A 72,089-nucleotide genomic window follows, 5' to 3' on the forward strand; every position below is an offset into this window, starting at 1 on the left:
AAAATAAAAATTGGGGAGATAGGTTGGGTCTTATTAAGTATATCTGATGTTTCCCAGTGGGGAAAAAAATAGCTGCCTGGCTGAGTTGAGAGCAAGTTTTCAGGAATACTTTAGTCCCACTAACAGTGCACTCAGTTTTCACTAGAATCTAAGCACGGATGCCTCTTATTTTCACCATTTATTTCTAGTCTAGTGATCCCCAAGATGACATGTTATACTATATAAAAGCCATCTGTTGTTTCAACATTATGCTACATTCTTTTTTTCAGTTTTATTGAGGTATAATTGACATACAATTGACATTGTGTAAATTTAAGGTATACGATGTGATGATTTGATATATGTATATATTACAAAATGATCACCACAATAAAGTTCAACATTCATCACCTCACAAAGTTACCGTGTGTGTGCGTGTGTGTGTGTATTGAGACCTTTTAAGATCTACTCTCTCAGCAAATTCCAAGTATACAATACAGTATTGTTAACTATAGTCATCATGCTGGATTTATTCATCTTATAACTGGAAGTTTGTACTATGCTATATTTTCTATGATTTTTATAGTATATGGATTTTTCAGTGTTGATGAAAGATCTTTTTGATGATTCCCTTAAAGACTTTGCAAAGTCATACAAAACATTGAAATTTTCTTAAAATAATAGAAGGCTAGAAATTAAAAGTTAAAATCTATCCATTGAATAACAATGGCGGTATTTTTTGCACTATGAAGAGAGATGTAAGGTAGATAGAAACATAGGATGTTGCTTCAGGAAGGGACTTCAGAGATCATCTCAACCCTCACATTTTACAGGTGAGATACTGAAGGCTGGATAGCATTCATGACTTGCCAGAATCACATGCAGTTTTCCTGACAATTCCATAATTTTTATGTACCATAATTATTCATAATAATTGATTATATAAACATAATTTTTTACTTAAATTTACTATAATTAATACTTATTAAATTATGTGATTTGCCTTAGATGCTTTGACAAGGATCAAAACTGAAAAAAAATGTATATTACACAAAGCCTCTTTTCTCTGTTCAGAAATCAGACTTTGTTTAATGGATCCTGAGTTGTTGGTTTCCCCCTATATTCAAAGCAATAGAAATTGTCTGACTGCTTAGAATAATAAAGCATATTATTTGTTTTAGGGAAACCATTTATTTAAGAAGATTACTAGAAACCTTTTCAAAACTGAGGTATTTTCTGTTTGAATAAACTATTTTGCTACAAAAGAAATATTTAAAATAAGAGATCATTGAATTTCCATTTATTACACTCTGTGCCATTCTCAGGATTCTGGAAAAACAAAATATATAGTTTTCTTCCCAAATACAGAGATAAAATTTCATTTCCTGTTTTTATGAAAGAAAATTTATGAAAAGAAAGTCAAAACAATCCCAATCAAAAGCCTAACAGAGTTTGTTTGATTTCCTTTTGTTTTTAAAAAAACTAACATACTGATTCTAAAATTTATTTGTACATGTTGAAGCCCACAATCTGTCAAGAAAAGCCTAAAGAAGAACAAAGTGGAATCACTTGCACTACAGACCTCAAAACAATATAAAATGACAGGAGACAGTGTGGAATTGTTACAATGATAGACAATCCAATGGAATAGAACAGAGTCCTGAAACAGGTCACATGCTTACGGTCATTTGATTTTGACAAAGCTGACACCACAGAAAACTGGAGAAAGGATGATCTTTTCAGTAAAGGCTGTTAGGTCAATTGATGTCGACATGGGGGAAAAAATGTTATCCCTATTCCCTGTCATAGACTAAAACCCATTCCAGGTAGATTATTAACTAAAGTGAAAATACAACAATAAGGTTTTTAGAAGGTGTTGCATGTAGAAATTGCTTAAATAGAATGCAAAGAGTATAACAGTAAAAAAGATCAACTTTGAAGATATTAAAAATATAAGCATACATTTATCTAAAGACAATGGAGAGAGTGAAAAAGCAAGCGAAAAAGTAGGAATAGATATGTGCTATATTTAGAACATATGCAGAATTTCTACAACTCAATAAGGAAAAGATTAAACAGCTATGCATCATATTCAACTAGACACATTTCATTTGAGGCTAAGTCCATTCCTGTTCAGAATCGTTTGATCCCACTTTGGGCAGTTTGTTCTTTGTGCTTCCTATGCCTAGGATACTACCTATTCCTGAATTTAAGCAGGAGATTCAAAATAAAGAATGTGATAGCTCAGTGATAGTAAAGACAAAGAACTAGAACATGTGTTACTTTGAATCTATTACTCTATGTACCACTTGGAGTTTTTGTGTTTAAAGTTTAAAACAATAACACAGAGTACAAATGGGTCGGCCAGATGGCTCAGTTGGTTAAAGTGCAAGCTCTGAACAACAGGGTCGCTGGTTCAATTCCCACATGGGCCAGTGAGCTGGCCCTCCACAACTAGATTGAAGACAACTGAGCTGCCGCTGAGCTGCCGGGGGGAGGGGGGGCTCAGTTGGTTAGAGCACAAGCTCTCAATAACGAGGTTGCTGGTTCAATTCCCACGTGAGATAGTGGGTTGCGCCCCCTGCAACCAAAGATTGAAAATGATGACTGGACTTGGAGCTGAGCTGTGCCCTCCACAACTAGATTGAAGGACAACGACTTGGAGCTGATGGGCCCTGGAGAAACACACTGTTCCTCAATTAAAAAAAAAAAAAAATGCATACAAACTGCAAAGAGTAATTTTATTTCGTAAGTGCAAATTTTACCTCAGATATGAACTATTTTATTGAATTTGAATACTATTTTTAAATTTTAAGTTTATTGTTTTTAATTGTTAGCTTAAAAAAAAAAAAAACTAAAGACCAAATCCGGAAAATTGTTAGTACCGATAATTATGTAATTACTTTTAAAACTAATCTGGTCACACAGGGAAAGTGTTATAGATGTTGCCCAGGTGTCCAATCTCTACAAATTCCACTGCCTTGGACTCAAAAGATGTACCAGACCTCTACTCTTCTTTATAGCAGTGATTGATAGTTTTGTTATATACACCTAGAGCAATAAGTCATGTCATACCAGTTTGTCAGCTTTCTTTGCACAAACATCAAGATTGATGTTGAGTACCTGGTTTTATTGTTGGAGTCCTGAGTTTCTGTTGCCATTCCTGGATGCCTATGCGACCAGCCCCCCAGACTCACAGGGGCTTTTCTGGGCAGAGACATACCACACCTGTTCCTATATATTTCACTGCTAGAGAGAGCATACCTGTGTGGTCCCAGAATGGAAATAATACAGAAGTCTCTTCCTGGGCTCGTTGGACTCCACTGATGCAAACTCTTTTCCTGCGGCTTTTGCTCAGTACCATTGCTATAATAAACCTTAGCTATGAGTATAAAATGCTGATAAACCTGAATGTTTAAAATGTTTTAATTAATTAAAACCAGAGGCATGAATGCAAAGCACAATGAATTGAAACGGCCATCAGATACATGTGTTATCTATTTTCCAGTGTAGAATGGATGAATCTGTATTGAGATGCATTTCCTGTAAACTATAAAACCTACTCTAGCAGAGATGAGTTCCGCATGGAGAAATACTGAACACGATGTGGATTACCTGACTGCATGTGCGGATGGTGGAGAATGGTTTAGATAAGAAAAAATGGAAATGACAGTGTCTGCTGATGAAGGCTAATGTCACTAGTAGAGAGAAAAAGGAAGGTTGCTATATTTTTGAATCTTTGCAACTATTTCCTGGATGCTGTTCACATTGTTCACACTTTTGATAAGGAGGATGCGGCTGGAGTGGAAATGGAGTGGGTGACTGTTTGATTGGTGTAACCTTTGGGAGTGAAGAGGTGAGAGAGAGGAAGGAGAACAAATGTTATAAAAGTTCATAGCTCTTTGCAAAATTCTTATGGAATCTCATAATCAATGATCGTGATTCTAAAAATTTAAAAACCTCTCTCTAATTTCCTCTGTCCTCTGTGTTTCAAGAAGCTGTGGTGGACATTTTTTCCTGAGGTTGACATTTTCATCAGAAGAGGAAGCCTGGAGACTTCGATAATAGCTGATCACAGGAATCCTGGATAGCCAGCCTGGGCTTTGTCCCTTTGGTTGTCCTCTAATTAGGCGATCACAGCCATGTCTCTTGACACCTCTGCAAGGGGCTGGAAATACTTGGCAACAAATCTGTCAGTCACACAGAGAGCACAAATGGGCTGGGTCAAAGAGATAGCCAGAAGCCTTGTCGTTACTTCCTATTATTTATTTGGAAATTGATCCACAGGCTTGAAAAGGAAGGTATAAGATATACCTTGTAAATATATAATTGTAAATATATACTATTCATGAAGCTTTGCTATATTTTATTCTAGATTAAAAGATCTTGACAGTAATACAATGAATTTTCAATGAAACCCAGAAATACTAAGGAAAGCTATGTATAATAAATTTGTATAAGACAATATTATTTTGATGTACTAGAATAACTTGTTATTTAAGACAATTCGATGATGAATATTTTTGTAAAACAAGAAAACATCCTGTGAATTTCTCTGCATTTTAAATTGTTTTATAATTTTTCTGAAAGTTATGTATACTAAGCAAATTGTTAGATAAAACATGTTGAATTTTTTATTGTGGTTGTTGCCCCTTTGTTTATCTTCTCTGGGATATTTAAGCCATGCTGATAAACCTGAATGACTGCAACTCAGAGAATTGGTCTTTTTGTACTTAGCTATGACAGTATGAGGCTCAATTATACCACAGCAGTTCCCTATGCAGATAAGGCACAGACGAAAAGGCATCTGAACATTCACGTCCAGAGCTGTGAGGTGCAGAAGGCAGTTAGGCGCCCCTGCCAGGCAGGCAGGCATGAACCATTGACTCCTATCTTCCTTCTGTGTCCTGATCAACACATAACTTAAGGTGATTTACTTCAGCGCTCCAGGGTAGGGCATCCCAGATCGTTTCTTCTCTGGGAGCTCTACTGGGGAGTGCAGACTCTTTGACAGCCAACACACTTTTGGCTTTAAAGCACACATTCGATAATTAGATCAACTGCAGAAAACCAGGAACTGGGCACACAAGTGCAAACTTAAACCTTGCACAGCTTGAGCTTTTCAAAGTAAACAGGGAATACTGATGGCAAACAAGCCAGCACTGTTCTAAGGGTGTGACCCGACTTCCCTCCTTCGGTCCACAGAGCATCACGGTCAGCAGATGTTAACTGCTATCTCCCTGTTCCAAGTGAGGAAACCAAGTTTCCGAGGTTACACTACTTGGCCATCATCAGAGCTTGCAAGCGCCACAGTTGGAATTTTAACCCAGGAAATCTGGTTCCAGAGTCAATGCTCCAAAATATGATAACCTCAAGAGAGTTGCCATCAGGTTCATCTTAGCACTGAGCTGATACTTCCTGTTGAAGCCCTTGTCAGAGTTCTGGGTTCTCTTCATATAAGGACTCTAAATGCTTCGGCTCGCTGAATACACAGACACTCACACACACACACACACACACACACACGTATATGTGTTATATATGTATACTGTGTTTCCCTGAAAATAAGACCTAGCCAGACAATCAGCTCTAATGCATCTTTTGGAGCATAAATTAATATAAGACCCAGTCTTATTTTACTGTAATATAAAAGTGGCTCTTTAATATAAAATAACGTAATATAACATAATGTAATGTAATGTAATATAATATAATACCGAGTCCCATTAATTTTTTGCTCCAAAAGACGCATTAGAGCTGATTGGCTGGCTAGGTCTTATTTTCGGGGAAACATGGTATGTATATGTATTAGGTTGGTGCAAAAGTAATTGCGATTTAAAAGATTAAAAATAATTGCAAAAACCACAATTACTTTTGCACCAACCTTATATATACATGCACATATATATACATGCATATATAATAGTTATACTTGCGTCCTTCTAGAGTGCATTGCAAAGGAATGGTAATGGGTGTTGCTTACGTTTTTGCTTATTTATTACCCCTCATTTTTGACAGTATTTTTAGTCCTGTTACTGTCTTCATTTCCATCTGTCTTGAGGCAAAGAGATGAAGCGAGAAAGAGAGTTCCCGCTGATCCCTGTCATAAATGATAAGCTCCACTGGGACAGAAAGCCCTCGCTGGCTTCTCAAACCTCTGAATTAGGCGTTAAAAGGGCACTGGGTTCCAAGCACAAAGACAAATCTTCCTTGCAATCCTACTTTTAGACCAGAGTAGAGAACAGTAACGCCCAAACCTAAATTTTTTTCTTAATTTTGATCACCTCAGTGAGTATCCAGTCACAAAGAACCAAGTTTACCACTGTTACTGTATGGTAATGCAGGGTGGACATAAAATTTATGTGCAAATAAGCAGCAAATAGTCTCTGAATGCCTGTTACGTGTCGATCACTGAAAATACAAATATGGATGGGATATTAACCCTCACAGTGCAGTAAAGCAAACAGACAATAACTATATAACACCAACTAAAAGTGCAAAAGAAATTCTCAAGAATTTTCCTCAGTCTTTCACTCTTTATTTTCTTCCCTTTCCACATACTACCTAACCACCACCACCCTCTTCTGCCCCCAATCACCTTTATGCACTTGTGTCTTTTGACTCAACATTGGCTTTCCTGAGCCACCAGGTGTGATTTCTTATGAAGACCTCAATTTTTCCACAGCAGCAAAGTTCCTGACATGTCCTAGCTTTATTTCACACAACAAAACACAACCTTCTTGTGTTCTACTTCCTAAAATGATTGCTAGACTCATTCAAAGACGTTGATTTTTAATAAAAGCTAAACAATCACTTACATGTTAACAATCACCTATAATATCTTGACTCTTAGGAGCAAGATTTTGAGCAAAAATTGACAAAGACAATACATTTTGAAACACATGAACGTACTAGTAAGAAGCTGGAATTCGTAAAACTGTTTGTGCTTTTTAACGTGAGATTTCCAATCATATCATCAATTCCAATATGAAATACTCACCACTTATCTGGTCCTCCTGAAGCCTTCCCTGATCTGCGATAGCTTAAGAGGAAAATTTTATTTTCCTCTCTGAAGATTAATTATGTCAAGGAATCAGCAGCAAGTTGAAATTTGTGCGTTACATTTAGGATGATTTATTTTCAATGAAAAGTTTATCACTGCTGCAGTTAGTCCAGCAGTGACTAAGGGACTAAAGATTTAGATTGAAAGAATATTAGAAATGGGAGCTTCCCCATAAAGGGAAAGATTGGCACATTTGACTTCACAATTTAAAATTTCTGTATGACAAAATATTCCATTAACAAAATTATGTGACAAACAATGGATCCAGAGAAACACTTGTGACATAAGTAATCAAAGGGTTAGCATTAAGACTTCATGAGGAGCTCTTAGAGCGCAATAAACAAAGGACAAACAAACCTAGTTTATATGAGGGAAAAAACACAAAGACCACTCAGAGAAAAATAGAAATGATTAGGAATCGCATGAAAAGAAGCTTAACCCAAGTAATCAAAGACATGCTTGCTTTCTGCTTATCAGATTGGCAAGGTTAATAAGATTAATATTTAGTGTTACGGTTGGCAGACGGCACTGGCCGTTGTCAGTGTAAGTGGAATAGTCAACTGGCCTCACTTCACTTTAGTGCAGTTTGGCAACATTTATCAAAAGTATGTGTTGTTTTGACTCAGCATATCTTCCAAGGATCTATGTGGCATAGTATTTATAAAAGTAGACAAAGATATGTGTTCAAATATCTTAATTGTAGCATCATAGTAATGAAGTCTTGAAAAAATATCAACATTGGCTGACAGAGTTATAGATAAATGCAATAAGACAAATCCACGTCACAGGAGCAAAGCAGCTACAAAATGAGTGACAATACACTCACATGGAAGAATGTCACCTTCTTTATTTTTCACATGTCCAGGGCAATATATACACTATTTACATTTATGTAAATAACAACATACATACACTACCATCATGTATGTGGATATAAAGTTGGGTGTGTGTTCACACAAAAATGTCTGGATGATTTAAACTGTTAGCAGTGACCTCTAAGGAGGAGCTCGAGACTGGGGCAAGGGACTATTTTGCAAATTAAGTTTTTTTTTAATTTATTGGGATGACAATTCTTAGTAAAATTACATAGATTTCAGGTGTACAATTCTATATTCCATCATCTATAAATCCCATTGTGTGGTCACCACCCAGAGTCATAAATTAATTTTTAAGTTGCATTTTTTTAAATTATTTTTTCTTATTAACATCCCTAAAAAAAGAAAAGAAGAAAAATTCTATAATTTTCTTATAAAATAGTTTACCAAAGTACACAGACTCTACTACAGTGCTGTTGTGTTCTAGAAGACTTCATGTATTTCTTCAAATGCATCCATTGATAACTCACATTTACCCTAATTTCCCACTGATTATTTAAAATTCTGGAAAGCACACTGCACCAAAAGTCAAGGTATGTGACTTCTAGTTTCTGTCCTATCGTGACCTAGTTATCTGCTTGCAGACCAGCCATTTCACTTCTCTGAATTTCTAAACAAACAAAAAAAGAATTAAAGTTGGGCAAAATTTGTTATTTTCTAGCTCTGCTCCTTGCAGACCCAAGGGCTTTTCTCCATTCCCATCTACTACCACGTTTCACCCTGCTTTTTAGTCAGAACAGTTCTGTTCCTCTCAGTGTTACTTATTTATGTATTCACCTAAGATTTTGTCTGATTTCTGCATGAAGGTCATTTGAAAATATCCAGAATAGGTTATTTTGAGACTCCTTTCAGAACAAATACTTCTTGAATTATGAAACCCAGTCTCTGGTCAGGAGATGCAGACCTTTCAGTCAATTCTTAAATTACTCCAGCTAAGAAACTGCCTATTTCCCCTCATATTTCAGGCCTATTTCCCCTCATATACAGACCTGCTTATGGAAGAGTTGATTGAATTTCAACTTGAACCAGTTACACAGTGTCTCTGGCTTTGAGCCACACCCCTGATCAGTAGCTTTAAGGATTACTTGGCAATAGGATGGAGCATTATGCCTCTTTCTTAATGGCAGAAATTATAACGTGATACAATTGTCTTTCATTTTAGAAGGGATATCTTGAATGTTTCACATCACTAAACCCCCAGAATTTTCAGAGATTCACTGAGGTTTGAATTTTCTGGGGATTTATCACCCATCCTCTGGCACATACACATATATTTTACTATGTTATCCAGGGTACTTGGTACTTTTTGCTCAATGTGCATGATCTAATCAATACAGTGAAACAGTGATCTCATGTGGGATGGTGAAGTGACCAAGGTCCCTACACTCTAGGTGCCCTAGATTAAGGTGCCATCCGTGAAAGTATACTGCTGCTGGATAAAAGCAAACTGAGTGGTGTCTGCCTATTGGTTAGGAAAAAAGTATTTGCCTGATTGATGTCTGCATATCAGACTCCAGGGAGTGTGTTGATTTGCTCCATAAAAACAGATCACATTTGGTCAACCATATGGTGATGAAAGGAGAACTGACTGGGTGGTGAACACACAATGGGATTTATAGATGATGGAATACAGAATTGTACACCTGAAATCTATGTAACTTTACTAACAATTGTCACCCCAATAAACTTTAATTTAAGAAAAAAAAACAGATCACATCTGTAACAGCATCTACAATTGACGCCACTGCCCAGTTACGTTTCCAAAAAATCCAATTATTTTCTAGACATCCAGCACTTCTATGCAGGCCAAAGCGATGAGGTTAAAAAAGAACATGACTGGAATCCATTCCCACATATTGTCCAGGTCCTTGATGTGGGCACAGTCTACAATTTCTCCTTGGACGTGATACTACTTTGTTTCACAAGTTCAAGGGAGGCTTCCACGTAGTCCTTCTTCCTATAGTAACCCTCATTCCATGAGTCAGAGAGCGAATGAGCAATCCTTCAATTGCCCAACTATGAGTTCAGGAACTAGGGAAATAAATGCAGAGTGTGCATAGAACCCACTGGGCCGACTGTGAGACACACTCTGATCAAAACTCTCTTTATCACTAGAACCCCATAATTCTCAGTCTGACCAGGAGACCTGTCCCCAAGGTCCCCCAAAATTCCAGATCCTGAGATGCTTGTGGTATCCACACTACATTCCTTCTAACCAAGGATTCCTTTTATTGCAAGAAGAAAAATAATGAGCTTACATGCATGCGATTCCAAAGATGGTGTCCAGAACTGCCCCCAAATCCAATATCCCTCTTTCCTCATGGCACAGGTGAATGGCTATAAAACTCTTTAAGGACAGCTAAGAGGATGTATAATACATATATGTGGGAATGTTGCAGGTTCTTTTTATAAAGGAATATAGCCTCCTGTTCACCTAGGGTTTGAGAGTCTATAAACTGTCTCAGATAGGGAAATTAGATGGGGAACTTTGAGTGTCCTCTGGTGAACAGTTATCAGACTAAAAGTTTCATCAGTTACGTAAATCAGATTACACTTTAGTAAGTTGCCTGTCTGTTTCAGTGCTAAAGATATATGATCAATTATGCACCATAAAAGATGCCTGAAGGTAAAACAATTTTGGTCACTGCTCTGGCCCTGCCACCTGTTGCAATGACCACACTCATCTTGGCTCTCATGGTTAATATGCCCCTGGTCACTCTGTGATCTCTCCATCTCCACTGCAATCAGGAATCCCATTCCAAAGTCAGCATCTTCCACCTTCATCCCCAGTCTCATTGTCAGAGCCAGCTTCACATCTAGAACACTAGTTGCAAGGGAGTCTGGGAAATGTCTTTTTTAGTTTTCTAACTCCTGTGATAGAGGAAGAGTCTGGGAATGGATGCTGAGTCCAACAGACCAGAACCCAACAAAGAGAAAAAAATATTTTCTGTGAATTTGGAGAAAAGATTGAATTTATGCTATGAATAGATAGTGGATTAAATGGATTAGGAATCTGTGTGGGGTGTACAAAGAAGCTTACTGAGTCTGAAGGAGTACAGAACATGTCCTTTTGTAAAAATGGCCCCTTGATAGCCCCCAAAATAAGCATAAGAGGACACACATGACCCCACAAAGCAGAGACCAATCAAATACGAACCTTTGTAATCAACAAAAATCATGTTTGCAAAGAGTATTTAATGTGTGGGGAAATGCTGATTATATCACGCTGAGTTAAAAGGGAGTATACAGATTATACATACATTTTCACTTCATGTGTGTGTGCATGTGTGTACACACATATACAGTATATACACATATATTAGGAGGAAGCACCTACACTGCAGAAGGTAGTAGAACTACAAATATGATTTGGGTTCTTTTCTTTCTTTTATTTTCCAAAATTTTTGCAATTATGTGCATCATTACAAAAGCTAACATTGTTTTAATTAAAAAATACTATACAAGAAGAAAATGAAATAGCTAATGAATGTGTTCTGGTTAAAACCCAAAAGAGATTAGTGTTATTATTCTACAACTCTAGAATTTGTTTTCTAACATAGTGTAAAGAAGGAAACATCTTAAGAAAGCGTGAAGAGATGTGTTCATAAAATCCTTAGTGTGGGCTTGATCTCAGAATCCTGGACACTTAGCTTGATTTCACACTTGCTTTTAGCAATAAAACCCCCACTGTTTTTAAATGCAAACCTAGATGAACTCCTAATATCCAAAACAAACAAACGTGAAGTGCTCCATTTGAAGGTAACCTCTGTAGCAGGAGGTTTGAATTCTGTGGAGATCCATTTGAAATCCACTGACCTAGTCCAACCCATTACTTTCCAGATGAAGAGATCTCCAGGGGGCAGGGGCTAATCCTCCTCCCCTATGACCAAGGCTGAGATAACAGGAGGCCACACGATGCCACCCAGCAGTCTACAGCCAGTCTAGCCCGTCCCTCCAGCTAGCTATCTTGCCCTAGCAGGTTGTTTATTAGAATGTTACCTTATCAACATTCAAGGTCGAGTAGGCAGAGAAGTTGAAGATAGAGAAGGAAATCACATCACAAAGGACGGAGAGGGCAAAGCCAAAGATCAAAATCACATTGTCACCTGGAAGGGCCAGAAGGCAGAGTAGAATGCAAGGGCCAGCTACTTCTTTTCTGAGGCTGCAGGGATGGCCTACAAATGTATTCCATGTTGGTTTAAGGAGTCAGAAAGGGGCAGACATGCAACATCTTGCTGAAGGTCACATGTAGGTTTAGACTAAACACTGAGTGTCTCAGCTTAGTGGGATGGCCTGGGTAATTTACACACACACACACACACACACACACACACACACATGCACACACGCACACGCACACACACACCTGCTCGCAAGTCATCCACATAAACTTCATGCTCCCGTATCCACTCGTTGGAATCGTCCTTACTCAGATCCTCAGCGACAACCTCACTGCCAAGCCAATGAATGATTTCATTCATTTTCCTGCTTGATCTCTCCTTAGCCCTTTCCGTTGGCCATCTTCTCAGAACTCTACTGCCCTCTGCCATTGCCTCAATTAGCATCTAGCTGTGGTGATCAAATTTTGGTGTGCTTAAGATTCATCTGGGATGCAAGATTAAACCCCATGATTTGGGGCCCTATTCCCAGAGGAATTGGGGAGTGGAGAGTGCTATTGTACACAGATGGCCCTTGAACTTCAATTTGAGAAACTGAACGATGCAGTAATGATTCTTGCAGTCTGCAGCCCAGGTATTTCTCCCGGGCTCAAGGCCTAAAATATCAACTGCCTGATTCATTTAGACAAATCCTGTCATCTTGAATTCATTATGCTCTTACACACCCACAAATCTACTGTGTCTTTTCCTACATGCCCACGGTAGTCTTCCCCTCCTGTGACACTACTACAAGGAGGGTCCAGGTTCCCTAGAATTGTGAGCTTATCCACTTCCTCCTATGGCTGGCCTCTGCTATCTCTTTCTCCCTCACTCATTTGCAATGGCTTAAGCTCATCCAAAGATGGGAAGAGCCACTGACTTTATAACATTCTGCCCTCCCCAAGTCTCTGAATCCAATAATTGCAATGGCTGCTATCTGCTTCAATGGAGGGAAGGAAAAATGTAAAAATAAATATATGAACATTTTCTCATCCATGTGTATTCAATAAAGGCGATTTCTAGTCGGTTTTCTTTGAAGTATCAGGACTGATTAAGGGACAGGAAGTAAGAGCAATGAGCAGGGTTACTACTATACAACGGGTGGCTTAAAGCTGAATATTGAGCAGCCTTCTTCATAAAGCTCCTTCAGTCAATCCCTCCCCACCTTCTCCTCTTCTGTTCAGGCCACACCGCCCTCCGTGTGGCTCTGGCTCCTCTTCAGCTTTTCCCCTCTGCTCCACGTTCACCCTTTGGGATTCTCAACTTCATGGGTGGGCACGGCTCCTGCAAAGCAAATGAGCTATTCTTTTAACACCTGGAGAGCAGCCTCCCAAACTAGAATGGCCTCTCAATGGATTTTAAAATATAAAAACTGTTTCGCCTTTAAGAAAAAAGTTCCTCTGCCAGCTCTTAAACCCACAATGTTTTTTCTCCCGGTGGCATATCATTACCTGGCTCTTCTGAAATTGCTTTAACATGAGCCACAGTCTGACCACAATAATATTTTTCCATTTCCTCCCTCTTGTTAGGGTAGTTGAGCAAAGTCAGTTACAATTAGGTGCTAATGAGGTCTGCCTCGGGTTCAATCCTCCTGAGGCCTAGCTAGCTTTAGTGCTGGTCCCTGGCGGGAACAGTAGTTCCTCCTCCCTCCAGCTAGCTATGGATAGGATACATTGCCCTTGCAGGTTGTTTATTACAAGGAAGGCCAGTGGGGTGGGGGGTGGAGAAAGGGGAGGGGAGACGGTTGTCTTGTTAACGCTAAAATAGCCGGAAGATTAGAACTAGAAGCCATCAATTCACTGAGAGTTCCAGTTAATGGATTTTATAATATTCAGGGGCTCCTTGGTAAAATTAAGTTGGTGCCTTATAAAATCTCTTAGAGAAGACAACAGGCTCTGCTTGTCCTGGGCCATGGTTAGCACTTCCTATTGATGATAGCCTTGAACTAATTATGCTTTCAATTTTTAAATTCAGAATCTGAGACCTCACATGGGTCGTAAAGGATAAATCAATAGCAGAACAGAGCACTTGCTTCTCCTGGAAATAGGTTACATGCGTATGTTTATTTCTAAAGAAAAAAATTTTTTAAAAGTCTAGTTATGAGTAGAGACAGATAAGGCTAATGGTCTGATGGCTATTTTCGCTAATTACATGAAATGAACTAATTACAAAAAAAATTTAAAAATTTATTGATGTGATTTGTGGAAATCATTTTAAAGAGATTTACAAACTTTAGGAACTTATGGTTTTTATAATCAAATGCAGAAATTAACAACCTGGCATTTTAAATATCTCCAACAACACATCTAATAGTAATTAGATAATACTAATAGATATTACTATTATCTAACAATAATACTTAATAGTAAATTTAGTTTTGTTGAAGATGTCAATGTAAGAGAAGGTGTGGTATACATATTTTGGTAAGGATTTTCCTTAGTTTCAGACCAATCTGGGCAATTTTGAAGATCATTCTATCCAGTAGGGTCCCTGGTTTCAACTTCCTTTAGATGGGGGAATGAATATTTCTAGATTTTCCTATTTTTAATACGCTACGACCCTTTTGATCTGAAAGGGGTCAAAAAAAGGAAAGAATTTCTTTTTCCAGTGGCACTAGCCATATATCCTGTTCCAGTGATTATCACATATAACTTCTAGTCCTTGTGCCATCCTTACACTGGGCAAAATCAAAACTATTCCTGTACTTCCATTAATCTCTAAGCAGTGGTCTTTTTTGGATCATGGATTCTTTTGAGAAACTGATGGAAGCTATGAAACCTCTCCTTGTTTTTTTGGGAAAAAAACAAGAGGAGTCTATACACAAATACATAACTTTGTATATATGATTTTAGAAGATCCAATGACCTCCTGAAGTTGGTTAGTGGACTCTGTAAAGGGCCACAGACTCCAGTTTTTCAAACCCTGGACTAAGTATTAACCTTCAGGTTTCACCTTTAAAAACTAGAACTTAAGAGAGGTGTTGAATGAATATGAAACAAGATAATATTGAAAAAAAGAATCTTGTCCAACCTACCCCATATGTTACACTAACACCAAACAAACCTTAAAGCATAGTGCAGGATGCATTTCTCTCTCTTCTGACCTTCTGTGGCTCCCAGTGCCCTTGAATTAAGAGCAGTTTCTTAGCCTGGCCTGCAGGACCACACCTACTCTCCTGCCTTGTCACCTGAGACTCCCTAACGGCCACTTCTGTCAAAACTGGACATGGGCTATTTCCCTAGGATTCCCACCTCTGAATCTTTCCCATGTTTTCCCCATTGCTTGGGTTACTGCCTTCCTTTCCAGGTTTATCTACTTATATCTTTCTGCTATGTGCACCTAAAATCAAATGCCACTTCCTCCATAAGCTTTCTTTGAACCTTTGTGCTGGGGGGAATTGGGCCTGCCCTAAAGCCCAATGACACTTTATTATCACACATTGTCTAAGGACCTTACACTGATCCTTCCAATGCTGCACACTCCTTGACCTGTGCAAGTCGCTTATTAAAGATTATTTAATAAATGAATGAATTCGAATTGTGAAAGGCTGACTGGATCAGAAGGAATAAGATTGAGAAACTGTGAAGTGTAAACATACTGAACAGTTAGATGGAAGTGATCAGCACCAGCGTGGGAGCCAGGAATCCCAGGTTCTAGCCCCCGCTCCGCCACCTCCTGGCTGCGTCACCTCGAGTAAGCCATTTAATCTCTTCCATGCTCATTTCTCTTGTGTAAACTAAATGAAAAACTATTAAGTGATATGCAATGTCAAATTGTATATCCCTATCACCGTTCTTCACATGAAAATCAAGAAGAAAAGTGGAAAAATGGATTAACCCAATATAGATAATTCAAATAACTATTTCAACAACCTTGACTTTTTCCAAGCTTTGTAGACATTTACAAATTTAAAGTACAGTCAGTGTTTCACAATAGGATCTTGACATTCCCCAACTTTCCTTTTCTGTGAGTTTTCTTTTTTCACTCCAAGGATTTGATTTCAGTCCGTGTCCATTACAAATCTGTTGGTCTAACCAGGTTTGCTGGCAGAGGTCCTTAGGGTGGACTCCATGGAACACAGGTCTGTCAGTGTGCGACAGGAAGTTCCAAGCAGTTTTGGGAATTCTACGCAAAACGAGATGAATCTGTGTTCAAGGAGAGGGTCTGTTTTTCATCAAACCCTCAAAGAGAACCGTGACCACAAGAAGTGTAAGAATCACTATTAAAATTTAATTGAACCAGAACACCCACTGGATTCTTACTTGCTTAACACAACGATAGGACTAAGACCCAAAGGTGGGTGGGAATGGAAATCTAACTGGAAAGATGTTAAGAGATTTCCAGGGAAGCATTAAGAGGGCCTGATCCAGGGATGACAGCGGAAACAGAAAGGAAAGAGTGAATGCCAGAGACATCTGTTAGACAGCCAATCCTGCCCTTCTGTGCTTTGTCATGGGTGGATTTTCATGGATTAGTGATCCTCTCCTGTCACTGGGTATTTTTAGTTCTATCTGCAAGTTATCTGCCTTAGTCTAGGGGTTCCATTTTCCCTCTGGTCTTAGATCTTTTGGAAACTTAATACATAAATAATTGATCCCTAATTTTGGAAAGGTAACTTTAAGCCCTGATATATAAGAGAGGAATAAAAGATGTTTTGCTGAGTTTGATTTGAGAGGCAGTGTGAAAAAAAAGAAAGCTTGAGAAGATACTGAGGGAAATGAGATTTCTGGGAGCAAAAGAGAAGAGAGATTATCTTTAGCAAAAGGAACTTTGGAGAATAGCAAAGGTGTTGAAAAGGAAATATTTAAGAAGCTTTGCTGAATGACATGCGATAGAACCCTTTACACTACTTTCTGACTGATACATTAGTAAAATCCACATCATGCAAACTTGCATCAACTCATGAATCTAGGTTAATAGTTTTCAATCTTGGCTACACATTAAAGTCACCTGAGGAACTTCTAATACATACCCAGTGTGTTGACCCCTTTCCAGATATTCTGATATATTTGGTCTTAAGCTGGTCCTTGGCATCAGTATTTCTAAAAAGTTTTCCAAGTGATCTAATGTGATTTTAAAACCAGTGGTGCAGGATCTAGAACAATGGTTTTCAATCCTCCTCTGATTCCAGTCATTAGAAACAATGTGGATATACTGGAACCACCTCAGACCAATTATATCTCTGTGTGTTTCTGTGTGTGTGCATGTGGTGTGTGTTTAACTTTCCCAGAAGATTTCGATGCAATACAAGGTTGGAGAAATACTGACTCTAAAAGAAAAAGAGCCTCTAAAAGAGCCTAGATAGCAGGATAAATCCATTAAGAAGCCATATATACTGCTTCTTAATGGCACTAAACAACTAATTCCCCACCTTGGTATCTCACTCTCAAAAGTATGTGTCAACATTTTATCACTCTGCCAAGGAAATGAAAATGATAGCAAGAGCCTACCCACCACTGACCCTGCCCTTGGAATGAAAGAGGAGTAAGATGTTCAGGATGAAAGGAAACATCCCACACAACCCTTGTTTTGCTTTTTAAAATCATGCTTTAAGATTTGTTTCTTATTAAAAGGAACTTGGAATGGTAAATGACAGGAACTGTGGTTTACAGTAATGTAGGATAAAAAAAAAGACCGTCTTTGGAAGAGCTGAAGACCTTTCCATATTGGTGCAGAGTGAAATCAGGAAGGCTATCGTTCCACAACAAAAACGCCTCACATAACTCACATACTGTAACAGGGGACATTTTTCACTACTCAAGTATTTGGGGCTCAGATTTATACACAAGCACGCACACACACACACATATGTATGAATGCACACATGTACACACACATAATTTCTTGGATATATTCACAAGTATATACACACATACATACACATACACACACATACACTCATATGACTTCTTCCTGCTGATTCAGCACATTCTGCTCTTGTTTGTAATATATGCAAGCTATTCACTGTTACTGCAGAGACTATTCCAATTATTAGGGCAATAAAATAAAATGTTGCTGGAAAGCCATAAGATGCTCTTCAGTTAAAAAACAACAACATTATCAACAACAACAAAAAATACAGCATTTTGTTTTTTGGTGAAATTATTTCCTTACTTACAGAGGATAGAACAATAAACCTGCATTTTCTCTTCCTGAAAACTGCTGGCATGCCCTGTGTTTAAGGAAGCAACAGTAAGATCATCTTCATAGTACCTGCATTCTAATCAAGAATTTTCAGTGCTGTAGTTTCCTTATGAAAAAGAAAACGAAAAGAAAGAGGACGAAGCAGGATTCTAACGCTTAAAACTAAATAGAGTTGGTGAGAGCCTGTGGGCCATTCTAGAGAAAGGAGATGATCTTTAATTATTCTAGAACAGCTTGAATTTAGCCCAAAGCCCAAGAGATTCAATGCCATTGAGTTAAGATCAGTTTGATTATCAAAATGTCCATGTAGCAGGAAGTGTACCCATAAGAAAAATGCCTTTCTATTGACACATGGAATATAATGCTACCAGAATTTGTTTTGTTTTGTTTTGTTTTACCATAACAAAGTAATAAATAAAATAAAAACCTTAATCATGTTGCCAACTGCTGTTATGGAATTTTTTAAAAATTGAGTATGAATACAATGGTCGGGTTTTATGCTACTTTTTTAAAGCACTATCTACATTGATTCAGTGATAAAAATAAATTTGTTCACAGGACTGTGGTTATTTTCCCTTTGCTTCTGTGAGTCAAGACAAGAAGCCAATTCAATCAGCAAGTATTTATTGAATGGGCAGAGGAGGGAAGAGAAACCATCCAGCTGGAGAACTACAAGGTGAAAGTGTGGAGGCAGGAATGAGCAGAGCAGTGTGGAAAGCAGTGTGACAGAAGACTCCAGTGAGATGTGGGTGGGAATTCTGACTCCACCAACAGCTCTGCAACCCTGAAGAAGTTATATAATCTCTTGCCTCAGTTTGTTCATCTGTAAAATGGGGATACTAACAGCATCTATTTTATAGAGTTGTTAGGAGGATCAAATGAGTTAATACACGCAAAGTGCTTAGCACAACCCTCAATTAACTATCTTTGACTCAGCCTCCTGCATCTCATTCATTACAAAGACTTACAGATTCTATCTTCATAATCTCTCTCACATTGCCTCCACCCTTTCAATTCCACTGCAGCTGTCTACTTTAGGCAGGTTCTCATTATTTCTGATCTGAAATCCTGTAATAACCTCCACATTGGCCTCCTCCTCCTCCATTTTCCTTCTTTCCAATCTATTCTGCTCACTAAGACCAAATTAATCTTTAGGAGCTGCCCATCACAGGAGCTGCTGGTTCAATGAGCTGCCCTTGTGCAAACACCTGTGAGTGCCCGGTGCCCACAGAATGGAGCTCCTGGCCCTGATGCTGTCCATCTTTTGGTCCCAACAGGATTCCCAGCTCAGTCTCCCACTACACTACTCTCCCAAATGTCCTCTATACTTCAAGACTAAGCGTGAGGCATATATTTGAACAAAATGCTGGGTGTGCCTCCCCACTCTCTCCTCTTTCTTGCGTGGATTACCTCTTGGCTGTCCCCTCTTCTCTTCTTTCTCCCTATCACTCCATCTGAACCTTTCTGCTTGTTAAAATCATACCCATTCTTTATGTTTGAGCTAAAACGACATCTCATCTACAAACCATCTTCCCCTCATCTCAGCAAACAGATTCAATGTCTCATCCTTGCATCCTCATAACACTTTCTAGATATTTCTCTAAAGTAATTCCCACCCCCGTGGCACAATCACGTGTATTTGTGTAATCCTCTGTTTGCCATTGTGAGCTTTTTTAAGGCCTAGCCTTTTGTCTTAATCATCTTTGTTAGGTACTTTGTCTTAATTACCTATTGTAGCACTTAGCCTATATTGAGAGCGCAATAAATATTTATGGAATGAAAGATGTTCTTTGATATTAAAAAGTTGTTAATTTTGCAATTACCAATGTAATTGCAAAAGATGGTTGGAATAACCAATCTTGAGGGGCCAATACTAAGAATTTGAGAATGTATCTCCAGCATTGAGCTGAGGCCATTTAGCATGTATGTAATTATTGTGGAGGTAGGACCAAATAGCTTTTGGAAGTGCATGGAAGATATTCCTTAAGGAATTCTTGCCCTTTGTCCTAATTATTAATGAGGTTTCCCAGGCACCTGGGTTCCTCCTAGGAGAGAGTAGACTATTCAATGATAAACACCCTGGGCTTCCTGACGTGTATATTTTCCATGGAAAATTAATAAGTTTTTGCTTTGGATTGCAAATCAATCCAGTGTATAATCTTCACTCAAGGCCCGATCATCACTGGCAAATATCAGGAAGCTAAGGCTTGGTCTTGCCCTTATATGCCCCACTCGGGGCCATAGAAGAAAGAACAAAACAGAAAAAAAACCAATTAAAAAAAACAAAAACATTTTTTGAGAGCTCACCTCTACTTTTACTAAAAAATGAGAGGACTTATTTTGGACTTATTTTACTAAAATAAGTCCAAATGCCCCTTTGGGCCTCAGACTACTTCTGGATCTTCTGATTCACTCTAAGCCTTCAAAAGTCATCTCTCCTGCCCCACCATGCTCTGCTCTAGGCCAGGTCTAAAGACTGAAGAAGAGAGCAAATGGGGGGCTAGGATGGGGAGGTAACTTAAAGAAATCCACTGGCCATGGAGGAAGAACTAGCCACTACCCTCTGCCCTCTGTCTTCTCTTTAGAACCATCTGTGTTCCCCTTATTCTCATTGAACCAACCATTCCTACCCCTTTCTCAGCTCAGTTTGTCTCTGATTGGGAGTCTCTGAATTTCAGCCTGTGAGTGTCTGCATACATCTGCCTCTGCTAATCTGTGATGCTATTAAAGTCGTTGGGATTGTGTATATCAATATGCAAATTTATGCAACAACTGAGGCGTAACTTAGCATTTTACTTCTGAGCCAAAAGGCTACACATAACTACGTACGATGATTTCATTTCCCCTAGAAGCTTTTGGTTATTAAAAAAATATCTCTTCAGCTTGTCTGGTATAGACATTGCCTCTGTTGCTGTTTTAGCCACCAGGAGAAGGCTCTCAGAGGGAATGTTACCGAAGGGGCCAAACATCCTGGAATTGGTCCTAAAGCAGAAAGCATAAAAGAGAGGTATGCAAACTGCTAGCATATGGAAGCCAAGAAGGGACACTTTAAGCTGAAGACACTGAGCATAATCATTTTTAAATGGCACTGTGTGAGCTGGGAAATGTTTTGCTAACCAGTCCTTAGAGAATTGAGTTCCACACTAGGAGAAGAAGAATCAATAATTTTAAATGACCTGAAAAAGCAAGTATGTGGCAACACTCATACACAACATTGAATTAATGAGCAAAGCAGCTGAAGTTTGCTGTAAGGGTCTAAGTATTTCTAAGAATAGATTTTTCATGAAAGTAAAGTCCTGTTGTTTCCTATTTATTCTACAATAAATCAAGACATTTAAAAGAGTTAGATATTCTGAAAACTTCACTGTTCAAAAACAAATCAAAAAAGTTTTTTGTATCTCTAATTTTTTCCCTTACCCTTCAAGGAGCGTGAAGGTCATTTCTCATTGCTAGAACACAGCTCCGTTTTGCATGGATAGACACTTTGGCTAATGATTCAGGGATTATGTTTATTTGTCAACTATCTTCAATTTCATGACGTTTGAAACTATTCTCCAAAGAAGCCTGACTGTCCAAGCAAGATGCTCCAAGCCTCTCTGGGAAGTGAGAAGAGGCTTGGAGGTGCCTACCAACAAGGGGGTGAGGGGGGGCTACATATCCACAAGCAGATGGTAAATGAGATGAGATGTGAGAGGTGGCCTCTGCCCTGCATTTCACCTACGGAGATATTTTGCCACGCAGATGATTCTGTGACACATCCAATTTCTCCTTTTTGCCTCCATGTCTTTCCTTAGGTTCAGTTGGTTCTAGATTTTCATCTGTCAGGGTTTCTGTGGCTTCCACAATGTGTCAGTTAGGATCCCTTTGGGTCACATGTAAAGAAAAGCAAACTACAGAGGCTTAACCAAATTGGGTTTGGCTAGCTGAATAAAAAGTCTAAATGTCAGCAGACAAGGGCAGAGACTTGAGGAAGTCATCAAGGGCCCACGCTCCTTCTAGTTTCTTGCTCCATTGTTCTTATTGTGTGCTTTTGTCCCATGGGTTGCAGGATGAGTACTCCACGTACAGAAATCATGTCTACGAAGGTCACACAATTAAGTTTGAGAACTCATCCTAGAAAATGTGCTACATACTCATTGCTGAATATCACTGCTATCACCTTCAAAGTACTCCCCTTGGGAAGCTATGCATCGATGCCAATGCCTAGTCTATCCTTCAAAGAAATTTTGGAACTCTTTTTCTGGAATAGCCATCAGAGCTGTCATCACATTACCCTTGATGCCCTGAATGGCATCAAAATGACTTCCTTTCAATATTTCCTTTATCTTCAGGTAAAGAAAGAAGTCATTGGGGGCCAGATCAGGTGAGTAGGGAGGGTGTTCCAACACAGTGATTTGTTTACTGGCTAAAAACTCCCTCACAGACAGTGCCGTGTGAGCTGGTGCATGGTCGTGATGCAAGAGCCATGAATTGTTGGCGAAAAGTTCAGGTCGTCTAACTTTTTCACGCAGCCTTTTCAGCACTTCCAAATAGTAAACTTGGTGAATTGTTTGTCCCGTTGGTACAAATTCACAATAAATAATCCCTCTGATATCAAAAAAGTTACCAACATCATTGCAACAAGGTCATGAACTTAATTGTCAGACCTCACACATTCCAAGCAGGGAGACGATAAAAAGAAGAAGGGAAAAGACATATGCTAGCTGAGACTAGCCCTTTTTATCAGATAAATAATAGCTTTCCTAGAGGCTCCTCCCTGTAAACTTCAATTGTGCGGCCAAATCTGGGTCACATGGCCACTCCAGGCTCCAAGAGAATCTAAGGAGATATTTTAAATTGTGAATGTCATCATCCTAAACAAATTTGCATTTCTCTCTCTAAAAAAGAAGGAATGGATTTGGGTAAGCAGTTGATAATCAAGAATAATTTGGGTGCACTTGTCACACGCAGGTAATGGTACAGGACGTGATATAAAACAGAAAAGTGTAAGACATTTGCATTCCTTATGTCATAAACACTAAGGGAGTTTTGGAAAGGGCAGGGATCCTGTAGACTTGGCACTGTCTACAGTAGGAATCTGCAAAGTCAAAAATATTTTCCACGTGAAAAGATGTTCAACACCATTGTCATTCTGCAAATATAAGTCACAGACCACAATGAGATACCACCTCATACCCACTAGGATGGCCATCATCCAAAAAGTGAAAAATAACAAGTGTTGATGAGGATATGCAGAAATAGGGCCCTTTGTGCATTGATAATGAGAATGTAGGTGGTACAACTGCTGTGGAAACAATTTGATTGTTTCTCAAAAGGTTAAACATACAACCAACATATGACCTAGCTATTCCACACCTACGTGTAGACCCCAGAGAATTGAAAACAGGAACTCAAATAGATATTTGTACACCAATATTCATAGCAGCATGATTCACAATATCCGAAAGGTGAAAACAACCCAAGTGTCCATTAACAGACGAATGGATAAATTAAATGTGCTCTATCCATCCAATGGGATATTTTACTGCCACAGAAAGGAATGAAATTCTGATACATAGAAGCACCTGGAAAACATTATGCTAAAATGAAGTAAGCCAGACACGAATGGACAAAAACTGGATGATTCCACTTATATGAAATATCTAGAAAAGGCAAATTTATATAGACAGAAAGTAAATTATGGGTTACCAAGGGCTGGGGAGATGAGAAATGGTAGTAATTGCTTGATGGTTACAGAGTTTCTGTTTGGGGTTATGAAAAAGTTTTGGAAATACATAGTGGTGATGGTTGCACAATATTGTGAATGTAATCAATGGCACTCAATTGCATACTTAAAAATGGTTAAAATGGCGATTTTTGTTATATGTATTTACATAATAAAAATGTAAAAATAATATTTTGTAATAAGACTAAGATAGCATTTGCTTCTTTCACTCTCATTCTCTCCTGAGTGTACACAGTAGTGTTTCCCAGGGCTTACATAACGGCTAATGCCTTCATTTCTCTAATAGCTGAGGAAATGTGTGCTTGTCTAGTGCTGTGTTTTATAGGTTTTTTGTTTTTTTTAAAGATTTTATTAGGGAAGGGGAACAGGACTTTATTGGGAAACAGTGTGCACTTCCAGGACTTTTTTCCAAGTCAAGTTGTTTCCTTTCAGTCTTAGTTGTGGAGGCGCAGCTCAGCTCCAGGTCCAGTTGCCCGTTGCTAGTTGCAGGGGGCTCAGCCCACCATCCCTTGCGGGAGTCAAACTGGCAACCTTGTGGTTGAGAGGATGCGCTCCAACCAACTGAGCCATCTGGGAGGCAGCTCAGCTCAAGGTGCCGTGTTCAATCTTAGTTGCAGGGGGCGCAGCCCACCATCCTTTGCGGGACTGGAGGAGTTGAACCGGCAACCTTGTGGTTGAGAGCCCACTGGCCCATGTGGGAATCGAACCAGCAGCCTTTGGAGTTAGGAGCATGGAGCTCTAACCGCCTGAGCCACCGGGCCGGCCCTTATAGTGTTTTGAGTCTTAATTTCCCCCCAAATAAATATCAATATAACCCACATAATAAGGTATGTATGTTGATTTAAGTTAAATTTAAATTAAGGCTTGATAGAGGAGGTATAATTTTAATTAGACCCTGAAATCTGAGAGGGACTCCGGTGGGGAGGAGAAAAGGGGACGATATTTCAGCCTGGGGCAATCATCTAAATCTGTAGGCCCCAGTTTTTTTCCCCTATCAAATACACTAGACACATGTAATGCCCTCCACCCATTTTTTCTTAAGAAAGTATATGTGAATGTAAATGAGAGCGACATCATCATGAGAATATCTTTTATTCTCTTTAGTTTTTTCAATAAGTCCCTGGCAAATATCAGTATTTGAAATATTACCAATGACTCTGACTCTGTTGATTACAGTAATAATAATTTTAAAAAGTGCCCACTTTCAATACCAAGGGGAATGCATCTGGGACAGGCTTCAGCTCTAAAATCACCTATAAGGAAAGGTTTCCCTTTATAAATAGCACCTCTCTGAGACTCTGTTTCCTCCTCTGTCAAATGAGTGAAATGAACTCATCTCTGATGCCCCTTCCAGCTCTAATTTATAACTGGAGTGAATGTCACCTATCCTGAAATGAGGACAGAAGGACTGAAAAGCAGTGCCCGCCCCTTGGCTGCCAGGGCTGGGCATGTACATTTGTTAGGCCAGGGCCAGCTTCATGAGCCTATGCAGTCTCCAGGGGCCCTGTGCTGGTTCAGTGCTCTGTTGCCACCACCTCGAAATTCTAACAGTTCTTGAAAAAGGGACTGACTTTTCCTTTTGCACTGAGCCCTGCAAATTACATAGCTAGTCCTACTATAAGCCATTACAGAAGGGTAATTAAGAACCAGGTGCAGAGTAAGCTTGTCTGGCCCCAATCCCTGTTGACCAGCTGAGAAATTTTCACAAATGATTTACCGTCTCTAAACCTCAGTTTTACCACTTGTAAAATGATGATGATGATGATTATACCAACATCATAAGTTTGTTGGAAGAAGAAAATGAAGTAATGTATTAAAACATACTTAGTGCAGTATTTGAAGTACAAGGAAGTATGCAATAAATGCTAAATGTTAGCAATTATGATTTACAATATTTCATTGATTAAGTGTATTCGACAAAATGTTTATTGAGCATCTCTATGTGCCAGGCACTCACTGTCCTAGGCACTTGAGATATGCCTGTGAATAAAATAGACAAAGATTCTTGCCCTCACATAGCTTCCATTTTTCGAGAGGTGGGGAAGGAGTTTGACAATGAGTATAAGTGAATGCTATACTCATAGTAGGGTAGAAGGAGGATAGTACTATGGATTAAAAAAAAAAAGGTAAGGCAACGCAAACAGGATAGGAGAGAGTAGAAGGGCAGGTTGCAGCATTAAAAGGGGAGCTTCATTGAAAAGAAAATTCAAACAAAGACTTGAAGGAGATAAAAGAATGTATTAAATGGATCTCTGAGGTGGGGTGGGAGGCATTATTCTAGGGGAGGGTTCCTGAGTAATGGGGGCGATGCTAAAGGCAGAGCCTTCACTAAAATTATGCCCTTTCCAACAAAAGTCAGAGAAGTCTAGAACCATCCACCAGCACTCCCTTTCCACAACAGAGAGGAAACATTTTGTAACTAGCAATTACTAAAACATTTTAGAGAGTCAGAGTTTGCAAGTTAAGCATTTGCATGAATATATCTAACAATCACTTAGTGAAATCTCTCATTTTTATAATGTTTAAATTTGAGAATTAAAGACAGAGAGAGAACATTCTTATAAATATTATTTCAGAGAATAATTTCTTGGGAACTGGCCAATATGAAGAACGGGGTTAAGGTGGATCATGAAAGAGCACACAGGGAGAGAAGACCAAGCCAGGACAGAGCACTGGGAAAGGTTCTCACCTTTTTAGTGGTGGAGGATGGTTAGTTAGTATGCTCCAGGACCACTCTGCCTCCATGTTGTGTGCTATGTGGTGGGTTTTGCATTGTAAACAATTCAGAATATTCTACACAGTTCTAGAGTGGGAATCTGCTCTGCTCAAAGTATAATCAACATGTGAAACAGACGACTTAAGCTGGCAATTTCTACCAAGATTCTGGTATCTAGACTGGGCAGAAAAAGCAAGCAACAACCTTTATAGAATGGATCCTCAACAAGGTCTATTTCTATGTGAGAGTGCCAAATGACAAGAAAGAAAGAAAGGGAGGAAAGATGGGAGGGAGGGAGGGAGGAAGGAAAGAAAGAAAGAGAGAGAAAGGTGGGCCACATACAACAATGAATTACTATTTACACCATTTGGCTTTTGTATGGCCTCAGGGAAACCTCTAACTTTAAGATAAAAGAGATGCCCCACGGGCAAATTGTCTACCTATGGACTGTTTAAAATATAAGTTCACTCAAAATACAATGAAGTAGATTTTGAATCACAGTAATTTAAATCCCACTAAGGCACACAAGAATTGAGCTAAACTTTACTTTTGTACCATCTATTGGGAAACAGACTGCTTAGCAAATTATATATGAATAAGGATTTAGAGGGACTACTTATCAAGAAAGCAAAACAGTCCTTAGCAGCAACATTTGCCTCTAGCATATTAATTATAGCACAAATTGAAAAGTGTGTTAGTGTATAGCATAATTGGCTTAAACTACACTTATTTTAAAACACAGTATCGGTAATTTAGATCATGTTTATTTTAAAATAGTGAACTTTCTGACATTGAAGGCAGATTCTAGTTCTGGCTAAGGCCCATCTGAAAGAGAACCCAATTGTTTAGCAAGGGTTGTCCTTGGGTTAATATAAATCATAGATAGTTTTGTCTAGTAATTTCTCCTCAAGCTAACTTGCCACAAGAAAGAAGTCTCTGTTCTCCAAGACATTTTTGAAAATAGTTTCTGAAAGGCTGACATGTGGCAACTGTCAAGCTCCCACCTGAATTCCACTTCCCTGGACATCTAAACCTATTTTTAGCCAGTTTTGTGCATCTTTCAGTAATAAATGATTTCTCCAGCTCCACTGTGTACTGCAGCTCATCAGTTTTCCTGAGCACAGTCCAAATGCAGGCATTTGTTCTTGTCATAAATCTGCTGTGTTGTTTGGTCTCCTCAGCACGATATTGCATGGGACACATTAAGGCTTCTTCCCTCTACAGTGATACATGTGTGTGCCACACTCCTTGACATGGCCTATTTATGCCGAGCCCTGGGTTAATTGCCCACCTGTCCTCAGGAACTGATCAGCCCTTCTCAGTAGTCTTTCACACTGACTGCAGGTGAACGTGGAGGCCCACCTTTATGGCAATAATTAAAGAGAAAGAACAAAGGGAAGGAAATGGCTGGTACACCATTTTCTTTGGAAATTAAAGGAATGGGATGATGTGTCCACAAGTTTAGTTGCCTCTTCTGTCAAAGATAATTGAGGTGCATTAAATCCTCCTGGAAAGTAATGGGAGAGCATTGAGTATTAAGCTTTATCTGCTCCTCAAGTCTCTTCTTAAGACAAATAGATGCAAAGAAATACGTTAAAAGCAAACATAAGAAGCCACAGCACCACCACTAATCATCAGGAAAATGCAAGTCAAAACCACAATGAGATATCACTTCATACCCATTAAGATGGTTATTATTAAAAATCAAACAAACAAACAAACCCCCCAGAAAATAGCAAGCATCGGTGAGGATGTGGAAAAATTAGAACACTTGTGCTTTGCTGGTGGGAAAGTGAAATGGTGCAACCACTATGGAAAACAGTATGGCAGTTCCTCAAAATACCAAACATAAAATTACCATATGTTCCATCAATTCCACTTCAGGGCATATATTTGAAAAAATTGAAAGCAGAGACTCAAACAAATATTTGCATACCCGTACTCATAGATAGCAGCATTAGTCACAATGGGCAACAGGTAGAAACAGCCAAGTGTCCATCAACAAATGAATGGATGAACAAAATGTGGTCTGTTCATACAACAGAATATTATTTAGCCTTAAAAAGGAGTAAAACTCTGACACATGCTACAACACTGATGAATCTTGAAGACATTATGTTAAGGGAAACAAGCCAAACACAAAAGGACAAATACTATATCATTCCTTTTACGTGAGATACCTAGGAGCAGTGAGACTCATGGAGACAGTAGGTAGAATGGTGGTTGCCAGGGGCTCGGGGAAGCGGGTAATGGGAAGTTACTATTTAATGGGTACAGAGTTTGAGTTTGGGAAGATGAAGGGGATGGATAGCCGTGATGGTTGCACAATCATGTTGTGTACTTAATGCTGCTAAATTGTACACTTAAAAATGGTTAAAATCATTATTTTTATGTTAATTACATTTTACTTCAATAAAAATAAAAAGACAATAAAAAACAAATGTGAGCACAGGGTCATAAAGGGCTTCAGTAAGATTCATTCCTTTTAAAAGGGCAAAATTATACTGAAAATGGCTTTTGGCTCATCCTTACAGTGAAAACTTAACTTGTCTTTCATTTTTACTGGCTGAAAAGTATCTCAAATAATGTATTTGTGGCATCAAATCTTATCATAAAACCAGATAAGAATGTTTAGGAATTCAGAACATCAAAGGAAATGATGTAATTTCATGGCTAATTTAGATAAACTTTTTTTTTATTTTATTGGCAGAGCCCACATCAACTGTTTCCCCTAAGGAGACCAGTGCAGCAATGGCATATGGGGGGAGGAGGCCCATTCTTTATATGCCAAGGCTACTGCAGGGCAGAGCCACTGCCAGAGGTACCACATGGGAGAACGCGCCAACGCGGAACATGCCATCACGGATGCCACAGTAGTCAAGGAGAATGGAGCCATGAAACGATCAGTGTGTCCCTGGGCCGCCATCCAGAGTTAGGCAAACACCCCTGGGATGGGTTGTTATTTTTAACCAGTGAGTCCTGCTTTCTTTGTAACTACCTTTTATCAGCTTCAGAGAAGCCAGTCCAGTTGGTATTTGCCAAATCAGGTTTAAACTAAATTTATCTCTTATCCTTATTTTTTAAATATAATGAATATATTTTTTAAAAACTATGGAAAAAAATTAAACAACTCTTGGGTAACAATTCTTGTAAACAACTCCAGTCACTGAAAATCTCCACAGTGGCATTAGTCAGAAAGAGAAAGCTTTCACGTAGGATGACTCATTCATTTTATGCAATCAACTATAGCATGTTGCTTAATACAGGTCTAGAACGTGTCTTACCTTGTTTGAAGAACCTGTAGTTTCTAATCTCTTGATGCAGAGCAATGAAGCATTTCAAACATCGTCATGCACCTCTCTATGGCTGTGTGAGTAATGGAGATGGAAAGTCTTTAAATTGTCATGTTTGGACTCAAGAAACGAAGGGACTTAAAAAATATACTGGCATGACAGTAATCTAATAAAATGATCCCCATTGAAGCAATTATTTCTGGTGAGTGATATTACTGTTCTCTAACAGGTGTTTTTTTTTTTTTTCAAATTTTCATTAGAGGCCTCAGCAAAGTTAGTGATTTTTCTTCTTGTGATCTGCAACAGAATTTCACACTCAGCTTTCTGACAACATCTAAATCAGCATCAAGGTAGGATTATTGCTTCCATTTTCATTTGGCCCTCTAGCTGAGGGAGATTTTTTGCTGTTTTTGTGGACATTTAGATGACCAACACTCTTCAAAAAGCAAAACAACATCACCACATTTGTTTTGTCTATTTCATTCCTGTAAAACTACACTTTGAATAATGGTGACAAGAAGCGTTTAAGTTTAAATGTTGGTTCTCTGAACAAGGTTCACTCTTTTAAAAGATATCTTCATTTTGCAGCTTCCCTCCTGAGCCTTGAAAGTTGTAAAAAAGTTGCTGGGACAGAAATTACTAAGAGGTGTTCTGTTTCTGGCAATATTGTAGATACGTAAGTACAGAAAACCTTCCCTCTGAAACAACTGAAATGCTGGATAAGGTTTCTAAAAATCATTGAAAATATATTACTGAGCTGGCAATAAAGAAAGGTATCTACACAGAGGTCAAAGATAAAGTGAAAGCAGGAATGTAGAACATAAGCAAACACTTAGCTGGCTTGCGCCCTGGAGCAGGGGTCGGCCCTGGGGACTTGAAAAATCTTCTACTTTGACACTTGTGTTGGGTGCAGGGAGAAAAGACGAGGGCCCATCCCAAGTGGGAATGAAATAAGAGACCCTGCCTAAAGCTGCGATACTCTTATTGTAAAGGTCTACCAGAAATAAACCTACCTCACAGATGGAGACTGCAAAGAAAAATGCTACTTCCAGCTTGGCTCTGGGTGGAAGGGAGAAAAAAAATCAATTCTAAATATTTACAGCCTAAAGCTGACTCTTTTGCAGATTTTCTGCTCAAATTCACCCTACTTGTGTTATCCTACAAACTTCAAGCTAGTAACTTCTTGTAAATGTCATGAATTGGTAATGCCCACCATAGCCTAGAAGAAGCCAACACAAATACTTGCTAGGTAAGCCAAAAGGAATTACCTATCAATCCTCAAAGAATTTCTACAAATAAAGCACGAACTTACAGTCACATGAACTTGTGGTCACACACACACACACACACACACACACACACACACACACACACATGCTTCTAAGTAGGCAATTAACCCAGAGCTTGGCTCAAATAGACCGTGTCAATAAGCGTGGTGCACACATGTGCTACATACGTAGCTTTAAAACAGTAATGTTTGTGTACCATTGTCAGAGATTTTAATTGGAGTGGGTTGTGGTCCAGGCATTGGGAAGTTTAGAAGCTCTCAAGATTGAGATGCTCTACCCTAAATAATGACCTAGTGTGACAGTTAATTTCATGTGTCAATTTGAATGAATCACAGGATGCCCGGATATCTGGTTAAACATTATTTCTGTGTATGCCTGTTGGGGTATAGCTGGAAAAGATTAGCACTTGAATAGAATTAAAAGGTGGAGGAAGGGAGGATTTGCTCACTTTCTCTCACTTTCTCTCTCTCTCTCTCTCTCTCTCTCTCTCTCTCTTTCTCCCTATCTCTCTCTCTCTCCCTCTTTCTGTCTCTGTCTCTCTCTGTCTCTCTGTCTTCCTTACTGCTGAGCTGAAACATCAATCTTCTGCCCTCAGCACCCCTGGTTCCCAGGCCTTCAGACTAGCCATCAGCCTTCTTAGGTCTCCAGCTTGCAGATGGCAGAATGTAGGACTTCTCAGCCTTCATAATCATGTGAGCCAATACTTTACAATAAATCTCTTTCTAGATATGAACATAAATCTCCTGTTGATTCTGTTTATCTGGAGAGTCCCAGCATCCGCAGGAACTCTGCTGATGTTGTCTCTATTCCCCCTTAGCTCTCTGGTGCTGGGATCTGTTCAAATGGCAGCCACCTGCCCTACCTCATCCTTGTTCCCACTCTAATAACCCCTGCAGACACAGTGGCTCCCATAACTGTTTTCTCTTACTCTCAGGTAATGTCTTCCTCCCATTTGGGCACCCTGAAAACTTTGAGATGTGCCGACCCCCTCATTTGCAAGATGCCATTGTCTTGGGGAGGTTGGTTATCACTCACCCCAACCTTCACCATCCTTCAAGGAAAGGACTCTTGGATTTCTTGATACCTGTGGGGGAGGGGACTTCTTTTCTCTGAGACCCTCAAACGTCGTATGGGTCCATCTTCTGGAAACTTTTCATGCCCTCTTAGACTTCCTCCTGGCAGGATGCAGAGACTCATTTCTAAGCTTTCTTGATTTCTCCTCCAACTCTCTCCTTCCTCTTTCTTTGTGTAGCTGAGTGTGGAAAGCAAAGAAAACCTTTTCTCCTGCTCATAAACCCTTGCATGTCTCTTTTGTCTTACAACATCAAGGTTTCTTTAAACTTAAAAGGAAAGAAGTTGTACCAAGACACAGAAAATGTGTGTTACTTAACCAAGGACACACAGGAGCCAGGCAGTTCACTCATCACCACCAAATCCAATGTTGTCACACCAGCTTCCATGTCACCATGCCCTGTGTGTCCCAAGCGGACATCTGGTAACTTTAATCTACCCAGAGACACTCCACATGTAGCTCAAAGTGCCTCTGAAAGTGCAGCTGGAAAAGAAACTGCATTCAATGGTCAGAGGAAAGTACACGTTCTCTCTTTTTTTCTTTCCACCTATTCTTTTCAGCTTACATAACTCATATATGTATGAGAACAAAAGGCATTACGTCCCAGAATCTTCTGACCTTGTAAGTAGTGAAATAAATAAAAATTAAACATATTTTCAAAAGCTAAAACCTCAGTTCTAAAAAACAGAACCACACTCATAAGCTCCATTCTGACTAAATATTCCTGATGCTATATTTTATATGAAAAACATGACATAAAGTGTGGATGTATTAATAAAGCAGGGAGGTAAAGCTCTGCGGTCACATTAAAACTAACTACTTACCATTACAGATCTTTCTTCCTTTCACAGTCATCTTAGACTGCCAGGCTTTAATCAATAATGATGTGAATTCAGCTGTGAGTCAAAGATATTTTTATCATTTGGGTTCTTATATGTATTCTGGTTTACTTGAGGCAAAGAATGATGTTGGTTAATTCCAGTCGTGCCTACACAAGGCGAATGTTTTAAACCGAGCAATACAGTATGGCCAAAAAACGTATGTTTTTATTCTCTTTTATATTCCATGAATCCTGAGTATAAGGAAAGATGCAATATGAAAATATTTTGAAACGAAGTTCACATCTATGTGAAATCTCTTGGGATTCAAAATTCAATTCAGGAAAAACAGCAGTTCTGGATTAAACCTTTTCAGAACCAAAAATATTTGTTGTGGGAAGATTTGTTATTCTCACTTCTTGCTCAAAAGCTGTGGGAAGTTATGGAGAGTAGGGTAAGAAGCAATCTGCTAATAAAGCTCTTCTTAACTCAGGGACTCACATATTGATAGCAACTAACAAAGTTAAAGACCTCCTCTGGGTTCGTGAGGGGTTCACCTCACTGTTACCAGAGCGATGGAGATTATTTTCTGTTTTCATGACGTCGGAGAAATAATTTGCTCCTAAGCCTTTCCTTGCTACAATGCATAACATGTTTTCTTAAGTGTTCAACGTGAATATTTAATATTCTTACTGTAATAACTGTTTATGTATCCATGTACCTGAATCTGTCTTTTCAGTAGTTATGGTTTTGAATACCTCTCACATGGGCATCAAGAATTATCAACAAGTGCTAGTGAGAAGAAACATTCTTTATGTTTACAAAGCTTTTCAGAAGTTCAAAGCATGTTTTTTCTATCTGCACATGGTGCCTTTATATATATATGTATATATAATATGTAATATGTATGTAAATTACATATATACATATGTACGTGTATATTATATATACACATATAATATATATACATATATTATATCTACATATATTATATATATATTTTGCACTTAAGATGTTTTCTTATCAGGAATTTAGGAACAATGTGAAATTCTTAATTTCAATGTGTATATAATATATATACATTATATATATGATATGTATATCATATAATATATATTATATATACATACTATATATATACATATATATTATATATATATTTTGCACTTAAGATGTTTTCTTACCAGGAATTTAAAAACTTCAATGTGAAATAATAATCAATGTGTTCATGTGACAAGGAGAATTAATAGGTACTTGGATTCTATTGTTGAATTTAGGATCAAAATGTGACTCATGAGAGGGTGATGGGCCACTGGGGGCTGAGGAACGACCTATGTATATTGGCATTCTAGTGGATTTTCCAGCGGCTTCTGCCTTCTCCCCCCATTGCAATAAATGGAAGGAAATGGAATTGATTGATGTTATAATGGGCAAATCTTTCCTAGGTACCACTGTGAAGAGAACCAATTATTCCTCATCTGATACTTCTGAAGCCCAACATAGCCAGCATTTCTCAGTTTAAGGCCCAGCTGCTCAGTCACAATAGTGCAACCACAGCCAACATGTTCTTCCATATGCTTCTTGTATCCTCTACTTACAGTTGTTGCCATGGATTGTAATTATCTATTTACACTTTGGTCTATTCTGCTAGAATATGAGCCCAGGAATTCCTTGAGCTTAGGAATTGTGTATAATTTGTTGTTGTATCCTTAATACTTAGTACACAGTAGTAGATGCTCTGAAAATGTGTATTAAATAAATGAATAGATTCCTGTAACGGAAAGATTAAAATTCTGTGGATGTGGGAAATCTATCCCTTCGGATGCTTTCAGCTATAGGTAACAAAAACACAACTCAGAGTAGCTACTGAGTTGATTGCCCCAGGAGTTCCATGAGAGCATCAAGGCTTCGGGGCCTTTCATCTCTGTTCTCCATGGTGTTGGCTTCATCCTGGTTCTTTTCCAGGTTGCAGGGTAACTTCAAGGAAATAAGGCTGCATGGTTCTCTGTTCGAGTTCAGAGAGAGAGAGAGAGAGAGAGAGAGAGACTGCCATGGTCCTTCCTTTCAGCCTTATCGGGCCTGATCAGTCACATGGCCATCCCTCCACAATTACATGACAACTGGGGCCTGGGTTCCTGAATCAGTAACTAACCAGAGGAGTGGGGTTACCATGATGGATTTAAGCTGATCAGGCTCTGCTTTGAAACAAAGACCAACTCTCCAAATCTCATTGCTCTTCTGAGTGGTGGGACGGAGTTGAGACATCCACCCCAGTGTCCATCACAAGGGTTCAGGTGCCAGTAGGGATTTAGATACGTCATTAATTTCTAAATAAAGTGACAGTTGTCACATTTTCCCAATCAGTGCTAGGCTTTTTACAAGCACAAACAAATCTACTCAAATATTTATGCCATCTCCTGGCAATGCCACATAGCAAATGAATGAGTCCAGGGTTTAAAGATTCATTACTAATTGTCATTATGGCTGGGAACCCAGAAATTAAGTTCTACTTTATTAATAAATGCAGAAGAGCTCAAAACCCAAGGCAAGTCTCCTGGAAAATGGGGATCTCCTGCTTCTACTCATCCATCTCCTTCTAGATTTTAAATCTTGGGCAAAGCATGATTCAGGGATGAGGAGATCAGAGAGCAAGCTCAACAGCAAGTCAGTTCTGCAGTCCTCCTTCCTCCACGCAAGGAGGAGATAGAAAATAAATGGAATGAACAGGTTTGAGACAAGAAACACAAGCATTAGAATAAGGTGTTTGGATACCTGCCTTTGGGACAAAATAACCCCACCCATTGGTAAAATACAGCCTAATAAATGAACCAAACAACCAATAATAACAATTTTTCCTTTATCATGGAGTGGGCAACTGAGGTCGTGGCATTAGAAGTTCCCCCTCTCAGTATATCTGGGACATATTAAAATTAATAAATATTTATAAGGCATTTGGCAGTTTATGCTCACAAACACTTTCTCATCTTTTCTCCTCCTTATTCTGGGTGCACAGACTATTGATGCCCATTTGACAGACGATAAGACCGAGATCCAGGACTAACCCAGATCTATTGATCCCACAGCACATACTCTTGTGTCGCTAGGCTCTGAATAAGGAAAACAAATTACCTAAATTTACAACAAATGTTTAATATTGATAAAGGGAGGAAGTGGTCAGCTTGTTTAGAAGCTTGCTACTCAAAGTGTGTTCCATGGATGATCAGCATCAGCGTCACCTGAGACCTCGTTAGAAATGAATTTCAGGCCCCACCCCAGACCTGGTAGATCAAAGTCTGAATTTTAGCCAGTTCCCCAGGAGATTTGAAAGCACACTGAAGTATGAAGGATGGCACCCTGTCTGAGGCACTTGGACTATCAGATATCAGAAAACGGGAGACAGAGGGGCAGAGTGATGGCTGGCGTAATATGTGGAGAGACCTGGAGATTAGAGGATAGCAGGATGCTTTCCCTGGGGGTCGGTGATGGAAACTACACATCCTCACAGCCCAGACTAAGGTTTCATGTATTAGCATCTGCCTCTGTGTCCAGGAAACTTCTACACTGTCTAGACTAATAAAGCACTTCATGGGTGATGACTCTTGACATATTTTTGCTGGGGCAGGGTTGGCAGGTCAATTATTCAAGACCACTCTGATCTGCACCTTTGCTCATGCAAAGTTTATCACCATGATTGGAAAAACCCTTACAAACTGCACGTTAACCTCCAGGCAACAGCTACGGAGATTTATCCATTTTTCGTTTTCATCTCTTATATAAAAGGGGAAGCAGTATTTCCTTCTACAGAGGTGGTGACAGTTAAGACCTGGCTTTACCATTTCCCAAAGCTAGTGGAGTACACTGTCTCTTTACAAAAAAACAAAAGTTATCTCAGCGTGCAACGCGTGCAAAGCTTAATGCTAACTATAAAAATGAAGTCTTCCCAGAAAATTGGATTTTAATCCTGCTCTGGAATGCTGGCAGAGCAATCTGTGCTCAGGGAGGGACCCACTGTACAGCAGAGGGCCGGAAGCTACAGAGAATCATCACTTCTGTTCAACTACCTTTTGTGAATTATGTTTCATTTTTATGCTTCTCAGAAACTCTCCGGAAAAGACAGATTTCTAAAAAACAAAATCTCCTCCTCCATAAAAAAAAAAAAAAGACTCTTTCACATAAGCAAGGCTTTTATTTCAGCTTTTGCAATACTCTTTGCCCTTCTGTGCTTTGTCCTCAAATCTTATCAAACCAAGATTTGGCTCTTTCATAATTCATGGCGTGTGATGGCTTTGGCCCCTGAATTTTCTTTAGAAAAATTAAGTGATTATACAATTCAGTTCTATTGCAGAGAGTCTTTCTTTTTCTATGAAAGCTGAAGATTCAGACTTTTCCTGATAAAGTCAGGTGCCTATACCCACTGTTTCAGAGCAAAGTCTAACCAAGAAATACAATCAACTGTCACATTTTTTTTTTAAAACTAACTGGGTGAGAGAGCAGACTAACTCAATAAAAAGTTTGAGTTATGACTCCACTTTAAAGAAATACAATTTTACTCAAGAACATATAAACTCAAGTTAGGCTAATCCAGTGGTGTCTGATAAGGGTCCTTTAAGGACTTGCTTTAGCAAACAAGCAAGAATGGTATGTAATTATCACAGTTCCCTGACTAATTAATATTCTTCAATGCCATTGGCTTATTATTACCTCACCAATACCCTTGGTTCATTTATACTTTGCAACAATCCTGCTTCTATAGGAGCAAACTACTTGGGTTTATTCACTTAAATAATTTAAAAATTCTCCATTTAATCTTTTTTACACTGTTAGCTTGCTTAGTAAAACATGATTTCGACTTTGCCACTATATAGTCAAGGTTTAGAGGGAATCTACACGTAAGATGGCACTGCAGCTGGATGATTTAACCTCGATTTGATGATGCCCGTCAATCAAGTGTGGTTTAGTGGAGGGAAAAATGAAAATACTTGGATTGGAGACACATTATTTGCCCTCTCTGATTTTATTTCTTCCTTGGTTTGGGATTGATACATACCTCAAAAGAGAGGATAAGGTTTTAAGTATGTGTAATTACTCTTCAAACAGAAGAGCACTATGCAAATGTTGGGTATTATTACTATCTTAACATTTGGATCACTGAAGCCTAAATTAATGAGATTTTTTTCTTTTTTCATGTATGAAAAGAACTCAGTCAGTCAGATATTTTTTCCCAGAATGAATCACTCCTTGTAAGTAAGGAAGATTATTAGAAAATCCTCTCTCTTTTTCAGGTACTTAGCTTGCTACCCTGTTTGCAAAATATTATCCAGGGGGGGTTAGAAAAAAACAAACTCACCTCTCCTTGGGGGTCCAAAATAAGGTTTGCCTCCTCCAAAAAGCTTGCTGTGATTACGCCATCTCAGTTACTTCTCTGCCTCTTCTGACTAGATTAAATTCAACAGTTACTGAAAAACCTCCAGGGAAAAGACCACTTGCTGGGCACTGGGGTAGGGAGTGAGAGGGTGTTGGGACCCCAGATGGAGAGAAGGCTAAAGGGCAGATCCAACAGTGTATCTGCCCAGTCCGCAGGAATTCAGTCCACAGAAGGACACACACTGGCCATTCGTATCCCACTGGGCAAGTAGTGGTAGGTGAAAAAAATAGAGATATCAAGAGTTGAGTTCACAGAGAAGGGAGAAACTGACTGACTGTGTCTAGAAAGGGTTCTTAGAGGAAATGAGATTCTAGCAGTCTTGAAAAATGTATGGGATCTGGGGAAGAGATTAACAATGTGGTTAGATCCAGTTTGGTAGGTCAAAGGTACACAGGGCAGACCAAGGAATTTGGAATGTGGGGTGTAGAGTGGGATGGACTGTTGAAGCCAGTAGAAATCTGCACCCCTTTACCGAGGTGTGCAAAATATCATACCTTTTTACTCGGTTGAAATAAACTTAACTCAGATTCTGAGCCTCTCTGCCACCAAGCAAGTGGGAAATCCCATCTTGGCCATGACTGGCTAACCTCCCTTTCCCTAGGATTACACAGGAGTGTAGGGTGCTTGTGGGCTCCTCAGAAAATGGGGCAGGCACCTCTATGCTTTGCTCAACCAGAATCAACACTGAGGTCTTCAGGTTCAAAGCCTGAGTGGTCACGTGAATCCTTGCTACTTTCACTTGAAGAGTAAGAAGCAGACACCTTTGCCTTGGTGGGGAACCCAATGGTGCAGCCTCTCTGGGCCCAGCATGCAGCCATAAATCTCTGAGGCCCCTCACCTTTCTGGGACCTTCCCCGAGGAGCAGCCACTGCCAGGGCTTCTATCACCTCTCCACTTTGGAGAAGTAACCCTCTCCCCTCTTGTTACCTTCAAAGGCATTCATGTCCTGCCTCAGGGACCTCCTAGTATAATTGCATTAGTCTGTTAGGGCTACAATAACAAAATGCCATTGACTGAATGGCTTAAATCACAGACATTTATTTTCTCTCAGTTATGGAGGCTGGGAAGTCTAAGATCAAGGTGCTGGCAGATTTGGGTCTTGATAGTGGCCCTCTTCCTGACTTGTAGAAAGCCGCTTTCTTTTTCACTTTTCCTCAGTGTGTGCACTTAGAGAGAGAGCTCTTCTGTCTTTTTCTCTTCTTATAAGGGCACTAATTCATCACGAGGGTCCCACTTTATGACCAAATCTAAATCAAATCACCACCCAAAGGCCCCACCTCCAAATACCATCACATTGAGGCCTGGGGCTTCAATATATGAATTTTGGGAGGACACAAAGTTTCAGTCCATAACAATCGTTATTATGGAATAGACTTAGGTTTTTGCAAATGGCAAGACGCGGTTGGCTCGGCACTAAAAGGAATAGCAAGGGCCCAGCAACCTGTTTGAAACATGGGTGGAAAGGTGGAAATATAGAGAACAAAACTCAAATTAATATCTCAGAAAGAAATCAACTGTGTGTTTTATAGCTTTTCTCACATGGCTGTATTTTGCTGTCATTTAACTCTTTATTTGGATCAATGTTTTAACTCAACCGTATTGTGTGTACTTTAAGGCCAATAGGTAGACTTTACATCTTTTTTATTCTCTGTGGCATTTAGGTGAGTTGTATAAGAGAAAGCACTTGTGAATATTTATTTACTGAATGACAAGAAATGAATATTCTACAAGACTGTACAGTATATCACCAAAGTCCAAGCCTATATGGAGAGGAGTATGTCCTGAATACAACATTCCCAACCATTGCCCCAACACAAATACACACACACACACACACACACACACACACACACACACACACATAAATAAGGACTTCAAAGTCACAGGAGAGTTTCTTATTTTGTATGCTATTTCCTTTCTGGTATTAGATGATGGAGAAATTTGTAATTATTATCACAAGGTTCTAATTTGCTGTGTGAGCTTCACATAAGAAACTTACCCAATAGAAAAGTCATCGGATGTTACAGAAAGACCATGGTCCCTTGAAGCCACAATTCCAAAGGTTACTGTGGTTGGGAGCCAGGAGGAGCAGTAAATTGGTTGTCTTTATTATTATTATAACCAGGCAAAGGTATAAGATTCCTTTCTCTCTCACATAGACACACACAGATATATAGATACACACATAGGCTGACTAGAATCAGAAGTAGAGGTTGTATGAATTTCCTATGGCTATTGTAACAAATTACCACAGACTTGGTGGCTTACAACAACAAAACTGTGTTCTCCCATGCTTTTGGCAGCCAGAGGTCTGAAGTTAGTATCACTGGGCTGAAATCAAGGTGTCAACAGGGCCCACTCCTTCCAGAGGCTCTAGGCTCCGTTCCTTGCCTCTTTTAGCTTTTGGTGGCTCTCGCATTCCTTGGCTTGTGGCTGCATCATTTCTGTCCTCAAGGTCAACATCTTCAAATCTGTGTGCTCTGTCTTTGAATCACCTTCTCCGCTGTGTGTGCTAAATCTCCTTCTGCCTCCCTGTCCTAAGGATACATGTGACTCCATTTAAGGCCAGGATGACCTCCCCATCTCAAGACCCTTAACTTAATCACATCTGCAAAGCTTCTTTTTTGTCATATAAGGTAACATTCATAGGTTCCACAGATTAGGACATAGATATGTTGCAGGGGCCTCTTTTCAGCTTATCATCATGTTCTTATGACCAACCCCAGGGTCTCCTACTATAATTATTAATGGGACAATTATCCAGTGTGTAGGCTATTTAGGCTTTTGCTTTTCCTCTCCATTTTTCTCTGGCCTTTGTGTTTTTTTTCTTCTCTGTGTTACCCTAGGAGTTGGGAGATGGAATTCAAAGAAGTCAATTTAACAATTACCAACTCTGGTAAAAGATTGATAAAAAATTTCATTGATTGACTAAAATGAAAATAATATTACCTGGATTTGTTTATTCCTTGCCCAATTGAGCTCAGATAATCAGGAAATCAATGATATACATACAGTAAAGAACCCAGAGGTAGATCAAACAAACCTTTCATTTTCTTTTGGCTTTTATATTGCTTGTTTAGCAAATTGCAAATTAATGAGCCATGGAGAAATAGATTGTGAAATACTGACCTAAGTGGCAGTTCTGTTTTAGATGGTTTACTCTGTCTGGATTTACTCTGACCAATCACTTCACTTCATTGTAGGAAGTCTGAAAAATAAAACTTAATGATTATAACTATTTTCTTTTTTTTGAAATATTTTTTATTAGTTTCAAGTATACAAAGCAACATAATAGTTAGACATTTACACCCCTGACAAAGTCATACCCCCCCCCCATCTACTACCCATCTGACACCATATATAGCTGTTACAATACCGTTGACTATCTTCCCTATGCTGGACTCCACATCCCATGAATATATATATATATATATATATATATATATATATATATATATATATATATATATATGTATATTTGACATTCAATATTATTCTACTTCGGCTTGAGGTGTATAGCACAGTGGTCAGGCATCGTCACAGTCTTTGACGTGATTCCCTGATAAGTCCAGTGCCCATCAGGCACCCTACGTAATCTTTACAACATTATTGCTTATAGTCTACATATTGTATTGCATTCGGATTCTTTAAAGATAATGGATGTAATGGATTCAGATTCTTTTTGTACAAAAGCTCTATTAAATAAAATATGCTATGTGCTTTTGTGTTTCTAATGAAATATTTAAAACTGTGGGCTTAAATATTTATAAATTCATTCATTCATTAATCTGATTGTTTAGCAATTATTTGTTCAGTGCCAGCCATGTGTCTGCCACTGTTCTGGTTGCTGAGTACCTTAAAAGCCTGACTGTGCCTTGCAGTACACTTAAAGCATAGTTTAAATACAAGCAGAACATCATTTAATTAATGTAAGTTGGTTTGCACTGCTAAGAAGAAAGGTGTTAGAGAAATCTGAGTCAATATTGGCCTTCATTTGCTCCTCTGAAGCAATGGTGTGCTACAGATAGAAGTGCCTCTTTCCAATTTCCCCATCCTGGCCGCATTGGAAATAGTTCTAGGACTGCCATGCTCAACCAGCAAGGATGGAGACAGGGAGGCATGACTTTGGAGGGTTTCAATTTATGGTGCAACAGCCTCAGGTAAAACAAAGATCTGGTCAATTAACCAGTTGATTGAATCATTGAAGATAGCCAATCAAAAGTATCGTAATTCTGGACAGGTCTTTTTTTTTTTTTTTTAAACCTAAATAATCTACCTTAACAGTCTAATACTTCAATCAGGTGAATAGTGATTATTATCAAGTTATCAGTTTAACTAAACCTATGTGATTTACTGTTACGCAGACACAAATTTAAATTTTGCACAGGTGTAGGCTCCCTTTCTTTTGTACTTCCATCATGGCCCCACTTTGTATGTTTATAATTTTGATCATAAATAAATATCTATTCTGATGATAAACTGATTTCTTTTGTTATTAAGACTTTACATTACAGTCTATTAGAATGGTTGACATTCGTAATTGCTTTGGTATACATTAAAAATAAGAAGCAAATTAATGTAACTTTAAAATATATATACGTATAAATGTAGACATATACGTATATATACATATACATACACATATACACATACACATATATGTAAAGCTAGCAATTGAGGGCAGGATTAGGATTAACATTTCACCATCCTGATATTAAGAGTGTGTCTGACCCAGAAAATAGAAATTCTATCCTTCTGTTTAGAATGACTAATTTTTGGCAGGCAACACTGCCCACTAATTTATCAATTTCTTCTCTTCCTATTTAAAAAATGTAAATGTGTATTTAACTCAAGCATAATTTTAAAGTACCAAACAAAAATACTAAGGTATCACCTACTAAGGCCTCACTTTGACATTTGCACAATTCAAACATCCTACCTATGTTTTACCAAGCATTTTATATTATTAAAATTCGGTGGCTGGGGTTTACCTATTTGCTCATATGTGTTTAAGAAAACCATTGAGTATAAACAGTATTCATTGGGGTACAATAAATGCTCAGTTCCCAGCCTTTGATCATCCCCCCCACCCCATCCCCAAAATTGTTCTGAATTATTGTTCAGGCAGTAGTATTATTACCCAGCTCCAACATGTTGGATGTAGGCTGCCCGGATGACCTGGCACGGCTGAGAAGGATTATACCCTGCACTGCTGTGACAGTGGGGGTCAGTGGGGAGGATGCCAAGGGCTCCTGGGTGGAGCAGAAATGAGTGGACACTGGTTCTGCCCATTACTAGCTCCATGACCAGGGCCAACACATTTGCCCTTTCTGAAGTGCCGATTTCTCCACTATAAAAGGTAGGTGGCAATTAGCACAGTGATCACGGAGTTGGTGTAGCAGATCAAATGAGAGTATTTCCTCCTGTGCACAGTGAACACTTGCGTAATGGGGCTTGTTGGTAGTCTGCCCTTCAGTCACAAGCAGCCCTCCACACCTTGCTGTGAGGAGAATTAAAGAACAGGGGGCCTTGTGTTGGACAGAAACCCTTTCTCTAACAGTGCGACACCGTGCCGGTGGTTGGCACACGTGAGTTCATGTAGTGCAGGTTTTAGCTTTTCCTTTAACTTTGGATTTCTTATGGGCACAGATTTGTCCTGTTTATCTTTGTATAGCCACCATCTTACAATTTATAGTTGTTTCATAAGCATACGTTAAAATAAAATGAAATAAAATGGATGTAGAACCCACCAGAAGGTTGTTTCTCTTTCAAATGTGGGTATAAATGAATTTTGCATTCATGCGTGCATCAAATTATATCAAGTACTTTTTATATGAAATCACCAAGCCCTTCTTATCAAGTGCAACACACTTCAAATATAAGAAACCTCCTGTTGAGTCCATGAGGAAAAAGAAACATAGTATGTTTAATGACTTTCCCAAGGTAATTCAGGAATTTAAATGCCTTTTGACTGCAAAACACTACCACTTATCTATATGTGTAGCTTTTCTACCAGAAACCTCTCTTCTACTTAAGGAATGGGGGAAAGCCCCAGTGAGCTTTAACTGAGATATTCATTTTTTTGAAGAACTCATTCCTTATTTTCATTGCCTTGAGGCATTCAGAAAACTGCTTGTATAGATGTATAATATATTGAACAAAACCAACTTCATCTCTGTGTCATGGATTTCATTTCATTTTTAAGTTTCATGCTGTGAACTTTGATCAGCTTCACTGTCCTTAGCAAGTATATCAAAGATTTCTAGTTGATGATTATCTGCGTTTCTTAAAATGTAGCCATAAATATTTTTGCTAGCAACAGCTGGAATGGCATGACAACCGAGATAAATACCAAAACTGATGATAGTATCGACTGTAATCAATCATCTCTCACAAGACCACCAGGAGGTTTGGCCCCTGACGCTACTTCATTCTCTGTCCCTTTGTCTTGTCAATCATTAGCACCCGAGATATATTATTTTAAAAGGACTATAACAGGGATCTGGTAGTGGAGAATGATCTGCACAGAATTGCTGCGCTGTCTGTTCGCTCCAGATCTTCCCGTAAATAAATTACCCCATAATAAATTCTGTTATAGTCTATGGAGTTGCCTGTTTCCTCTTTTGGTCTGAAGGTACCTTCTCATTATGGTGGCCATTGCACCTTTGCCCCACCATCAGGCATACCTCCGGTATTTTTGTCACTGTTTACCACATACCTTTAGTGTCTTCTCAGTAATCTTGCTTTGTATCTCTCACCAGTCTGTTTGCGCCAGACTGTCTTTGCATTGGGTCCCCTGAGAGAGTAACTCATTTGCTAGTGAAACTGCCCTTTGTCCCCAATGATCCATACTAGTAGTAATAATAACAACAATAATATGGCTAACAATTACACAGCACTTACTTTATACTACTTATTATTCTAAACACTTTTCACTTAATAACTCACATTTATCTGCTGAGGTAAGTATATTATTATCCCCAATTTGCAGATGAGAAAACTGAGGTTAAGTAACTTGCTCAAAGCCTCATATCTGGTAAGCAGTGAAGCTGGATTTTGAACCCAGACAGCCTACCAGAATCAGTGCCTATAAGCACCACATGCTATGGTCACAGGGCACAATGAACACAGTGGATCAGCTCCATTTAGAGCTTCATCTATACGCAGACAGGGCCAATATATACTAGTGGGAAAGTCCTTTGGACACTACCAGGGCTCTCTTAACCTGTAAACCTAGAGGGAGTCCGCATTTCAGCTGTACTGCCATCATACCTAACACCTGCTCTGTATTCAGGCACAGCCCAAGTTACAACTATAGTCTGTAGAAGGTGCTCAGTAAGTACTTGCAAAATGCAAAACCATTATTAAATAGCAAAGGGAGAGAGCAACACTTTCATGGTTGTAACCCATAGTCCTCCTCTTATGAGATAAGGAATTCCTTTTTAGTATCGATATTGTTTTTTCTGTATATCCTTGTTTGCAACGTAGTGTGATGATATTCTCAAACTGACTATAAGTACTGGCTGCACAAAATGTATTACTCATGGCTCCTTTATTTACACTGGATTCTTGTAATTTAAGTTGGCTGTTGTTCTAGTTTGATGTTGAGACACTTGCAGTCTTGGTTAGGCAATATAAAGTAAGTGTGGAGTCCAGACAGAGATTCTTGTTTCCAATATGCGTGCAATATAGTGATTTGGTGGGGGTGTCAATTTGATTACTTCTATATCTGTTACCTAAATATCTCAAAAAGAAATAGTTTGTTTCAGTCTTATCTTGTTAAAAAAAAAAACAAATGAGATCATGTCTGTCAACTGCTTTGAGTTCTTCGTTGCAAAATACATTACAAACTATGTGTCTTCGTATACATAATAACTTGTGGCTGATAAAGAGCTCAAAATTACCTTACATGGAATGTGATTTGGAAACGAATGCCAGTCTCCTTTGCGCTTATTTTTGGAAATGGCCAAATTTCTAAAATAAGAAATGGAAAGTTCCAGGGACAAGGGTAGACTGTTCGAATAAAGTTTTCCCTTATTTAAAGTTCTTTCCATAACGAAATAAACAAACAAAACCAACTGCGTGTGTATGTGTGCACCCTTTTGTATAATCCTCATGGAACAAATGGGTCCCTTGATTTCAGAAACTATTCCATTGCTATATAATCAAAGAAAGGGAGGGTTGCTGTTTCTGAACTGCTTGTTATATTGCACTTCTGTCACACACAGTAATGTACCCTCAAGTTTATTCTACATTTGCAAAATAACCTAATAAGCAAGCCAATATTCCAGATCATTTGAATAAATATAATGTTATACATGTGTCATAACTTTCTAACCATGTTGAATCCTGGCATATCAGGAATTGGCAGAGGTCAATTCTTGGCCCTCTGGGTCAGTGACTGGGATCCATTGTTGTCTGCAACCCTGGAGGCAATGTCATAAGCAAGCAGCATGAGCGCTGTGACTGACCTGGCAAGGCAAGCACCAAGAGTTGGACCAGACCCTTCTGAGAAGCCACAGCCAAGGTGGGAAGCTGAGGCAGGAACCAAGAGAGTCACCAAGGACCTCGCATCGAGGCCTGTATGGATTTAGCACAACATTCTGCAGCCATTTCAATTGCCTTCTGTGCTCACCTGCTTGAGCAGAGGCTTTCACTGCTAGGCAACTTACAGACACCAGACAAACCCTGGCCAGATATTTTGGGCAAACAGAAGGGACTATCCAGCAATTAGCATTATAATGACTCACTTATGATACACCTGAGCCCAGAACTTAGGTCTATAGAAATAAGTTATTTCTCCAGGATTGTCTAAATTAGTGTCTCAACAATTTCATTCAAACAGCAAAGTAACTCAACAAGACAGATAGAAGGAGTGGCTCCTGTGAATGAAAAACTACCGACCGTACTGTCTAGCAGATGTTAATAACGCAACGAGTCAGTCCAAGGTCGGCCAAAGATCTGTATGTCGAGGGGAGCTGGGGGAGGTGCACAACATGTCAGACTAGTGCAGAACTCAAAAGGGAGCCTAGCCAGCAGGAAAGATCATTGTTGTCCATTTCACAATTCAGCATGGAGTCTAAAGGGTCAGGGTGGGGATGGTTGCACTGAATACGCTTTGGGGCAAAGGTAGGCTCTCTCCTTTGAATTCTAAGGCTGAAAAACAAAACCAAAACCAAAACCAAAAATGAAACAAAGCAACAGACCTTAACCATACTATTCAAAATATTTCACCTTGTAGAATAAATGTATGTGATTGAACCATGTGAAATGGTCATTTAACTCTCTGGGACCCTAAAAACTTTGTATTACTCAAACTAATATTCCTGTTGAGTGTTGTTATTTGATCAAATTCATATTGTTGATTTATTTATTGTAGCAGTGAAAACAGAAACTAGTGAGTGTAAATACATCAGTTAGATGGGGTTTCTGACTCAAGGGAATTATCTGCAGAATTACCTTTTATAATGTTACCTTAAGTCAGACAAAGCCATGTACAGAATCCAAAGTTCTATTGAATATAATTTTACTTATGGTTAAGTGTGGTATGGGCCTAAAAATATAAAAGAATGCAAGATCTATCAAGTTCCAAGATCTTTATAATGGCATTTCTTAGGATCCCATCAAATTCAAAAGTATAGTTACAAGGAGAACAACGTTTATGTGTCCATGGGACTTACTGACTTGAGTGGGACCTGCAGACTCCTGGCAGCAGACAGAACAGGTCACACATTTAAGTTGAATCCAGCTGAAAGGCAGGTGATTGCTCCTCTCTTGAACATTGAAAAAACAACTGTAAATAGGTTAAGCGCCCCACCTTAGAATTCAGGCAGCTTCCCACTTAACTCTCTCTTAGTAGATATCCTCGGTTTCAACAGAAGGCCCCAAGTGGCCTGGGGCCCTTCCAGGTGTGATGATAAACAATGGACTATGTTTCAAAGAACTTTGGAGCTCAGCCCAAGAGGCTTCAATTCTCTTTCAGCTGTTGTTTTCTAACATCTGGAGGGCACTTGCTGTTATCGCCAATGCTCACTTCCATTCCAAGTCCTTTCCCTGCAAAAGTGTGGGCTGCCAGGCCGATACTGGACTCTCACCAACACAGCCACGCTGGCCAGGAGACTGGCTACAGAGATTCTGGAAAAAGACCGCCTTGGCCCCAATGGACTGGATTCTATTAAACTGTAGATCTTTAAGATACCTTAAAAGCTTACTTCATAAAGCCAAAACATGGAAGTGTGAACAAAAGTGACTTGGAGAGCTGATTCCAGCTACTGCTATCTTTTCATATCTTACGCTAACTGTTCCAATCTGTGTTGTTGCATTTATATTACAGTTTATGTCAGAAAATGTTTTTAAGCAGCAAGAGGGCAAAAGGTAGTTACTTAATAAGTCAGGTTATTTATTGTAGCATTCATTCACTCACTCATTTGTTCAACATTTACAGATAGCCTCCTGTGGGCCAGTCTCCATATACAGCACCATAGTAATAAAGCTTAGTAGGGGGAGATTTAAAAAAAAGATTAAAATAAATACTAAATGACAAACAAAATAATGGAAAGATATACAAGATATAAGAGTAGAACAGAGAAAACAATGCATAATTCTATTTGGGATAAATGACCCAGAGCAAGTCTCTGGGTATTTCAGCTGTTTTTAAAGAATGCAGATTTTTTTTTTCCCACTGGGTTTTAAAGGGGAGAAAGAAAGAGATTCTAGGCAGAAACAAGCACATGCTCAATTGCACAGAGACATAATTCAGCATGGCACGTTTATGAAATGTCAATTATCACTCAAGCAAAGTTTGTAAAGGAGAGAGCAGCAGTAGATAAAGCTAAAATTTTAATTAATACCCGATCTTAAGTCAAAGTTATTTTAGAAGCAGAGGAATCTATGGAAGGTTTTCAAGTAGGGCATGCTCCTGTCAGATTTTCATTTAGAGAGAGCAGCCTGGTGTCAGTCTGGGTGGTTGCATTAGAAGGGGAAGAAATAGAAAGGCAAACAGTAATAGTCTATGTAAGAGGATGAGACCTAAGCTAAGGCTGGGGCAGTGAGAATGGGGAGAATACATATACAATAAATACTTGGGAGGAGGTAGTATAAGCAGGCTTTCTAACAATAGATGGCTAATGCAGTTAGTGAGGCAGAAAGTCAGGGTGGCGTGCCATAGTTTCAGTTGTTGGGTTGTACTCATTTAGGTATGTTAGACGAGTGCTTCTCATACATTTGTAGTGAAGAATGAGTTTTTCTTTTTTATTTCCAGTATGTGAAAGACAATTTGTGACCCCACTCACTGCACATAACTAATACGTTGCTTGCACCATATGCAGTTCACCATGCAATTTTGTTATACTCAAATTGGTTATATTTTGTTCAATGAGACTAATCCACTCATCACATATTTAGATGTAATGGTAGTGTCAAATAGTTATAAAAGTTTCATAATGTTTACTCTCAAATTTCTACACTTTTCTTCTTGGTGACTATTAATAAATTGCCCATGAACCAGCATTAGTTTGTGGACGACATTTTGAGTAGCTAGATTATGATAAAAATAAATTTTAAATAGTCCCCAAATCTCAGTGGCTTAACACATTAGAAGTATGTTCCCACTCACTGTCCACTTAACTGTGTGAGATGGGTGGTGCTGGTTTTGGGTGATTCTTCTTCACTTGGTGACTCAGGGACCCAGGCTCCTTCGATGTTTCAGTCCACCATCCTCTAGGACCTCCTCTTAATCTAGATTTATCTGGCAAAAAGGAAAGAAGATGGATAGTAAACACCCACTTCTTAAAAACTGTGGCCCAGAATGGCACATATCACTTCCCTCATACCCCATAGGCTAAAACTCAGTCACATGGTCCCACCCAGTTGGGAGGTCCCTCCCTGCAAGGGAGGCTGGGAAATGTAGTCCAACAGTAAACCCAAGAAGAGGAAGAAGTGGATTTGAGGGGAACAGTCCAAAGCTTCTGACATATGACTACTTCAGATGATACTCAGAATGACTGCTGACAAACCGCTAATTCCTTCCGTAGAATATGTTCAGCGTGGGATTATGGTGAGGCCAAAGATGTACTACTCAGAGGAGCTCAAAGCTTCCCAAGGTTCTGAGCTTCAACATGTCTTACAGCTTTGTTTGCATTATGCACAGTTCAGATACAAGTGAAGGCACATCTATGACTTGTGCATAAGACCTAAGTGCATGCTCTGTTAAATATGCATGGAGTACCACATGCATATGAGTGGCAGCTCAGAGGTAAAATCTATCGGTTCTCACTGTGCAGGGCTGGAGCTTTTTATATAAGCCCATAGATGTATAATTTTTATATCTATACATATGACTTTATATCTATCTATCTATCTATCTATCTATCTATCTATCTATCTATCTATCTATCGATATAACTTTCTAGTTATATATCTATATGGCTTTTACTTACATATGGCTTTTACTTCATTTGGCCATCCCATGAGTCAAAAGCATACCTTTTAGTGTGGGTCACATTGATTGGTCTTTCAGGACAGACTAGGTGCTGCATGATAGGAACAAGAGCATTTTACTACAGCAAAAGCAGAGTCTCCAAAATGTTCAATGTGAGTTAGACTTATTTGCCCTACGCTGACTAGATCGCCTCTTGACTCATTAGTTTTAAGTGTTACAGCTAAATCATTCGTGTTTCATAGAAAATTTAATGTGTTATTTAAAATGTCACCAGAATAAAGAAATGTAAAAATGTTACCACAGCTCTCTGTCTCCTTTTTATTCCTCTTCCAACTTAACGAATTTCCTTTATTACCTTTCCATTTTCTCTGTAATTTCCTTAAAAAATGGAGTCACGGCAAATGTTTTTAAGAGTCACTGGGTTTAAATTCCAGATGTGCAAGAAACATGCTGCCACCTGCTACCCTCAGGAGCTACCTACTTTTTTGTGCCTGTATGTGAAAAGCCATGAAATATTCCGGTATAATTGCTAAGAAGATGGCTGTCTTCCTTGAAGATGCAGAGTCAGAGTTCCTATCCCAGTTTCTCCAGCTGCGAGTTCTGTAACATGGACAAGTTCCTGAATCTGAGCTCCAGTTTCTTCTTCTGTGAGATCTGGGCAGCCTCACAGGATTGTTGTCTTAACATGTAAAGCTCTTTAGACAGAGCCAGACATGTAACAAGAACTCAATGAAAGGAGGCTCTACTATTGTGGTAGTTACTCATGCCCACACAGACTTTAGAGCCCAAGCCCCACTCTGCAATTTTAAGTAGGAAAGAGACACTGTTGTTCCCTTTTTTCTGGCTACTGTTCTGTGGAAGAGAAGAGAGAAAGCTAAACACGATTACTTCCTTGTTGTATGGCAGGGTGTACTCCTTTCCTGTGCCTGCTATAGCCACAAACTGAATGGCTTAAAACAACAGAAATTTATTTTCTTACAGCTCTGGAAGCTAGAAGTCTGAAATCAAGGTGTGGGTAGAGTTGGTTCCTCCTTGAGACTCAAAGAGAATCTGTTTCATGCTTCTCTCTTACCTCTTGGTGGTTGCTGTCAATCCTTGCTGTCCCTTGGTCTGTAGACACATCACTCCAATCTTTGTCTCCATTTTCACATGGCATTCTCCTCTGTGTGTGTCTGTGTCTTTGTTTTCTCTTCTTTTAAGGACACCAGTCACTGGACTAGGGCCGACTCAGTCCCGTGTGAACTCAGCCGGATTACATCTACAAAGATTCTTTTTCCAAATAAGGCCACATTCAAGGGTTCTGGGGACACCATTCAAACTATAACATAAGATGGCAAAGAAACAGTCATTGTTTCTATTTAGTTTTCAATTTCCTTCAGTGCCCCAGAACGCCTTTCACCCTTTGCCTTATCAAAGGCATAGCAGGGAAGAGAGAAAGTTTCCCTTGGAGAACCTGGGGTCAATTAACTCACACTGAGCATCCCTTGGGCCAGTTCCTCTAAAAGCAGAGCAGTGCCTGGCAGGATCCTGAATGAACAGCTTATTTTCCTCTTTATCCTTGAGAAGTTTTGAAGAAGAAGACATAATGCTGTCCACCGGCCATTTCTACATCTTCCCTTGCCCCTCTGTCTTGACTAAGGAAATTTCTGTTTCATAGAAAATTGTTTCCATGAAATGTATGCTGTGTTCTTCCAACTCTGCCCCATTCAGATAGGGAGAAGTTCAAGAGGTTCATTAAACGGTGTCTTCATTAAAACTTGCTCAACTATCTGAGTTAACACCCTTGTTTTAGATCAGTATGCATAAGAATTCTCAGTTATGCTTATCAACACACAAAGGTTGGTATACCCTGCCACACCTCAATTATTTTATTTTCTTCTTGGTCTGTTAAATTTTTCTATGTCTGTCATAAAAAATAACATTTGGAAAGAAAGACATTCTTTAAAAATACCAAACTATTTGCATGCAAGATTACAATTTTTAAAATGATTTAAAATAACAGAACTGTTTTGAGAAAAATTTTCAATTCTGAATTGTGAACACCTTGTGAGATCTTGGGATGAAGACCAGGTGACTGTCGTTTTATCAAGATCAACAATGGCCCAAAAGCCTGTGGGAGTAAATTTGCTGACATATCTTAAGATATATGAGGGTGGCCGGATGGCTCAGTTGGTTAGAGTGCCAGCTCTGAACAACAGGGTTGCAAGTTCGATTCCCACATGGGCCAGTGAGCTGTGCCCTCCACAACTAGATTGAAAAAAAACGACTTGGAACTGATGGGTCCTAGAAAAATACACTGTTCCCCAATAAAAATTATATATATATATATATATATATATATATATATATATATATATATATATATATATATATATATATATACACGTTGTTCCAAATTAGGAAACTGTAACTGTTGTCTTAAAACTGAATTGCTTCCTCTTTTAGTCTAACATATTCCTGAAGTTTATGGCTTTATCTTAAGGTAGAACTGACTAAAATTCAGCATGTAGAGAAAGTAGAAGGATTTTTCAATAAGAATTTAAAATCTAAGCACTGAGAAGTTTCCGAAGCAGATATTTTGTCATAATGAGGTAGAAGTGGTAGCCAATGAGGCGTGTGAAGATCAGTTTTAGATCATTTCTTAATTCATCATGGACTTCAAACTAACATGTGATACGGCATATATGGATGAATTTTGTCCGTTAATTTGATTCATTGTGAGAAGGTTTTCTATTGTAGTGCTGGGAAGGATGGAAGAATATCTTTCTTTGGCAGGCATAAAATGCCTACTAGTATCATCAGTCAAAATTTGTTGTGGTACAAGTACACAGATCACAGAAACACACTGTGTGGACATTTATATTTTTATTTTCTGCACTGTAAATGAAAAATGGACTAGATGACCATCTCTCTGGCCTCCACCCCCACAGATGCTCAGCCAGACATCTGAAGAAGCACATGGTAAATTTGTTACCTAGGGGATGGTATCTTTCTGATGTTCAGTGTTCCCCTTTGCTTTTGGCCCTGGGACTCTGGAGCATGGGTCAAAGGATTGGATCACGCTGTGGTTCTGTATCAACCAGAGGGTGCTGGGAGTATCCCAGCTAGAGGTTTTGTGAATTGTCATACCAGTCTTCCCCAGCAAGGACTGAGTTTTACCACCGACAAATTGGAAACAGTGATTGATCCAATCATAGCTGACAAGATGCTTTCCCTCTATTCCAGCCACTGTTTATTCCAGCATCTATAAACATTCATTTCCTTAGGTAAATTGGGAATCATTGGTTATAGGTGGCAGCAACGATGATAGAGAGCTCTGTTGAATCCTTTGTGCCCTGGTGAGGAAATCCAGTGAGAGCACACTTTGACTGTGGCTTGAAAGTTGATACATTTTTACTCCACCTGAAGAAGCAAAACTCTTCATACTAATTTCAGTCTTACTGCTATCCCTAGATGAACATCAAGTTAATGCAGTATTGTGTTACAACACTTACTTGTTGGAAAGGTACTATCCTGATTTGACAGGGGGTAGGAGAAAGGGTGGAAATGATCTGAACATGAAATCAGAGGTTTCTTTATTGTGCCTGTGTAATTAAAGACTAATTTTCTCATTTTTGGAAGTAGAGCCAGGAGTAGGTTCACCTGCTAAGCTGCTAAAGTTATGCTTAGAGAGCGGGCTTGCACTCATCAGGTACAAGTGAAACACAAGCAAACTTGAAAGCTACCTCCCATTAGATTGCTACCTAGGAGTGGAATAGGGATTCTGTTTCTCACTACTCCATGGGGGACGCTGAGCATGCGAGGGGGCAGGAAAGAGAAATAGCCTCCAAGTCTGTGGGCAGATGTCAGGGGACATGCAGCACTCCTGCAGCAAGTGTGGGCAGGTACCTCACAGTGACTCAGAGTGGGTGACTGCTCTGTCACATCAGTCTGCCCCAGAGAGAGAGGGCCACCAGGTTCTAGTTATGGAATCATCTTTCATTGAGAATCCCCAGGCACAAGCAATCCGCCATTTTTTAACACTATTGCTATGCACCAAAAACACTCTTTGGGTTTTAACATAGCATTTGCAACTATATTCAAACCGCTGCCCTAAATGTAAGCTGCATGGGCCAGCTGTACATGTTAGGCTCACCGGCTTCAGCTAACTCAGGGTAGTTTGCCAACCAAAGGGAGGAAGTCTGCTACAAAGTGGTATTTGTTTGAGAAAGATAAAAACTCCAAGAGTCCCAGGATTCTTTTGCCAAAACAGAATACACATCAAAATTTTCAATTTTGATGGGCATTTGGGAAGTACCAGTTTCCATGGCAAGTTCAAGGAAGATATACTTTCCCTAGCTATGTACTCTTGAGTATAACCTAAAAATAGCATCGCAGAGGAAGCCTGACCCACTTCAGTTTAAGAGGCATAAGATCACTTTCTGATTAAAGCTGTGTGAATTCAGATCCTCCTATGCTGTTGTACATGTAAGAGGTAACTAACGCCTGAATTCCTTCTCACAGAGACTGAAGGAAGTAGTAGGATATTCTAGGAGTACGAGCCATGGGTTCTTCTGCTGGTTCAGAATTAGTTGTGTGATCTTAGGCAAGTACCTTTAAATCTCTGGGCCTATTTCCCCAGTCTGCACAATGCAAAATTATGTCTGGGTCTATTAAGATCAGATTCAGTGCTAAAACTCTAGGAATGTCTAATTGTGCTACAACCTAGAAAAACTGTTCAGCGTTCATTTGTAGGTCTTATAGCTAGAAATTTACTTTCCAGTTTCCTTTATTTGTTGAATCAATATTTTCACAGAACTTCCACAATAATATTTTACAGGAATAGTCACTCTTACAGAAACGCAGTACTCTTGTTTCATCATATTACTTTTTCGTGTGTTCACATTGTGTTTTGCATGAGACTATTTCTTCTTTCTTTTCATCTTCAACATTAAAATATTGTTAAAAATCACCTTTGCCACAAGGCCACAATGTAAGCCAGGTAGAGTTTGCTTGCACAAGAAAGGGTTAGTGTTAATGCTGCATAGTGCTTTACTCTCTCTCGTCATGAAGATTAGATTTTCCAACAAGGTACTAGTAAGTAAACATTTTAACCAGTCATGGGAAGCTAAAATACACAGCCACACACATATGTATGTATGTGCATATGCATACATGTGTATGTATATATAAAAGCCATATTAATTTTCATCAGAAATTAAAAGCAAATAACCATACTCCACTTAAATAATGCTCTAGAAATATCTATAAGGCAAAGCACGATGCTTATAAGAAAGAAACTTTAGTGGACAAAAGTTCTAAAACCACGAGATATCTTATTCAAATCAAGACTTTAAAACATTCTCTTAAATCTCTATCTGTCTCATTTTAGATCCTAGTAAACCAACTTCACTTTTACCAATCCTACAACTTGGAAAACGACTTGGCTTAAATTTCCTGAACATTCTGTCCTGAGAAGTCTTCCCATGGTATCAATATTATTATGAAAGTCTCACACTTAAGAAGGCTGCTCTAAGCAAGTCTAGGTCTTGAGAACTAGGATTTCTCTTTCCCCAACCCTACACAACTCCAGACCGCTTTTAGGTGTGTGTGCGTGTGTGCGTGCTTGTATGTGTGTGCTCACATGTTTCCTTTTGTCGTAAGCAAACAAATGCAGTACATGCCAACTAGTTATTTACAATTCCTAATTACCTAAATAAGTTTCAATAAAAATATTTTAACCTGTTTTAACACAGTAGCAATAATAGCAGTATTCAAGTTGTAGTCAGCATCTGCTACAAATCACATTCACTTTTAATGAGTCAAATTTTATCGACATGCTTATAAAATAAAACCCTTCTTCGTACTATCATTTATGCACTATACAAACATATATGTCACTCTTTGTGTATGCCAGATACTTTGCTGAGTACTGAGTACTCAAGAAGCAAAAACCAAAATATAAAGACGTCACGAGACACCCTCTCACCGACATTTCACCTAGATTTTGTTCCCTTCAGAAACAGATCGTAAAATGTATAGAATCCAAAAAATATTTTGAAGTTCTAACCATATCTTCTTTCTAGGCCAAGCTACTTTAAAAATATGCAAACTGTGTTGATGTGTGGAGATAAGGTCAGAATGTGTGCAGTAGGATTCCAATGTGCAAAAAACCCCACAAATCTTATTTTCTTTAATTGATCTTTTATTGCTCTTGATCTCTAAAGTGCTACATTTTGTCATGAAAAAGTGACCGATTATTCCAGCATACTTTGCAGAGAGGAGTTAGGGTAGCAGGCTTTGAATGGCTCTCTTTAGAAAGGCCTGCTTGGCACATTGGCCTGTGGCTGGCTTCAGGGATTTGGGGAGGGTGCCTACCATTTCCAGATAAGAATGAATCATGTGCCTAAACTCCTTATGCAAATATGATGTATGCTGAATACCTGCTTTCCTTTGGGGAGATGCCTATGTAACCCACCTGCAATAAAAACCCTGGGCACTGAGTCTCTGATAGAATTTCCTGGTAGAGAGCATTGCTCCTGTCACAACTCACTGTTCAATGTATGGAGGGTGTCATATGTGCCTACCCAGGGAGTGGACCCAGGAAGCTTGTGTCTGGTTTCCCTGGACTTCGCCCCACATGCCTTTTCCTTTTCCTGGTTGAGCCAGGTGTCCTTTCACTGTGAGCAATCTTAGCTGCAGGTACGACTATGTCTTGAATTCTGTGAGTCCTAGTGAATTACCAAACCTGGGAGTGGTCTTGCAGCCCTGCCACACACAGAAATATTGAGTGTCTCCTGTGTGGCAAGCACTTTTCTAGCAGCTGAGGATACTGACATGAGCCAAGCAAAAGGACCTTCCCCACGGAACTGATGTTCGATTTGGAGGGGGTAGAGGGAAGACAGGGAGATGAGGACGGGGTCAGGCAATTAAAAATAAATAGGCAAATTGTACAATGTGCCTGGTGGTTAAGACGTGTTATGGAGAACAATAAAGCAGAAAAGGAAGCATGAAATGTTGGGTTTGGGGCTTGACATTTTAAACAGGGAGTCATGGAAGGCTTGAGTTCAGAGCTAAGGAAGTGAGTCATGGAAATCAGCAGAGGAAGCAGCGGTACAAAGACCCTGAAGCACAAGAATGCTGAGTTCAGGAACCACAAGGAGGCCGGTGTGTCTGCAGGGCAGTGAGCCATGAGCAAGACGGTAGGAGATGGGATGGAGAATGCCTGGGGCCAGACCAGGTAAGCAGTTGCCAGCTTTCTAGCTTTTATTCTAAGTGAGACTGGAAACCATTAGGGGGTTCAGTGAAGGAGTGACGTCAAAAAGTTTGTTTTTAAAAGCATTATTGTGGCTGTTCGTGGAGGATACACTGTAGAGCAACCAAAGCAGAAGCAGGAAGGACGGTGAGGAGATGACTGCAAAGAGTCCAGGACATGTGGATGGATTAGATGTGTGAAAAAGAGGAATCAGTGATGATTCCAGGGCTCTTAGCCGGAGCAGTTGATGAAGTTGCCATTTACAAAGGCGGGGAACCAGAAAGAGCAGGTTTGGCTGGGGAGTGGGAGTAGATGGGAATCAGGAATTTTGTTTTTGGATGTGTTAAATTTGAAACGCTTAATCATCTAATAAAGATGTAAAATTATTATTTCCATTTTGTAGATGAGGAAACTGAAGCACAGAGCTGTTAAGATACTTGCAATCATCAATACTAAAATGACTCTTTGGTGCAATAATAAACACATTTTAATAATAAATATATAAAATTTAAAAAGTAACATCATATATAATTTAACGAAAACAAATATTGTTTCATTAACAGTTTATCTTCATATGGTTGGCCGTTCAGTATTCCCCTAAAATCCAATTTTCCCCAGAGACTTGCTTATTGGGAACAAAAGTTCTAGGATTGCAGATTGTCACTTGACACTTTTGTCCAGCCTAAGATTAATTAATGATAACCTAACAGCACAATGAAGAGAACAGAAGGAGAAAAAATATTTCAAAACCTCAGAAGGCTCCCATGCTATGACAGAACATATGCAAAAGATTGTTTATTGCAGCATTGTCTGTAATTTCAAAATATTGGAGGCATCCAAATGCCTGAAGAGTAGTGAAATAAACTATGGTGTATCCACACAATGGAGAACTATGCAACTGTAAAAAAGGATAGAGAAGATCTTTATGAACTGATAGAGAGTGATTTTCAGGCTATATTGTTTGGCAAAAATAGCAAAGTGTAAAATGATGTTCTATAGAATACTTTTTATGTCATAAAGAAAAAAATATATATATATACATATATATACATATACATGTATAGTCTTATATATATACATATATATACAGATACATATATATACATATACATATATACATATATATATAAAAGAATCTACTTATTTTTACAACAATAAATATAAGAAAGATATACCAGGAATGAATAATATTGGTTACTACCAGAACGGGATGAAATAGATGAGGATATAGTGCCACTTTTCTGAGTACATCTTTTTATGTAGTTTTGATATTTGAGCCATATAAATGTGTTATGTACCCCCAAAAATAATAACAATAAAATCAACACCAACGGGGAAAAGCCCTAAAAAAGGAAAGCACACAGAAAGAAATGAATCTAATCGCATTTAAAATTAATAACAAACCACACTGGGGGAGGGAGGAAGGGTATAGCTCACCCAAGTTACTTTTGAACCCGTTATTTCAATTATATATTATCAGACTAAAGAAAAAAAGAACTATAAACACATATTAAATTCTAGTTTGTAGGTTTACTTTTGTAGTGGAATGGCTGAACAATTTTGAAACTACTTCCAGTGAACTCTAGGACTGAACCATCACTGACAGTGGGTGCCTGGTTTCTCTGTATGAGAAATGGCAGTTAAAAATACAGAAAGGAGAAATCATAGAATGAACCTGTGGTGTTGAATTGGAATTGGAAGTATCATGACAAACACCTGGCTTTTAAGATAGATAGACAGACAGACACATGGATGGATGGATGGATGGATGGATGGATGGATGGATGGATGGATGGATGGATGGATGATGGATGATGGGTGGATGGATGATAGACAGGTCTATAGACAGAGATAAGTATGTGTGTGGATTTGTCATGAATACTCTATCTTGCCCAAACTCGTTTTAGACCTGGAGGATTTATTGATCTCCTCAGCTGAAGAGAACTACGGGGCCCAACTTCATGACCCCTTTTCCTGGTGGCTCACGTTCAATGAATGATCAATGCAGGGTTATAAGGCCTGAACCTATCACCCCAACTCAGAACTACTCTGAAGAATCATTCAGCATCAAAGCTCCAATGGGGTCAGTTGAGGCCTTTGTAGAGCCCTCATTAGAGCCCATCTTCTCCTTTTGCTCAATTCTGCTTCCTTCCCTTGCATTCCACAGCAGTTCAACCCTAGAGTGCTTCCTAATAAACTTTCTGCTCACTAATGTCTGTCTCAGGGTTTGATTCTCAGGGAACCCAACCTGCAAAACACACACACACACAGATGTCATAGCTCTATTTGCTAAAAGGGCCTAGAAACATGACATGCCAGTAGCAATGAGCACGCCTACTACCTAAATATTAATTTCTGAACATTATTCGCCACTAAAAGGAATAAGGGCTCCTTGGAGAAGTAGCTAATTCCAGGGTTGGGAAACAGAAAACAAAAGATGAGCCTAAATCATCTTACATAAGAAAGAAGTTCAAAGAAGGATAGGGCCATGTCAAAAGGACACGGGAAATAGCTTGAAGGGTTCTCATTGGCCAAATCTGGCACAATTTTAAAATCAAAATAAATAATGATAGTGACAAATTATGAGCCATTGAGTAAAATAGAAATCTACCAGTCTATGTTGTCAGTAAATAAATGAAAAAATAAACGAATGAATGAAAAAGAAAAGCTCTTCCCTGTAATAAGATACCAAGAAATACATGTAGAAGATGAAATGAGAAAAATCACCATTTGATAAGCATAATAGTATGATTGATTCATGTGAAAATCATCAAGAGATGCTAAAAACTATTGGGTGAGAGTTTGGTGAGGAATAGAATATCTGCGCAATCTCATAATATCTCTCCGCAAAGAACTTACCGATCACAAAGGGGAAAATAGTAGAGGAAAACTGGGTAGATGCTACTTTCACCAAGTGACCAGTGTTAGTGTAATGGAACAAGCTGACATCCTGCTCCCAGACATAATGCATCAAGGACACAATATCATTTTAGTGGTATTCCTGCCCCACATGCATAATCTCAGTCTCATCTGAGGAAATAGCAGACACACACAATTGAGAGACATTCTACAAAATAACTAGCCTGTACGTCTCAAAAATGTCAAGGTCATTAAAGACAAAGACAGACTGAGGAATTATTCCAGGTTGAAGGAGACTAAAGAGTTTTGGCAATATGTGATCCCAGAGTGAACCCTCGACTAGATTCTTCCTCTATTTTATCTTAGTTTTGCTATAAGACACATTATTGGGACACTTGGTAAAGTCTGAATAAGGTCTGTTGACTAGATAACCAGTGTTCATTTCCTGATTTTAATAAATTATATTGAGGTTGTTTCAGAGAATGCCCTTGTTCTTAAAAAAAAAAAAAACAGACAAACACACACTGATGTGTTTAGGATAAGGGGAAATCATGTCTGCAATTTACTGTTAAATAGTACAGAAAAATATTACCCACGGAGAGAGAATAATAAAGCTAATGTGGTAAAATGTTAACAACTGGGGAATTTGGATGAAGGGCATACAGAATAATTCCTGTATAAGGAGCTCTTTGTGCTATTCTTGTAACTTTTTGCATTTCTGAAATTATTTCAGAAAAAAACAACAACTATGGGGCAACTTTCAAATATCCTATTTGATTGCCTACAAAACTGAGGCTTTGTAGGGGAAAATGAAGTGCTTAAGACAAACTTTAAAAGTTTGAAGATGTATATTCACTAAGACGACAAATTTAATCAGAAAATTAAATTAGCGTGCTGAACCTAATTTTCAGTATTCCACTGTTATACATAGATGCCATTTTATAATGTATGCCATATAGACTATGGTACACTATCAAAAATACTTTTAAATATTATAATTAGAAAAGGAGATAATTATATATATCAAATGATTGCAACTAAAGCGACTTGTTATAGTGTTGGAATTGTTGATATGTTTCTTCAACATTATTCTAAAGATGATTTAATATTTTTATTTGTATGTTGTTTATATTTAAAGCTTTTTACTATAATATGACTAAGAAAATATAGAAATAATTTTAATATACATTCCCATGCAGTCACTGCCCAGATACTTTAAGATAAGTAATACATTTAACAATGCAGTTAAAGGAGATAAAAAAATATCACTGGGATAAATATACAGTCATTATTTGAATGTTTACACAATTGTAATTAAAATTCAATATTTTCTATGTATCAAGTTCATGTTTGTAAATATCTAACTTTGTTATGTCTGGCTGCATTGACAGTTTTATTTTTTAAATTAGAAACAATTACATTAACCTGATATAAATTACCTTAACCAAGGGATCAAGGTGAAGATAAGTCGTGTTGATATCTTGTTCCTCCTGATAAGATGCAATGAAAATGACATTTCACCTCTGCATCAAACTCAAGCTGAAGGACATTCTACAAAATACCAGACCAGTGTTCTTCAAAACTGTCAAGGTCATGAAATATGAAGAGAGTCTGAGAAACTGTCACAGATCAGGGGAGACTAAGGATACATGACAACTAAATGCAATGTGCTATCCTCAAGGGAATCATGAAAACGAACTAGTGACAAAACTAGTGAAGTCCAAAAACTGTGTATAGTTTCTACAAGGACTGATAATCAGCTTTATCAGCTTATTCACATTAAATCAATTCAACTATAGCAGCCTGAACCATTATAGTAATAGTAATGTACCAAGGTCAATTTCTTAGTTTTGACAGATACACGTTATGGAAGATGTTAACATTAAGGGAAACGGGGTGAAGGGTATATGAAAACTCTCTGTACTATCTTTGTAAATTATTCTAAAATTAAAGGTTTATTTTAAAAATGATTCCATTAATGTAAATCTATTCATAAGGTTGCTAAAATATAACTTGCTTTGAAAGTTGAACATGTAACTCAAAAAGTATTTAATGTACTGCCATTTGTCAAATAGTCCAGAAAAGACTAATTTAGGATGCTGAATACATTTTTAAACAAGGAGAACTCAGATTATATTACCCCCGATGACATGCTGTTTTCTATTTTCAAGACTGGAGAAGAAAAATGTTTTAAATCTTTGGTTGGAATTGGAGGGAACCAGATAATGAAACTATAGATATAAAATAACAATCAGTGATGATTCTATTCAATCTAAGAGTTTTGAAGAATATTAGCTATTGGGAAGTTGGGTTGATGATCTGGAAGATGACCTCTGATTGAGGAGAAAAGGCCATGCTATTAGATTCTTGTTCGTGAAGACAGGGGAAAGTAGAATTTTTTTTAACCATATATAAAGATCACAAAGATAAAATGCTTTGTTTCCTTGCATCTGCATACCTTTAGATTACATGTCAGCTCACACTTTAGAAAATCTGCGTAGCGTATAATTTAAATCACAATCAAACAGGTGAAGACTGAAAAAGGAATGATATATTTTTACTGAAATAAAAGGATAATTAATATAGGAGAAGAAAATTCTGGGACCCCCCATAATTTTAAAACTCTGCATTTACTCTTAAGGTCAGCATTGCTAGTTCAAAGAAACCATTTGACATAAGCCTGTTTGGCTAATAGGTACTTTTTTTGTTTTTAAGTTAAAAGTCTATATAATCCCAATAATAATTACACTGCCAACACTTCAGTGATTTTTTTTTTAGTAGTTATGTAGTAATACAAAATGCCACATAGACATAGCCCTGACTTAGAACTATAATCCATGCTTGATCATCTGCACTTATCTAGATTGAGTTACAGTGTCTATTCATGACCTAGAAATGCTGTTCTGCAGTTCAGCTACAATACCACCTACTTGGATTATATTAGTAGCCATGACTATGCTAAATAAATTGTGGTCATCATGGAGAATAGCACTGATAGACCTGCTTTCCAAGAACTCAAGGCAGGTTATTTCTACAGATGCAACCAGTTCAATCAAATGATAAATCAAGGTCAACAACAACAACAAAACGTAGCCCGGGTTAAATATTTTCTCACATATGCAATACAAAAATGAAAGGAAAAAATATAAATTTCAAATTAGTAGACTTAAACTCAGAATCAAATATAATTAGTAATTAGAATTTTGATAATACAATTTTAGAGTATATACACTCAACAAAAGTGATTTTCATCATTTACCAAGTAATCCCACTAAAGATGAACACATTGGGGGCAGTTTCTTTTGTAAGTCGCAGTAAGATATTTTGAAAATGATTTTGCACATAATCTAACAGTCTCCTTTTGCCAGTTAAGGAAACTGAGGCCTAAGGAGCTGTAGTAATAGCCAATAATACTGTAGCTTTTTGGGTGCCAAGGACCTTGCATAATTTCATTTAATCCTCACCAAAATCAAACAAGCAAGCAAACTGCTCAAAGATTAGGAAATTTAGGTTAAGGTTGGCAAGCAATTTCCACATAATCACATAGAAAGTGGCAGAGCAAGGGGAACTCAGGTCTCTAACTATGGGAATAAGAGCATGGCAAATTTCCTAGAAAACTGCACATCAGCCATGATTTTATTAAAAGGTTATAATTTTTTTCTTCTCAATTTAACTGGAATCATTTTAATAATCTAAAATTATACTTCTTCAAAATTCAGTTTTCTCCACACTCCAATGTAGAATTCAAGGAAAGGAAAAGGAGAGTAAGACAGAACGATGGTGGTTTAACTGCTCAGCATTAGGAGGAGGGAGGGCACTAAGATCCCTGGTGTCTAGAGAGATTGGCTCTGCCCTGGAATAGCCCTATTCTTGAAAAGAACAAGGTACCCTGTGTTCACCCCTTTCTGGGAGCAGGCTAGCTGCAATGAAATGGTAGTAAGACCTGGGATTTGGCCTTGGTTAGAAAAGAAATTAGCGCTTCACTAGCGAATTCTACCAAACATTTAGGGAAGAATTTACACCAATTCTACAGAAACTCTTCCAGAAAATAGAAGAGAAGAGAACACTTCCCAACTCATCCCATGAGCCCAGCATTACCAAAACCAAAAATATTACAAGAAAAGAGAACTACAGACCAATATCCCTCATGAGCATAGATGCAAAAATCTTTTACATGATATTGTAAAATCAAATCGAGCAATATGGAAAAAGGAAATGAGGTTTGTTTGTATTTGCTTTAAAATTTTTTAATTTCTTTTCTTTGTAATTTATTTCAAACACCAAAACAAACCTTATTTGTGTCTTGTACAATGTCATGAAATTCTTTCCTCAGAAAGGGAAAGTTTGTACTTTTCCTTTGTGCAGGCCAGTGAGAGAGATGGCAGAGCTTCCTTTAAAGGCCCTCAATGCTTCTATGGCAGTTACACAAAGAGTTGGCAGAAAGGACCCCATATTCTATGACTCTTAAAAGAAAACATACGTGTATATCATTGTATAACATATTGTTTTTACGATTTTACATTATTTTATTTCCATTATGTTATATAGTTTAATCCTTCTAACTTTAAGAAACAAAACATTAAGTATATCCCCCATTATACATCAAGGAAAATATATCTGTTTTATATTTTGATAGTGCTTTCATTTATCTTATTTAAATCATACAACAACCTAGTGTGTACAGAGGACAGGTATTACTCCAATTTACAGGTCTGAAAATTGAGCCTGGAGTGGTGACTTTGATATGATTTGCAAGATCAGCATTAAAATTCACATCAGTGCACTTTTCTAGCCCAATTGAGCTGAAGGTTGGTGATCACTGACCACGTTTTCATTTTGTCTGTGTGGATGTGGCATAAAGGACTTTGAATGAGAACTTAAAGCAGAATGATCTCATAGGTGAGGAACAGGAAATATTGGAGATTGATAAAAAATGTTTAACTTAGCTCATAAGATTTTAGAGAAAACATTATTTTATTTCTCTCTGGAAATATCTCAGATGTTGTCATACTATAATAGATACTTGGTGTGTGTATACATAAAGATACAAACCTCTCTGACGAAAACCTCTTTGGCCTGATACAACTTGTTCCTCAAGCTAAATTTGTTCCTTCCTTTGTACCTGAAACTACATATTGGTGTACCTTTCAAGAAAGAACGTTGAAAAGGTTCTGTCTTAATATTTGTCCTGGCTATGTTAACAAGGTTCAAAGGATTTTCAGGTAACTAGAATGCATAGTGTTTGAAAAAATAAGAAACATGGTTTAATAGAATTGAAAGACTATCAGAACTCCCTACTGCATTTCCAGTAACCTACTTGTTCAAGTAAGTACAAATACCTGCTAAACATTATTTGGGGAAATAACCTGAATAATTAATTGGTGCCTTGAAATGACAAAATGGGTAAAATAATATTATTTATCCTTTGAGGCACAACTAATGGAGTTTCAGTCTATTCATAGTGGGAGTTCATATGAGCGTCTTTTTTTAATTATTATTTTTTTCAGTTACAGTTGACACTCAATATTATTTTACATTAGTTTCAGGTGTACAGCATGGTGGTTAGACATTTATATAATTTATGCAGTTCCCCCCACCCCATTAGTCTAGTACCCACCTGGCACTATACATAGTTATTGTAACATTACTGACTATATTCTCTCTGCTGTACTTTATATCCCTGTGACAGTTTTGTAACTACCAATTTGTATCTCTTACCCTTTACCTTTTCCACCCTGTCCCCCAACGCAAACCATCAATTTGCTCTCTGTATCTATGAGTCTGTTTCTGTATGAAAGTTTTATTTTTTTGGTTGGTTTAAAAATACATCATTAATATTTGAAGAAACTACAACCCTTGACTCTTTTGAGGTATTATTTTTAGATAATAAAAGCAATAGTCACTCATTAAAAGTTCTAAAATTTAAAAAAATGGGTGGTTCTTTTTTTAATATTTCTTTTTATAAATTCCTGCCAACCAAAACAATCACAGCCGACATTTGGTATAACTCCTTCCAGGTACTTCCATGCATGATTTGGTGTGTATTTTACATTCTAGTACTACTAGTCCGCTGTTCTTAAACTTCAGTTGGCAGAGAAGGAGGAGCTATGGTGTGATCCGAAAGGCTCTGCTGGCTCCATCAGCAACTCCAGTAGATTCTGTTTGCTCTCTGTTCCCTTCTTACATTATTTTTGCTGAGTATGGAAGATGCTGAGCTCTCAGGTGCTGCTCACTCTCAGAGGCCTGAAGGAGAATCTTCTTCTTGGGTGAGCTATGGAGGCAAAGGCTGGGTGTACCTGGAAGGTAAGCACCTAAGGGTTAGACTTGGCTGAGGTATTTGAAACCATCTGTACAGGACTTGTCTGTCACGTGCCAGTTGATGCCGGCCTACTTTTCCTGCTACTGGGGTCAGTATGATACCTCACTTTCCATCACCAACAATGGGGTGAAGGAGAGCTGAAAACAGGCACAGAGAAGGGGAGCTGAGAGAAAGCAAAGGGATTTCATCAACTGACCAGTGTCTCATTGTTAGGAAAGGTAGAAAGGTGATTGAAACCAATAAGCGGGACAGAGAAATGAATAGTCCCAGCAGATAGGGAGGACTGGTGAGCAGTGAACTCCTTCATAGTCAGATTTCAGTGAGGGCTTGCATAGCTTTGAAAAACCTGCAACAGGAGGTTTAGGTGAGTGAGGAAGGGCCAGCCCCTAACAAAGCTTTCAACCCATCTAATTGAAATTTGATGAGAATGGGGGAAGAGTGCCACAGCAATTAAAGGCACACATCTTAGCCTTTTCTCCTTAGAACCTCCACATAAGATTCCGTCCGAAAGCCTTGTATATAACAATTGAGTTAGAAAACAGCAAGTATGAGGGATTTCATGGAGAAGGTCTGGCCTTTAATAAACCTTTGACTTTCACACGTCTCTGAAATGCTTGTGTTACATCGCCCTGCCTTTGCTTTTACCTTTAAAATGATTATTCTAAAATTGAGAGATCCTCTACTAGATCTACACCCCTCAAAATATCAATGTAATAAAAGACAAATTAAGACTGACGAAACTTTCCAGATCAAAGGAGGGTCAAGAGTGACAACTGAATGCAACGCATAATCCAGAGTTTTTTTTTTTTTTTCTGTAAAAGACATTAATGGAACAATTGGTGAAATATGAATAGGATCCGGATATTAGGTAATAGTACTGCATCAATCTTAATCCCTTGATTATGATAATTGTATATGATTCTATAAGGTAATACCCTTATTTTTTGATATTTGAATACTTATTTGCATTCATTCTTATCCTTGAAGTATTTGGGGTTAAATGCAATTTACTCTTAAACAATTCAGGAAAAGATTGTATGAATAAAGAGAGATCAAATGTGATTAAATGTTAATATTTGAAAACTTTGGCGCGAAACTGTATGGGAATTCTTTGTATTATTCTGTAAGTCTAAAATTATGTCAAATAAAAAATTTTAAATAAAAAAGATAGCTTTTAAATCTTAAAAATGTTTAACCTGGTCTTATTAACATTACATACAGATTGTAAGGCACCACTATAAATACTTAGGATGGTTTTAATTACTGATAATATGCATTTTCTTTTCATGAAAAGAAAAATGCCATAAAATTCTAATGGCAAAACACAATTTTATACTTATAATAAAGAATGATCTAACTGGTCTTACTATATGAATATCAGCAGCAGCAGCAAATCCCTTCAGGCATCCACCAGCAGGAATTGTCCACTAAGAGAACTAATTTGCACAGCAGGGCATCAAATAGGTGACAAAGGCATGAATAACATAGATCATCAATTTAAAGGAATAATATGATTTTACCACTGTACATTTGAATATCACTTTTTCTTTTCTATTTTTGCGTATATTATCTCATTTTATACCTTGCATTCAAGTACTATCTTAAACTTGCTGTTTTTCAAGCAAACGATTTCACAGCTAGATGGGATTTTTAAAAAGCATATACTTGAAGCTGATTAAAAACAACTATAATCTGAGAAAGATCATTATTGACTAAATCAGAGCTAGAAAAGGGAGAGGATTGTATTATTCTCAAAGCACCTAGAAATGTAAGTGTTGCTTAGTTTTAATCTATCACAATCCTGAAATCTAACCCCTGCCTTGGGCAATCACTCTGTGATAAATCAAGATATCTTTTAGTCATGACAAGAGCAGTGATGTCTACCCAAATGGAATCTTATTTTCCATATATATTAGGGAGTATATATTTGCCCTAATCTAGTACAATGAAGCTAATTAGAACTTTGTTTTCCAAGTCCAGCTGAATTAGACCCCAAGATAAAGAAATAATGGTGTTTGGACACTGTCTTCCTTGCATTTACCATTGGTAGTCTGATTCTGAAGAAAGATGGAAAAACTGTTTTTAGTTTGATGGGGGGGAAAATAACAATGAATTTTAAATTTTAGTATTTTGAAGGGCAAGTAGGTGCAAATGTAAGGATTTCTAAGAGATTATTTACATGTTTAATTCTATTAGACTTTATCTTCAAAGCCTGAGGAAAATAAACACAAATTCAAATTTTGATGTCACTTCTCCGCCTAACTTCCCTGTTACCTTTAAAGCTCATTTCCTCCACCCCTGCAGCAGCCACACAGAACCTTCAAAGGCTTTCGCTCCAGCAATTTCCTTTTCAGATACTCATTCACAGCATGCCATCTGTCCCTCCCTTGTATCTTTTGAGTCTTGCTCCTCTAACATTTGCCATGAGTCTCCTTCCATAGACAATTATCCAAAATTGCAAATTACACCCCACCCCTAATCCCCAAACTTCTTGTTCCCTTTCCTTGCTTCATTTTTTTGCTTAGCATTTACAGTTTACTTGCTTATCTTGTTTATAGTCTGTTTCTCTTCCTCAAATGTAAGTTTCTTGAGGCAGTTTGGTTCTTTGCTCTACCACAAGTGACTAATACTTGCCTAGTATGTCATTCATTTGTTGAATAAATGAATCAATAAATGCCAAAGGCCAAATAAAGGCTCATAACAAAGAGAAATAATAATAATAATAATAATAATAATAGCAATGAGGAAATTTATGAACTGTGTACTGCCAAAACTATCAGTTATAAAAATTTTGTTTGCTGGTTTGTTTATTTTTACTTTTTTATGTCTTTTAGTATGAACAAATAAATGATTATGTTCAAATTTCACAATACTGAATGCCACTATAGAAAACAGTATGAAGATTCCTCAAAATTTAAGAAGAGAACTACACTATTATCTAGCTATTCCACTTCTGGGTGTTTATCCCAAGAACACAAAGATACTAATTCAAAAAGATACAGGCGCCTCTATGTTCATTGAAGCATTATTTACAATAGCCAAGATATGGAAGCAACCTAAGTGTCCACTGATGGATGAATGGATATAGAAGATGTGGTATATGTGTATATATATAGTGGAATATATATATAGAATGGAATATTACTCGGCCACAAAAATGAATGAAATCCTGCCATTTGTGACAATATGTACATTGAGGGTATAATGCTAAGTGAAATAAGTCAAAAGGAGAAAGACAAATACCAAATGGTTTTGCTTATATGTGGAATCAAACAAGAGAGAGAGAGCGAGAGCGAGAGCGAGAGCGAAAGAGAGAGAGAGAGAGAGAGAGAGAGAGAGAAGAAAACATTCACAGTACTGAATTCCTAAACAGACCCTCAGTTGACTCAATACTTGCATAACCTGTAAGCATATGCTAGAAAGAGTTTGACTCTGGCTAACAAGTTACCATGTTGCTCAGGGAAAATATGAACTAAATTTCAATTGATGAGTTATTAATAGTTCCTTCCCCAGGTCAATAACAATAGATACATATTTGACCTTATCTATTATATAGAAAATATATTAAAATGAGTCTTGTGAAATGTGTGTGGGAGTGTATGAAACTGCTGTCTTCCTGAATGCTGTGGACTGAATTGTGTCCCCTCAAATTCACATGTTGAAGCCCTAACCCTCAATGTGATGGTATTTGGAGGTGGGGCCTTTGGAAACAAATAAGTTGAAATGAGGTCATGAGGATGGGGCTCTTGTGATGAAATTAGCGCCCTTATGAGAAGAGACACCAGAGAGCTTGCTTCTTCTCTCTCTTTTACCATGTAAAGACATAGGGAGAAGGTAGCCATCTGCAAGCCAGGAAGAGAGACCTCACCAGAAACTGACCATGCTGCCATCTTGCTCTTGGCTTTGCCAGACTCCAGAGCTATGAGAGAATAAATTTCTGTCACTTAAGCCATCCAATCTATGGTACTTTGTATTCGCAACTTGAGTGGGCTAAGACACTGAACAAAATTAAAAATCAGATCCTCCAAGATGAGAAATAAGAAACAAACATTCCAGGTAGTGTAAGCAGCTGGACTTCTCACCTTTCTCTAGACTTACTTCTTGTAATTACTATTACTATCTCCATACAGGTCCCGGGTCTGGAGGTCACAGTGTGTGTGTGTGGGGGGGGGGGGATCTATTTACTTTAAAATTCAGACCCAAGTGAGACCATTTCCACCATAATCTTTACAAAGTTAAGACAGGTCTGGGCTGTTTGAGCAAGTGTTTGCAAATGATTAAGGGGTAACCAAAGGCAACTACACAAAAACTAGGTAGGTCAGTGAGAGACCTGGTTTGCTCTCTGCTCTTCACTTTGCCCATGTAGGCTTAACTCTTGGTGGACACCAGATTCACACCAACCACAGAGGAACACATGTTCAGACTCCTCTTCTCCTGGAAGTCTGGACCCAAGGAAAGGCAGGATTTCCTGCTTGTGTCATTCTGGGAAATGCCCACAGACCCCACCTAATCACTGCTGTCTTCCTGGGCTCTGGGAGCTGAAATGTCTGTTTTGGACATTTTGGATATGGAGGGAAACATAGGGCTGGGTCCAAGGTTCAGCTCTCTCATGTCAAGTAGGAAGCAACAAAGCTTCCTCCCCCACCCTGGGATGTAGACAGCTTCCTGACTGACCTCTCCCA

At 38.4% G+C, this 72,089-nt stretch overlaps 1 long non-coding RNA gene across 1 annotated transcript; it reads right to left on the minus strand.

Moving 5' to 3' along the window:
• Window positions 1–27,402: 27,402 nt before the first annotated feature.
• LOC308500902 lies at window positions 27,403–52,198 on the minus strand. Its single transcript, XR_013993801.1, has 6 exons — window positions 52,068–52,198; window positions 48,241–50,302; window positions 41,686–41,764; window positions 30,966–31,011; window positions 29,944–30,025; window positions 27,403–28,166 (listed from the first exon to the last, which is right to left on the minus strand). It is a non-coding gene; the product is annotated as an uncharacterized lncRNA (long non-coding RNA).
• Between the last annotated feature and the right edge of the window lie 19,891 nt (window positions 52,199–72,089).

The sequence above is a fragment of the Rhinolophus hipposideros genome (genome assembly GCF_964194185.1).
Source record: "Rhinolophus hipposideros genome assembly, chromosome: 8".
Lineage (NCBI taxonomy): Eukaryota > Metazoa > Chordata > Mammalia > Chiroptera > Rhinolophidae > Rhinolophus > Rhinolophus hipposideros.